The sequence below is a fragment of the Tenrec ecaudatus genome, chromosome Y (assembly GCF_050624435.1).
Source record: "Tenrec ecaudatus isolate mTenEca1 chromosome Y, mTenEca1.hap1, whole genome shotgun sequence".
In the NCBI taxonomy this organism is placed as follows: domain Eukaryota; kingdom Metazoa; phylum Chordata; class Mammalia; order Afrosoricida; family Tenrecidae; genus Tenrec; species Tenrec ecaudatus.
This window is the reverse complement of record NC_134549.1, coordinates 19,348,540-19,417,736: the sequence shown is the minus strand read 5'-3', so window position 1 is coordinate 19,417,736 and position 69,197 is coordinate 19,348,540. Positions and strand designations below refer to the sequence as shown.

General features: G+C 56.7%; 4 protein-coding genes and 2 long non-coding RNA genes across 12 annotated transcripts in view; 1 reads left to right on the top strand and 5 right to left on the bottom strand.

The window, feature by feature from the left end:
- LOC142435709 (uncharacterized) overlaps positions 1-9,640 on the bottom strand; it is a 13,386-nt gene extending 3,746 nt beyond the window's left edge. Inside the window, exons 1-4 of the mRNA XM_075539896.1 lie at positions 9,631-9,640; positions 8,103-9,152; positions 4,455-4,581; positions 646-781 (exon numbers count right to left, since the gene is read on the bottom strand). Of these exons, the coding sequence (XP_075396011.1) occupies positions 4,565-4,581; positions 8,103-9,152; positions 9,631-9,640 (1,077 nt within the window). The 3' untranslated portion in view covers positions 646-781; positions 4,455-4,564. The remainder of the gene's footprint in view (positions 1-645; positions 782-4,454; positions 4,582-8,102; positions 9,153-9,630) is intronic.
- Positions 9,641-26,991: 17,351 nt separating this feature from the next.
- Positions 26,992-38,358, bottom strand: LOC142435524 (uncharacterized). Of its 2 annotated transcripts, XR_012781564.1 has the most exons (6): positions 37,742-38,358; positions 33,655-33,899; positions 32,518-32,641; positions 31,491-31,641; positions 28,175-31,101; positions 26,992-27,808 (listed from the first exon to the last, which is right to left on the bottom strand). XR_012781564.1 is itself a non-coding variant. In XM_075539750.1 (5 exons), the coding sequence occupies exons 2-5, from the start codon at positions 33,655-33,657 to the stop codon at positions 29,265-29,267; spliced, it is 2,115 nt and encodes a 704-aa protein (XP_075395865.1). In that variant the 5' UTR covers positions 33,658-33,899; positions 37,742-38,358; the 3' UTR covers positions 26,992-29,264. The 2 variants fall into 2 exon arrangements, 1 of the variants encoding a protein (XP_075395865.1); XM_075539750.1 differs by having other exon boundaries at positions 26,992-31,101.
- Positions 37,756-46,549, top strand: LOC142435526 (uncharacterized). 5 transcript variants are annotated; one of them, XR_012781568.1, is made up of 4 exons: positions 37,756-39,430; positions 39,884-39,994; positions 40,299-41,840; positions 42,631-46,549. It is a non-coding gene; the product is annotated as an uncharacterized LOC142435526 (long non-coding RNA). The 5 variants fall into 5 exon arrangements; XR_012781569.1 differs by having other exon boundaries at positions 40,299-40,553; positions 40,771-46,547; XR_012781566.1 differs by having other exon boundaries at positions 37,756-38,390; positions 38,827-39,430; positions 40,299-46,546.
- On the bottom strand, positions 39,730-41,024 carry LOC142435527 (uncharacterized). Its single transcript, XR_012781570.1, has 3 exons — positions 40,825-41,024; positions 40,370-40,561; positions 39,730-39,972 (listed from the first exon to the last, which is right to left on the bottom strand). It is a non-coding gene; the product is annotated as an uncharacterized LOC142435527 (long non-coding RNA).
- On the bottom strand, positions 45,740-58,076 carry LOC142435525 (zinc finger protein 324B-like). Of its 2 annotated transcripts, none has more exons than XM_075539751.1 (5): positions 57,707-58,076; positions 57,248-57,474; positions 54,318-54,444; positions 51,570-51,768; positions 45,740-50,585 (listed from the first exon to the last, which is right to left on the bottom strand). In XM_075539751.1, exons 2-5 carry the CDS (start codon positions 57,251-57,253, stop codon positions 49,712-49,714), a joined length of 1,206 nt encoding a protein of 401 aa, XP_075395866.1. In that variant the 5' UTR covers positions 57,254-57,474; positions 57,707-58,076; the 3' UTR covers positions 45,740-49,711. The 2 variants fall into 2 exon arrangements, with proteins under 2 accessions (XP_075395866.1, XP_075395867.1); XM_075539752.1 differs by having other exon boundaries at positions 51,570-51,696.
- A 5,313-nt stretch (positions 58,077-63,389) lies between these two features.
- The window catches only part of LOC142435565 (arylsulfatase D-like), a 17,554-nt gene continuing 11,746 nt past the window's right edge, over positions 63,390-69,197 (bottom strand). The window contains exons 6-10 of the mRNA XM_075539798.1: positions 66,525-66,661; positions 65,355-65,489; positions 64,766-64,928; positions 64,265-64,386; positions 63,390-63,980 (exon numbers count right to left, since the gene is read on the bottom strand). Coding sequence (XP_075395913.1) covers positions 63,598-63,980; positions 64,265-64,386; positions 64,766-64,928; positions 65,355-65,489; positions 66,525-66,661 — 940 coding nt within the window. The 3' untranslated portion in view covers positions 63,390-63,597. The remainder of the gene's footprint in view (positions 63,981-64,264; positions 64,387-64,765; positions 64,929-65,354; positions 65,490-66,524; positions 66,662-69,197) is intronic.

Genomic DNA, 69,197 nt, shown 5'->3' with positions numbered 1-69,197 from the left:
CCTCTCTCAACAGTGACCTGCAGTCTCATCCCTCAAGTGTGAGGATCTAGACTCGGATGAAAACATAATAAACAAAATGGAAATTTGAACACTGTTTGCTTAGGAACACACAGCGTGAGCCTACCTGAGGCTGTGCCACAGAAACATAAGATTGTTTCTTATCTTAATATCGAAGTCAAGGGGAGGGCACAGGTGCAGTTCCGCCCTGGCCTATAGGGGCATCATGGGTTAGAATTGACCCCACGGGAGTCACAGACCCATGATACACACACACACACACACACACACACACTTTTATATCAGGATGTTGATTCAGTCTATAACAATGCAGCCACTCCCAATGTAAGTGAGGGGCAGAGGATGAATGTCGTTTCTCAAACGGTTAGATCATCTCAGGAGCTGGATGGCTGACGGCCCTGTGGAGCATGACCGGCACTGCACAGGTGCATGTGACTGAGCATCACATCTGACTGGGGCCACTGCCTCAGGCGGGGTCCAACCAACGGGTGAAAAACCCTGGTTCTTTGTCATGGAAAGATTCTAGGTCTGAAAACATGCACTTAAATATATACGCCCATGAGTGTTTAAATGTGATCATCTGATGCGGTTTTCTCCTGACGAAATGATGCTTTGAATGATACTCACGTCCCACATGTCTCCTGCTCTTTACGCCGATCTCCACCAACACGCCCTTCAGAGACGTCTGCGATGAACGAGGACCAGGTCTCACTCTTCACGAATCGCAGCAGGACACCTTCACGGGGCAACTTTTCTTCGCCATCTGAATGTTGAGAGACTGGCAGGTTAATTCACGTTAACGTTCACTGGGAGAAAAAGCAAAGAGTTACTTCTCAAGGCAGGTGGGCGTGGTCACAGAGAGACTTCCCACCCCTTTGCTGTTTCCGCAATTCAGAAATGGATAAACAGCAATTCCTGAGCAAGCACTGTGAGAAACCACTGTTCTTAAGAGACGTCAACAGGACTCATGGAGCATCGAAAGAGCACATGGGACTGACTACAGGTGGATCAGAGCACTTTGCTCAGGTGACCAAGATGACGCATTTCCACGTTGCTTGTGTAAACATACTGTATATACTCTTGGACACGCCGAGTTTTTACAGCACATTTTTAATGCTGAAAAAGCCCCCAATTTTTTATGGTAAAATCAGGTGCCTCGGCTTATACTTGAGTAGATGTAGTAATTGGCCCAAGTCTTAAATGCCCACTGTCTTAAGATCTTTTTTTTAATCCTTTTATTGGGGGCTCATACAACTCTGTTCACAATCCATACATACATCGAGTGTGTAAAGCACATCTCTACATTTATTGCCCTCATCTTTCTGAAAACATTTGCTCTCCAGCTAAGCCCCTGGCATCAGCTCCTCATTTCCCCCTCCCTCTCTTAAGATCTTTCCCTCCTTTGCTCAGAACATAAATGGGTAGAAACGGCGGGTTGCTTATAGGGCGATCCACAGGATGAAGAAAACATCACAGAGCAGGAGACAGTTCCCTGACACCAAGCCCAACTGTTCAGGGCTCTGAAGGTGAAGAGGTGTCATGCAGTTTGCTGTAGAACAACGTCACACTTGCAGTCAGCTCAGTGAAACTCCCTACAAACACTGGAGGCAGAGCTGTGAGTGTCCAACAGTCCCCTATAAAACTCAGACTTATCCCTCATTCAAACACAGAACGAACCTCAGGGGGGTTTGGCCACAATGAAATAGAAATATTACAAAGATTTATGTTGACAGAGAAACCAGGATATTTGTGCTCTATGGGCTAAAGGGATGGAGCCTGTTTCACTATAACTGTTTCTAGAGCTTTCCTTCCCATATATGGAAGTAAAGTTAATAGAAATATTTCTGTTCAGGTGGAAATTGAGCTACCAAATGACCCAGAAGCCCCCCTACTGCATACACTGAGAAGAGGCAAGAAACAAACCACGGCCAGACATCTGTGTTAAAAAGCAGTGACGGACCCATGAAGCACATCGCCGCATGGGAGGAACTGGAGGAAATTATATTAAAAGAAGCAAGCCAAGCACAAAAGGGCAAGTACAACACGAGTCTGCTGAGGTAAGATTAAAACAAACGCAGAAGGGGCACAGGGAAAAGCTACTGTGCACAAACATTCCTGGGGCGAAGACCAGGTAGTATGGTGGGAGGGGCCAGATCACATCCAGGCAAACACATGGTAGACAACTAACGAGGGGGGAAAGGAAAAGATATAAAAAGAAATAGGTAGCAGGGACACAGGGCACTAACCCACCCAAGGGCAGGGCATTGTTTGTGTCTCCACAGGAAAGCAGGGGCCAGACTTCAACCCAGTGCTCCAGGATGGGAATGCAACATGCCGGCGTGGAGTAGGAACCAGTAGAGAGGGCTGAGGGCCGGCCCCAATCCCAACTACTACATGGACACCTGCCCCTCCTCCCAGAAGAATTCATTTCAGAGGACAGACTGAATCTGCAGCTCAGGGAGAGGGACGTGTCTGATCAAAGCACACGGGAGCAGATGAAGGGGGAGGGAGAGAGAATGGAGCAAATCCTCGTCCAACCGGTCCTGAGGATGATGCTCCTGCTCAGAGCAGTCAATGCACAGAGAGGACCACATGGCCGTCCCACTATGAGACACGACTTCTCTCACTGACCCACAGCCCACAGGGGACAACACTGGACACACAGCGTGGGAATTATGCCCAATCTGATCCCACCACATGGAGGCAAAGCACTGAGGGCGTGGAACAGAACAGCAAGGGGAACAGAGCAACGAAGTCCCCAGGGAATGCCAAATACAGACTTTGGGGCCAGGGCTTTGCTCCCCATCAGACTCGACTGGAAAACATTCTTAAAGGCCAACAAACTGTGCTTGAAGTAACTACAAGCTTTTCCTTTTTGTTGTTTTGTCTTTGGCTTTTGTTGTTAATGTTGTTTTGGGGCTTTTTTTGTTGCTTGGTTTTGCTGTCTTATTAGAGTGCATGTTATTATCTCTGCAGGTCTGTCTAAATAAGACCGGCTGGATGTACAATCTGGAGAAGAAAACAATGGGACAGACAGTTCCGGGGGACATGGGAGAGAGGGAGGTGGGGAGAAAGGGAGTGGTGTTAACAAATCCAGGGACAAAGGAACAACAGGTGATCCAATTCAGTGGTAAGGAGGGTGTGGGACGCCTGTGTGTGAGGGTGTGTGAGGAGGGTGTGATCAAGGGTAATGTAACCAAAAGGAATTACTGAAACCCAAATGAAGGCTGAGCATGATAGTGGGAAAAGGGAAAAGTCAAGGGAAAGAGAGGAAAGAACTAGGAGGCAAAGGGCATTTATAGAGGTCTGAATACAAGCATGTACATATGTAAATATATTTATATATGATGAAGGGGAAATAGACCTATGTGCATATATTTATAGGTTTAGTATTAAGGTAGCAGATGGACATTGGGCTTCCACTCAAGTACTCCCTCAATGTAAGGACACGAACACTTTGTTCTATTAAACTGACATTCCATGATGCTCACCTTCCGGACACGATCACTGAAGAAAAATGTGTGCATAAGCAAATGTGGTGAAGAAAGCTGATGGTGCCCGGCTATCAAAAGATACAGTGTCTTAGGTCTTAAAGCCTTGAAGGTAAGCAAGCGGCTCAGAAGCAACAAACTCCACATGGAAGAAGCACATCCGCCTGTGTGATCATGGGGTGTTAAAAGGATCAGGTATCAGGCATCAAAGACCAAAAAAATCATATCATTTGAATAAGGGGGTTGTGCAGAGTGGAGACCCAAAGCCCATCTATAGGCCACTGGACATCCCTTTACAGGAGGGTCTCGGGGAGGAGACAAGCCAGTCAGGGTGCGATGAAGCAACAATGAAACATACAACTTTCTTCTAGTTCCTAAATGTTTCCTCCCCTCCCCCCCCACTATTATGATCCCAACTCTACCTGACAAATATGGCTAGACCAGAGGACGCACACTGGTACAGATGGGAACTGGAAGCACAGGGAATTCAGGGCAGATAATACCTTCAGGACCAGTGGTGAGAGTGGTGATACTGGGAGGGTAGAGAGAAGGTGGGGTAGAGATGGTGAACCGATTCTAAGGATCTACAGATAACCTCCTCCCTAGGGGATGAACATGAGAAAAGTGGGAGAAGGCAGACATAGGGCAGTGTAAGATATGAGAAAATAATAATTATAAATTATCAAGGGTTCATGAAGGAGGGGGAGTGGGGAGGGGAAAAATGAGGACCTGATGGCAGGGGCTTAAGTGGAGAGCAAATGTTTTGAGAGTGATGAGGGCAATGAATGTACAAATGTGCTTTACACAATGGATGTATGTATGGATTATGATAACAGTTGTATGAGCCCCTATAAAACGGTTATAAAAAAGGAAATATTTCTGTCCACTAAGGGAATTTAGGAAAAGACACGAACAAGAACCCCATGATCCCAGCATCGTCCTTACCCACGGAGGTCAGGTTTCGCAGCGTGTCCATCATCACGTCTCTGTAGAGCGTTTTCTGAGCCTCGTCCAGCAGAGCCCACTCCTCCTGCTTAAAGACGATGGCCACGTCCTCAACCGCCACGGAGCCCTGCAACAGCCCCACGTCGCGCGTCAGGAAGGGGGAACAAGCACGTGTGCCCCTCCTCAGCTGCCCGGGAGGAGCTGTGTCACTGTCCAGGCAGGACCCCGACCAGGTTCCCTTCTGCTAACCAGTGGCTTGGCCCTGCAGTCACCCCTCCCTGGTTGAAAACCTCTTCTGCTCAAGGGCATGGGCTTTTGTCCTGGACTTGCTGCAAAGCTTCTCAGACAAAGGGCCAGCACCCCACCCCAACGTGGGTTACAGAAGTCTCCCCTCCCCTGCCTCCTCCTTACAGCCCTCTGGGAGCCCCTCCCCTCCGTCCTAAGACCCCTCCCTTGGCAGGAATCCACCGTAGCCCCTGCCTGCTCCTCCCCAAGTCTGTTCTTCAACCTTTCTCTGCCTTCTGCACCCTCAGCCTCCCACTTCCAGTCCATCTACAGCCAGAGCTCCCCAATGGGGGACTCCCCCTCCAGTCCCTGCACGCAGTCTTTCCCTCACAGGAAGCAGGGCCCCCCAAAATTCATCAGGCTGCCCTTCCCCAGGGGGTGTTCCCTTCTCCACCTCAGACCTGCATAATGGAAAAGCCCCGGCCCACAGCCCTGGTGCTGGAGAGCCCAAGGTCTCTCTAAGGAAGGTCAACACAAGGGCAGGGACCCTCTGCCCCACAGCGCTGGACCCACATTCTCTGCTACGCTCCAGCCGCCCTGTCGTGTTTTCTTCACGGTCCCTGAGGGCACCGTGCACGAATGCAAAATTCTGCTGGAAGTAAATATGTTCTTTCCCCTGGTTAACAACATGAACCTATCTACAAGGCAAGAGGGCTTCATGCTTCATGGGAAAACACAGAAGGAATTCAAGGCGTCTTAGAGGCCGTTTGGCTGCCTGCAGAGAGAGCTGGGAGGCATTGCAGAAGCCGCCAAAGCACTGACACCGAGTGGAAAGGCCTGGTGACCGTCTAGGCGACTCTGAAACCTCAGAGGCAGCTCCACACCCTCTCACAGTTCTTCCTGTCTGCCTGCTGTCACCTGCTCTGCCAGACGCTCCACTGACTGGCAGCAGACCCGCTCTCCCAGCAGCTGCGGGCTCCCAGAGACACGAGGTTGGGCTCCGAGGGGGAGGAGCACTTGTGCAGCCTGGTATCGCCGACTGTTGGTAAAGCAAGTCCGCAGCACATCCCCTAGCGGGCACCAGGCTGCTCCAGCTCCTGTCTACAACCCGATGTGCACCTCACTCCGGCAGCTCAAGCTTCCCAGAAAGTGCTCACTGTGGGACCAGGCACACGCCTCCAGGGTCCAGGAACCCCCTGCTTGGAATTGCCTGTGGGGAAATGTTGGGAGCTGGCTCTTTGCTGAAATTAAGCCCCCTGCTCTTGGGCACAAGTTTGCGCGTGTGTCCTGACACGGCTTCTGGATGGGCTGAGGGCCTGTGCACAGGAAAGACACTGCCCTCAGTGGTTACCGATTCCTTTAACCTGAAACTCAAAATACTTGTAAAAATTCAAATCTTCCACCATGACTGGTTAGGTGTCACCAGAACCTTGAAGGATGAAAGACTTCAGTAAACGTTTAGAGTAAATTTTACATCACGTATGATGGAGGCGTTCCACTGCATTAAACTGTTCATGTTCCGCATAAGAAAATGTGGTGAAGAAAGCTGATGGTGCCCGGCTATTACAAGATACAGCGTCTGGGGTCTTAAAGGCTTGAAGGTAAACAAGCAGCCATCTAGCTCAGAAGAAGCAAAGCCCACATGGAAGAAGCACACCAGCCTGTGCGATCACGAGGTGTGGAAGGATCAGGTATCAGGCATCAAAGACCAAAATCACATCACTGTAAATGAGGGTGAGTGCAGAGTGGGGACCCAAAGCCCATCTGGAGGTTACAGGACATTCCTTTACGGAACGATCACAGGGAGGAGATGAGTCAGTCAGGGTGCAGTGTAGCAACGATGAAACACAACATTCCTCTAGTTTTGTTTTTTCCTAATTCTTAAATGCTCCCCCCCCCCACCATCATGATCCCAATTCTACCTTACAGATCTGGCTAGACCAGAGGACGTACACTGGTGCAGACAGGAACTGGAAACACAGGGAATCCAGGGCAGATGATCCTTCAGGACCAGTGGTGAGAGTGGAGATACCACGTGGGTGGAAGAAAAGTGGGGTGGAGAGGGGGAACCGATTCTAAGGAGCTACATATAACCTCCCTCCTGGGGGATGGACAAAACAAAAGTGGGTGAAGGGAGACATGGGACAGTTAAGACATGACAAAATAATCATAATTTATAAATTATCAAGGGTTCATGGGAGAGGGAGGAGCAAACACGAAGAGCTGATAACAAAGGTTTAAGTGGAGAGCGAGTATTTTGAGGACAAGGCAACGAATGTACAACTTTGCTTTACACGACTGATGAATGAACGGATTGAGATAAGAGTTGTATGAGCCCCTAACAAAATGATTTAAACAGCACAGCAAGGTCCAAGTTCGCGACACTGACATTCCAGGGGTAACATGCTAAGACCGTGCCCCAGAATCTCATCAACAAGCTCACAGAGCGAGTGTCTCTGAAACAGGGAATGTGTTCTTGCTACGTTCTAATAAGACTGTGGGGAGGAGTCAGGAAGTACGTGGTTGCACATAAACACACAGGACGGAGGCCAACGGGGAGGATGCGGACCCTCATTAGGGGTCTCTGGTTCCCTCACTCTCGGGGTCTCAGGGCAAGAGCGTCCCACACAGACAGAAACCAGCCTGGAGGCCACACACTGAGCCCCTTAGACTGCCGGTCTGCTCTCACACCTCAGATGCCACCAAGGGACCCCCTCGTCCAAGCACAATCCCACCCGCAGGATGCTCAACATCCGGCCCCACTTCTCCAACGCACGACACACCCTCCGTGGAGGAACAGCAGTTAGGAATCGCACACCCCGAGTTCCAGCGCCTGAAAAACCCCTAAAGAACCAGCAACATCTAAAGAACCCTGCTGAGCTGAGAGATTGTCTCTGGAGACCCAGGTCCCCTTCATTCCCAGACTCCGGTAAAGACTCTGCGACAGCAGACGCAGCAGAAGGGGAGAGTGTGGGAGTCGTAACCCCACAGGGACCCAGACGGGTGTCACAGAAGGGTGACAGGTGGTCCCAGGCATCCAAATCTTGAAGGCACCGATTTATAAACGAATGTCCAGGAACGAAACATGGGGGGAAGGGAAACCTTACTGCCGTTGAGTGGCTGCCGACTCAAAGTGACCCCCAGGTCAGGGCAGGGAGCAGGCAGACGCCGTCGGACAGGGCAGGGCGTCCCCTTTGAGGGTCAGAGACTGGAGCATCGTGGGAGCGGGAAGCCCGTCTTCCTGGCGAGCTCCGCACCAGGAAACCCGGACTCCAAGTGGAGAAACGGACCCGCGGCCCTTCTCCGACTCCCTCTTTGCCTTTTCTTTCACGGAGCATCCACGCGCCCACAGCGCTCGGCTGGGCGCCAAGACCCGGGCGCTCTGACTGAGGGGAAGCACGTGCCCTGGGCCGCGGGGCTCACCGTTCCACGGCCGGTCATTGTGGGCGCCGTCTCCGCCCGCGGAGCTACATCGGAGCAGGACGCGCGCGCGGGCGGCGCAGGGAGGGACCGTCCAGGCGGGCGAGCTGCGTCCCGGGCTGAGTCCAGGCGGCTCCTCACACCTGACACCTGCAGGGAGAGGTGGTGGGACTCGACCTCGCAGAGAGTGGGGCGCGACTGCCTTGTAGTTGGGGTTCGGGGCGACACCCCGAGAGCGGGGACTCAGGGATCGGGGTCCAGCGCCCACGGGCACGGGCCCCCCAGGAGCCGCCGCCAGGTCCTGAGGGAGCAGCGGCCGAGCAGGCGCGGCGGCAGGAGGCGCGGGCAGCGCCGTGGCTCCGGGTCCGTGTTCTGTCCGTCCTGGGCCCGAGCGGCCGACGGCAGCGCTGCGCTCTGGGCGAGTGAGTCCCGCCGCGGGCGCCGGGTGTCGGTGCTTCTGGGCCCGAGCGCTCAGGGCCGGCTCCCCGACGGCTCCGCGCCTCCTCTGAGGGGGGGGGTCAGGGCGGGAGGGGCGAGCTCCGCGCCTCCTCTGAGGGGGGTCAGGGCGGGAGGGGGAGGGGCGAGCTCCGCGCCTCCTCTGAGGGGGGTCAGGGCGGGAGGGGCGAGCTCCGCGCCTCCTCTGAGGGGGGTCAGGGCGGGAGGGGCGAGCTCCCCGCCCCCAAACCAGTTTCCGGACCGCGTCGCGGCCCCCGCGGTCTGAGGGCCCGTGAGGGACGGACGGACGGACGGACGGACTCGCCGCGCGCGCAGCACCTCGGGCCCCGCCCCCCGCCGTCCGCCCGCCCAGAGCCGCCCGGGGATCGCGCTCTTTCCCGCCCAGTGTCGCCCGAGACCGCGGCCCCGCGGACGCCCGTCCCCCCGGACCCCCCCCCCGCCCCGACCCGACCCCGCGCCCCTCACGGCCGGACCGGACCCGGGGCCTCCTCACCGCTGGCGGCTCCTCGGCGTCGCGTCGCTGCGCTCGGGCCCCGGGGCGGATCCGGGGGGGCGGGGGGGACCCCGCGGACGGCGGCGTGAGGGGGACCCCGGTCCCTCAGACCCGCGCGGACCGCGGACGCAGGACACGCACCGGAGCCGCAGGGAGAACCCGCGGGAAGAGTCCGGAGCCCTTCCGCTTCCGGTGTGGCGAACGCACGGTGCGTCAGCAGACGGCTTCCGGGCGGAAACACAGGGGCCCGAGGACCGGTTCCATGGTTCCGTGTCCCCGCCTGTGTCCAGGTCAGCTCCTGGCTGTCTGTACTTATTACGTCTTTGAAACCCTCATTGTGGTTTTTAAAAAAATCATTTTATTAGGGGCTCATACTACTCTTATCATGCTCAATGTATTTTAAAATTCAGTGTATTTTAAAATTTTATTTTCATCGATTGAACTCAGATGTAGATTTCAGAAATCACAGAGATCCTTGACAGCAACAAAAATTTTTGTTTGCCATCCATTGACTGTCCCCTGGATAAAGGGCTTTATCAGTTGCTTATGAAGAAGACTCAGTTATCATCGTACCCCCATTACCTGACGTCATTAACAATGGATTTTTCCTATTAATACAGTGGACACAGGACTTGCTTCTTCCTGTACCAGAGCAGCCCCCACCTCCTCTCTGGCTCCTCAGGAAGATGAAACCTCACAGCCCCCATTCCCAGCCTCTTGGAAAGATGGATGACCTATTGAACTCGGCAACTCCTGCCCCTGCACCCCAGGAAGCTACTTAGCTTCTCAGGCTGATCTGCACAGCCCCTTCCCCCAGTAATTCAAAGAGCAGGTCTGCAAACAAGATGACCGCCCACTGAGCGCATCCTGACTCAAGGGCCTGCAGCTGCTAAAGCCATAGAGATTCTCCCTTCTGTTAACATAGACTTCCTTAGCTGGGACCCTCTGAACTCCCATGGCCTCACCACTGACAAGCTGGGGCTAGGAAGGGCTGGGGGTTCATGCCCCAGTCAGTCCCTTTCTCTGCTTTCCCTTCCCTCCAGGAAGTGCTTTCCCTGCTTCAATAAAATCTTTCTCAAGTGCACGTTCCTAACTAAGCATCCTCTCCTTCTGCGCCTCAGTCTCCAGCCTCCCCCTTTCTGCTAAGGGAATAAGCACTAGGCTTGCTGAGACTGAATGTTCTGTGTGTAAAGGGCACTGGCATTCCTTCTGCCTGCTCCTAGAACAGACAATGGGTCTGGATATCAGAAGCCTGGCAAACGTCACAGCACGACGTCAGGCCTGGATGCCTGTCCTGAGACGTCTTTCCCGGATGTACAGCCTGAGGTAACAGCGAGGACACGCTGGGACGAAAGTGTCGCCTGAGATAAATTAGAAATATGTCTGAGACCCCAGGATGAGCTTCGTCAGTAATTAGGACGGGGCTTGCGTATCTGTGTAGCTGCCGCCTCCTCCCCTTTGCAAAGAAGGAATGATCCCCGGGACCAGGGGTCTGCACACTTTCTCTACCAATGTGCGCTATATCACTGTACTGTATTGAATGAAAACCATGTTGTGTGTTATGTTATGTAATTAAACCTATGAAAAGGGAGTGTGCTGTACAGCACAAAGGTGTTGAAGTTATGGTCATTCTGCAGATTACTCTAGGTGTGATGTTAATGCATCTGATACACGAAATATATAGTGTTAGAAAACAGCATAAATATTTGATTACATAAGAGATGTGTTCTTCGGAAATTTGACTCAAATGAAAATCTCAAGTGTGTGTGTGTGTGTGTGTGTGTGTGTGTGATGTTTGAGCCAAGCTTCTCTCTGCCCTTTACAAGTCACATGGGTGAGGCTCTCTCCCTCCTCTTCCTCCTCCTCCTCTCTGTGAGGATCTGGCTGCTGAGTTCATGGCCGTCCCGGAGGTGAGCTTGCCTCCAGAAAATGTACCTGACTCCCTTATTTTATCTTCTCTTCCATCGCTCCTATTCTCTAGGCTTTACTGTGATCTTTATACACGATCGCCGTGTAATTGCTCCTACAAACCCAGGTGCTGGAGGCTGGTTGCTCTGACACCCTGAGGACTGGGTGCATCTCCTCTTGAAACAGCCTCCTGCCTGGGGACTGGACTAAGCAGAAGTGAAGGACATTTGGTAGAGAATCTGTGCTTCCGTGAGCTCATTCAAGGTCCTGGTCAAAGTGCTGAAGGTGCTGGTGACCTTGAAGTCTCCATGGGAAGCTGTGTGACCTTGGAGTGGGGGTGACTTCATCTAGTGGAGCCTCGGGCTCCTCTTTACCACTGGCTTGTTTTGAGGAATAAATGGGACAAAGACTGGAGATGTGCTGAAAGATGGCATGTGTTGAAATAGATAAGCTCATGCCACCCCATCCAAGCAGCACTGCAGGAAAGCACTGCCTCCTCCAGGCGTCCCCCCACCCCCACCCCCGCCCTCTGACCCCCCTCTGCTGGGCTGGAGTCTTCCGTTTGAGCATCACAATGGAATGCAGGTCTGTAAGTGCCCTTAGGGGGCTGCTTGCTTAAACTGCTCTCTTCTTATCAGGAGAAGCAGCAAGTCTTTCTCTGGGGACAGGCCTGTTTCTTTCCCCTCAAGGGGGTGGGGTGGGGGGGTGCGGCATGGGGGGGATGGGGTCAGTGGGGGGGGGGTGGCAAGCTGAAGAAGAAATCCAGGAATCAGATAATAAAACAAGGCGCCTGCAACTTTACCGAAATGTACTTTTGTTTTACTTCTGTCAATACTGCTTCCTTAGTGATATGTGAATTTTAAGTTGCTATTTCTTCTGCTCTCTGTATTCCGCCCTCCCTGAATAATACAGAAAGGCTTGGCCGGAGAAGATGGAGACTGCAGTGCAGTAGACAGTTCCTTTGACCGTCTCTCTGCAGATGGGCTAGCCCGATAAAAATTAAAACTTCACATAATTAGAAATAAATAAACAAACAAGTCTCTTCACATAATTAAAAACAAACAAACAAACTAATCTCCTGGGCAGAGCTTGCTCTTCCCCCGTGGACGACACACAACCTGGCGTGGAAAGCAGGACTGTCATCCGTCTGCAGGACAGAACGCCGCAGACCTGTGCTAACTTTCCCTTTGCTGAAGGACACACGCTTCGCGTGAACAGAGCTCAGACGCCCCCGGGCACCGTGCCTGCAGCCACCACGCTTCAGAAGACCCAGGATACAGACCCCCAGAGCTCAGGATGATCCCCATCCCCTGAGGACGTGAAGCGTGTTGGCCGCTCCCTCCACCACCCGCAGCCTCAGGTGGCTCTGACAGGAAGCAGAAGCTCTCAGTACATCCTTCATAGTGTGAGAGATTGTATCCATGTTTTCTGGGTGCTGTCTTCCCCTCCTCTTCTTGTTGATCTTTGAGCTGTGATCCCCCTGATTCTGCTGCCCGAAGAGCAGGGACACTCCCCCGCGTGCCCTTATCTTGCGGAGACTGACCGGTCCAGGGACAGACTCCTGATACAGAAGAGCTGAGAAAGGTCACACTGAAACCAAACTACAGACTCACGCATTTCTAAAGATGGGGAGCTAGTTCTTAGGAGCAAAGAAATTTTATTTCTTGAAGGGAAAAATAAACGTTCTTTATGGAGTAGAAAGCCTCCCCTTTGTCTCCGGGAGCAGCTGGTGGTTTCTAACTGCTGATCCTGGAGTTAGCTGCCCACAGTGGGCTCTAAGTAGTAACTGTAAGACTTGCTTCCCTTGTGTTTCTTTGTCTGGCTGAAGCTGCTTTTATTCCCACTATGGAGAAAACTGTTAGCTTTCCAACAAGGGCTGGAGAGGGTGGAGAGATTGGACCCTCGGGTACTGCTGGTGGGGCTGTGAAGCAGGACTTGTAGAAAGTGGCATGGGGCATCGTCAGACCACTGGGTACTGAAATACCTCATGACCCAGCCACTGCTCTCTGGGGTCCAGACCCTAGAGAAATAAGGACCAGAGCCAAGCAGATATGAGCGCACCTGTTTTTGCATCACAATTCCCGATACTGAGCAGATGGAGGCAAACTAAGCAGGGCCCATCAGTGGAAGAAGGGGAGGCTTTGGAGCATGCACGCCACAGAAGGAGTACACACTGTTGGACGCAATTAGAAGCTAGCAAGGGACCTCATGATGCGGCTGGATTTGGAGGACCTTGGACCAAGTCACATTAGTCAACCACAAAAGGACAAGTAGCATATGAAGTCTCCGTGTCGGGTCGGGGAGGGTCAAGGGAAACCGTATTCCCAAACAGACTTGGTGGATACCAGGGCTCGGAGAACAGGGGAAGCTTCATTAGGAAGTGAGAACACAGGTTCCCTGACGTGTTTAGTCCACTACCTCCTTTACAGGGAACAAATAAACAAACTCAGCACCGCCAGTCAATGAAAGACTTGCAATCGGCTTTTTCGGCCTCCCTGGGTCGTGTCACCCCCACCGCCCCGCCAAGGAGCATCCCCCACCTTGGGACGTGGGCTAGAGGGCAGACAGATGTGGTTCACTCCAGTGAAGCAGGAGATAATATACTGTAAGGGGCAGATGGGGGGATGCGAGGGAAACAGGGCAAGCCATTTGGAGGTCTGATGCGCTGTTTTTGTTGAATGGAAAAATGACGATGTGGAATGTAAATAGACAATTCATTAAAATGTTCTTTAAATAATAATATAACCGAGCAAGTCTCGGCAATTATACTCCATGCAATTCACAAATTAGGGGCATCTTAATAACATCATTAGGGAAGTGGAGTAAACACTATTTATCTTGGTAACTTTGCTTTATGATAAAATCATAGTAACAAAATTTTTTTTTCTGCACCTAGTGTTCGCCAATGAGCGCAGGAATCAAAAGGTGCAAACAGCTCGGCAGAGAATGAAGCAGGTACAGGCTCTCTGGGTCTCTCGGGCAACTTCATGGACATTCCACGCAATGGGAATTCTTCTCCCTGGCTGCCTCTCCTCCCAGCTCTGGGGGCTGCAGCTGCTTTCGGGAAGGAAACAAGCGTGGTGGGAAAGCCTTAGTTTTTCAGCCGGCTTACCGGGACCCGTAGTTTTCCAGGAAACAAGGCAGAAAGGTGCCTGTCTTTGTGTGTGTGTGGGCAATAAGGGAAATATGCACACACACAAAGTACAGAACTAGCCTTTCTCGGATCAGATACGATGCAATCACAGCTCAAATCCCAAACAAATTCTTTGTTTACCAACGACACGTTGGAGAAAGGGCTCATTACCAAATATATACACCTCTGCAGCAGCTCGGTAAGAAGGTAGCAGGACCTCGCTGAACATGGCCCCATGAGGGACAACGCTGGCCTGGTCTGACTCCGCGACACCGAGGCAAAACACGAAAGGCGTGCGGCAGAGCAACGGGGGGAGCAGAGCAGGGAGCTCCCCGGGGAGGACAAAGGATGGACTCTGGGGCCAGAGCGCGGCACCCATGAGACTTGACTGGAGGACACGTCTACAGGTCAAAAATCAGACCTTGAGTTATTAACAGGCTTTTCTTTCTTTCTTAAATGTTTTTTATTTATTGATTATTTTCTGGGTCATTGGTTTTCTTTGTTGTCATCCTTGTGTTCTCTTTTGTTGCTTTGTTTGGCTACGCCTTGATTTTGGTGCATATTATTATCTCTGCATGTCTGTCTAGATAAGATAGGCTGGATGAACAGTCTGGATGAGAAAACAACAGGACAGATGGCTCCAGGGAGACACAGAAGGGGAGGGCGGGTAAGGAGGTGTTGCTGACCAACTCAGGGACAGGGGAGCAACAAGTGATCCAAAATCAGTGGCAAGGAGTGTGTGAGAGGCCTGGCAGGGCGTGATCAAGGACAATGTAACCGAGAGAAATTACTGAAACCCAAATGAAGGTTGAGCATGATAGTGGGACAAGAAGAAAGTCAAAGGAAATAGAGGAAAGAACTAGATGACAAAGGGTATTTATAGAGGTCAAAATAAAGGCATGTACATATGTAAATATGTTTATATTGAGTGTGGGAAAACAGATCTATGTGCATATATTTAGAGGTTTAGTATTAAGGCAGCAGATGGATATTGGGCCTCCAGTCAAGCACTTACTCAATGCAAGAACATGTTGTTCTATTAAATTGGCATTCCAGGATTCACACCTTCCCGACACGATTGCTGAAGACACACAGGTGCATAAGCAAATGGGGTGAAGAAAGCTGATGGTGCCCGGCTATCAAAAGAGATAGTGTCTGGGGTCTTAAAGGCTTGAAGGTGAACTAGCGGCCATCTAGCTCAGAGGCAACAAAGCCCACCTGGAAGAACACAGCAGCCTGTGTGATCACGTGGTGTTGAAGGGATCAGGTATCAGGCATCAAGGAACAAAAAATCACATCATTGTAAATGAGGGGGAGTGCAGAGTGGGGACCCACAGCCCATCTTTAGGCAACTGGACATCCCCTGTGGCAGTCACCTAATTTGGTGTCAATTTAAGGATTAAGAGTGTAGGGGTGGAGTCTAGGCTGTCCATCTGCAGATAGCCAATGAGACTTCTGTGTGGACATGGCCTTCTCCTGACAATTCTGGGAAATCTGGGACTTCCTCCTTGGAGGCAGAAGACACTTCTCTCTCTGCTACGTCCTAGGAGACATTACAGAAGACAAGCCACATGGACGCAGCCAGACCTCTGAAGCCGGAGAAGCCACAGAGAGACCCCTGCCAGCGCTGAGATGCTTACAACGCCAGTGGACCCAAAGACTTTCTACCCACGGGCTTGTGATTGTCCTGCATTTGGCGTCATTGCATGTGTTTTGTGAGTCTGAAGAGGACTTTATAGATTGATAATGAGCATACGGGCTAATATTGGACTTATGGACTTGATCTGGACTGGGCTGGGATGTTTTCTCAATGTTCATTTGTTCTTGTATATAAACCTCTCCCTTATACATATATGTGTGTTTATGAATTTGTTTCTCTAGTCCACCCAGACTAGCACACCCCCTTACAAGAGGGTCACAGGGAGGAGACAAGCCAGTCAGGGTGCAATGTAGCAACGATGAAACATACAACTTTCCTCTAGTTCTTAATTGCTTCCTTCCCCCCTCCCCCACTATCTTAATACCAATTCTACCTTATAAATCTGGCTAGACCAGAGGATGTACACTGGTACAGATAGGAACTGGAAACACAGGGAATCCAGGGCTGATGATCCCTTCAGGACCAGTGGTGAGAGCGGTGATACCGGGAGGGTGGAGGGAAGGTGGGGTAGAAAAGGGGGAACCGATTACAAGGATCTGCATATAACCTTCTCTCTGGGAGCTGGACAATAGAAAGTGGGTGAAGGGAGACGTTGGACAGTGTAAGATGTGACAAAATAATAATAATCTATAAGTTATCAAGTGTTCATGAGAGAGGGGGAATAAATGGGACAAAGACTGGAGATGTGCTGAAAGATGGCATGTGTTGAAATAGATAAGCTCATGCCACCCCATCCAAGCAGCACTGCAGGAAAGCACTGCCTCCTCCAGGCGTCCCCCCACCCCCACCCCCGCCCTCTGACCCCCCTCTGCTGGGCTGGAGTCTTCCGTTTGAGCATCACAATGGAATGCAGGTCTGTAAGTGCCCTTAGGGGGCTGCTTGCTTAAACTGCTCTCTTCTTATCAGGAGAAGCAGCAAGTCTTTCTCTGGGGACAGGCCTGTTTCTTTCCCCTCAAGGGGGTGGGGTGGGGGGTGCAGCATGGGGGGCACGGGTTGGGGGGGGAGGGGGGGGAAGCTGAAGAAGAAATCCAGGAATCGGATCATAAAACAAGGCGCCTGCAACTTCACCGAAATGTACTTTTGTTTTACTTCTGTCAATACTGCTTCCTTAGTGATATGTGAATTTTACGTTGCTTTTTCTCCTGCTCTCTGTATTCCGCCCTCCCTGAATAACACAGTAAGGCTTGGCCGGAGAAGGCGGAGACTGCAGTGCAGTAGACAGTTCCTTTGACAGTCCCTCTGCAGATGGGCTAGCCGATAAAAATTAAAACTTCACATAATCAGAAACAAACAAACAAACTAATCTCCTGGGCGGAGCTTGCTCTTCCCCCGTGGACGACACACAACCTGGCGTGGAAAGCAGGACTGTCATCCGTCTGCAGGACAGAACGCCGCAGACCTGTGCTAACTTTCCCTTTGCTGAAGGACACATGCTTCTTGTGAACAGAGCTCAGACGCCCCCGGGCACCGTGTCTGCAGCCACCGCGCTTCAGAAGACCCAGGATACAGACCCCCAGAGCTCAGGCTGATCCCCATCCCCTGAGGAGGATGCGAAGCGTGTTGGCCTCTCCCTCCACCCCCTCAGCCTCAGGTGGCTCTGACAGGAAGCAGAAGCTCTCAGTACATCCTTCATAGTGTGAGAGATTGTATCCATGTTTTCTGGGTGCTGTCGTCCCCTCCGCTTCCTGTTGATCATGGAGCTGTGATCCCCCTGATCTTGCTGCCCGAGGAGCAGGGACACCCCCGCGTGCCCTTATCTTCCAGGGGTGATGGCTACAAGGGCCTTGCTTGCAGACCACGTCCCACGTGGCACTCCTGAAATATAAAGAAAATAAAACATTCCTCCCCTGTGGGAAGACGCCGGCCACACTCACCCCGCGGTGTGGTCCTGGGGGCTCCCTGGAGAATTTATTTGTGTCCTTAGTCTGCAGCCAGGACCAGGGGTGGCATCGCAGCAATCCGTGGGGCTGGATCAGCAGGGTCCAAAGTTGGGAAGCACCGGCTCTTCCACGGGAGAGAGATGGACCTTCTGCTTCCGAAAAGAGCTACCTTCGTGGAAACTCAGGGTTTTTAGCCTTCCCTTCAAGGGTCATTACGAGTCAGTATTAAGTCAAAGACAATAAAGTTGGTTCAGACTGAACTCACAGACATCCTAGGCCAATCAGGGAGCCCCAAGAACAGCCTGACCTCGCATGGAGCCCCTCAATGCTGAGAGGCGCACAGTGAGAAAGGATTGGACAAGCTCCCCTCTGAGTCTGGACCCCGTGTGGTTATCTGCCGCCTCCTGGCAATGGATTTTGTCTCCCCCCAAACCCCCACCCCCCAAACCAGGTGCTCTCGGTGGCTTGGCTTATTTGGGGATTCAGCTGGTGAAGCCCAAAGACTTGTTCAGGGCAGGTGGTTGGCGATGCGAGCAAAATCCGGCCGTCACCCACGTGCCGTTCAGAATGGATCTCTTTGAAGCGGCCGCTGCCAACGGATGGGAGAGCCGGCCTCTCCAATGGACCCCTTGGGGCCACTGGGCATGAAACCTTCACCTGGCCTCGTCCCCTGCTGGTTTTGCTCCAAGACCCCCTCATGGGGTGCTGGCTGGCACTCGGCTTGCCTATGACCACAGCTCCACCTTTGCCCCTGGTGTGCTTGGCCATCTGCTCCCAGTGGCCTCTACGTCCCTCTCCTGAAGCCGAATCCCTACTGGCCTTGACCGGAACACCTGCAGACACTGCTGCAGACGAGGCAGCGCCCTTTGCGGGCGACCAGTCATCCCCTGAACCTCCCCAAATGCTCCTACGTCCCCAGGAAAGACTGGTTACAGCCCGTGAGGTGCACTCACGCCTGGGGTTTGCTTGATGGGTGCGGGTCTGAAAAAGCAACAACAGCAAAACAAACAAATAAGTCTCGCTTGAAAAAACAAACAAACCAAGATCCGATTCGCTATTTGCAAAATGTGGTGAAAGAATGTGGATGGCGCCCAGCTAGGAGAAAGCATCGTGTCCGGGGTCTGAGATGAGTCGCAAAACAGGCTGCCATGCAGGGGATGTCAGCCAAGGTCAAAGGGAGGATGCACACAGCAGGTGTGCCCCCCCGAGGGTAAGTCTCTCCATTCCAACCTGGACAAGGCAATGGGACCAGAGCATGGATCCGGCACCCTCAGGTTGGCAGAAGCCCCAAAGCTCATCGGCAAGGAGCGCCGAGCAGAGGGAGCCTCCGGCAAATCCCGTCTGAGGATGGACCACAGGTTGGAGACAGAGGCCTTGCCGCCGGACAGCACCGTAGATCAGCGTCGGACATACAGGCGTGACTGCACTGGGTTGGGATGCTTTCTTAACGGGCACTTGCCTTTCGTATAAACCTCTCTCTCGCACACACACGCGTTTCTGTGCATTGGTTTCTCTAGTCTACCCAGACGGGCGCAACCCAGAAAGCCCCGCTCGAGTTTTCTGATAGAGACAAGCAGAGGCCTTGGGAATATTCCCGGGAACGGTTGCTAGGCGTGTGGGACTCCGGTGTAAGGACTGAATGGGGCCCGAGTTCCTTGATATGGGGCCCTAAGCACAGTGTCTCAGCAAGACCAGTTCAGAGGGGACCTGATGATGGGGTTGGTTCACGGAAGCATGGACAGCCAGACGGCCTGGATTAGACCAGCTTGAAGGACCTGACCTGCCTTGGTGCACTGGACAGGAAGGCATCCAGAAGCTTAGAGAAATTGGTATGTTAGAATGGATCAAGATATTCCCATAGATCCGAAAAGGGGGAGTCCTGAGGACATACCCTTTACCACAACCATAAGGAACAAGTTTGTGAAGTGGCCCCAGCATCTCTTAAGACTCCTGTAATTGCTATTCTCTGTGCACCAGGATTAACAGTGGGCACTGCCCTAAGCGAACTCCGACGTTTGCCTACAATGGGGCTGATTGGTTCCCGTGATGGTAGAGGGCAGGTGACAGCACTGAATCAACAGAGACAGGGTGGGCGTGGTTATAATAGACAACAAGTTTTCAATAATAATCAAAGCAACCTGTCTCGTGTGGAATTATGGCATTGGCTACTTAGCCACGGTGTCCCTAGGAATGAAATAGATGGGAAGCCTACTAAATATTTACGTGATCTGTACAGGCGAAAGAATGGTAGATCAGGTGAACAACAAAATAGACGGTCACGATCGCTCAATCAATTCCCAGACCTGAGCCAGTTTACAGACCCACAACCCCTTGAATGAAGGGGAGGCCGGGTCCCTTGTAAGGAGGACCCTGCGACATCACTGAAGGTCTACACTGTTAGTCTGTCTTCTCGCCTTCCCCAGAGGGACCTGCTGCCTTTCACAAGAGCGACTGTTCACTGGGCGAAATGAAATGATCCAACTTTTGGCTGTGAACTAACACTAATTGCAGGAGACCCAGCCCTGTGGGCAGGGAGCTGGGTCTGGGCAGCTGATCGGAGACGGATTAGGATGGGGTAGCGGCACGGACCAGGGAAAGCTGGACAGGAGGCAGAGCCCACTGCAGACACGGCTCAGCGATCAACCTGCGATACGGAGATGGCGCAGCCCCACCTGCTGCGCAGCGCTTGCCGATGGAGGTGGAGGATGGCAGTCTTTCGGGCGGATTACAGCCCCATCTCAGGAAAGTAAATCCTCGCAGCCGGGCCAGTCGGCAACCTCACGATACCAGGAGGAGAGGGGGAACTTGCCAGATTTTTGTCCCGCTTGGATCCACAATGCGTTTCCATGGAGGCAGGTGTGCAGAGGTCCCAGGGGAGCATCTGCTGCGCAAGGCCTCCCTCTGCATCGTGCTGAGCCGCAAGGGTGTAACGTCCTATCCAGGACCGAGGCGTTTTCAATGGTCTCGAATGCACCAGGCAGCAGGCACTGAGCAAGTGAGGCTGTTAGTTTATTGTGCAGCCTGGCCGAGAAGCAAGTGGGATTAACTGAAGGGCGGAGAGATAAATGGCTGGGCGAGCCTCGCCTTGCACGTCTCTCGCTCTTTGATTATCGGATCAGTGGGCGGCTGCCTGGCTTGTTCTGTGCCTCAGTTTGCAAGCTGCACTGCCCGAGGGACACCCAACCCGTGGACTGTGCCGCTGTAATTTGAGGCTCCTTCAAGACCTGTAAAGTCCACACCATTGGGACTTACATCTCTTGAGCTGGGGACTGTCGGACCCCCCTGTCATCTGGCTGATTGTTGGTGACCTGCCTTGCTGTTTGCCGCCTGTGCCCGGAGAGTCTGAATCTCTCTACAGAGGACTGACCTGTGCCCTCAAGACTTGAAGGACGGCCAGTGTCTCACGGGAGTGAGTTGCACTGAGCCCTTGGTACTGCTTTATAATTTAATTAACTGCCTATTTCTCATGTTATCTATCTATCTATCTATCTACATATCTATCTATCTATCTATCATCTATCTATCTATCTATCTATCCATCATCTATCTACATATCTATCTATCTATCATCTATCTATCTATCTATCTATCCATCATCTATCTACATATCTATCTATCATCTATCTATACATATCAATCAATCTATCTATCTACCTATGTATCTATCTATCTATTTATCCATCATCTATCTATCTATCTGTCTATCTACATATCTATCTATCTATCTATCTATCCATCCATCTATCTATCTATCTATCTATCTATCTATCTATCCATCTATCTACATATCTATATACCTATCCATCTATCTATCTATCTATCTATCCGTCTGTCTATCTATCTATCTATCTATCTATCTATCTATCTATCTATCTATCTATCTATCTATCTACATATCTATCTATCTACATATCTGTCTACATATCTGTCTATCTATCTGTCTATCCATCTATCTATCTATCTACATATCTATCTACATATCTATCCATCCATCCATCCGTCCGTCCGTCCGTCCGTCCGTCCGTCCGTCCGTCCGTCCGTCCATCCATCCATCCATCCATCCATCCATCTATCTATCTATCTATCTATCTATCTATCTATCTATCTATCTATCCATCCACATATCTATCTATCTTAGCATTCTGGTCCTGTTTCTCTAGAGAACCGCGTCTAACACAACAAGGAAGAATGAAGAAGAATCGATGCATTTGAAGAACGGTTCTGGCCAAGAATCTTGAGAGAGCCACGGACTTCTAAGAGAACCCACAGATCATGTGGAAGACGTCCACCCGGAATGGTCCTTAGCCAGACGTGGCGACAGCACACGCCATGTCCCTTGCCCATGTGATCAGGAGAGACCCATTCTCGGGGACGACCATCGTGCTTGGTAGAGTCGAGGGCCGGCAAGACACGAGGACAGCTCTCGGCAAGGTGGCTGGACACCGGGGCGGCAACCTTGGCGTGGATCTAAGGGCCATGGTGGGAAGGAAACGGGGTGAGCAGAAGTGTTGTGAGGCTGCCACGGTCTCCGTCTTGCTCGAGGCCACAACGAGCCCTCAGTCAGGAAGCCGAATGGCGTCGTACACGGTGCTGTGTTTGCGCTTTAAAGTAATGAAGCGCAAGGGGGTCACTTGGAAGAACGAGGCGCGCCTGCCCCCGACGGCGGGGTCTCACTCACCTCGCGTGAACGTGAGCGTTGGACGCGGAACCAGGAGGCTGAAGGAGAATCGACGTGATGGCGAGGATCCTCGTCGCAAACACAAGGAATCCCCATTAGACGCGAGGACGGCGACACTTCATTCCGCATCCTTTGCACACGTTGTCAGGAGAGACCCCGTTCTGGAACATGCATCGTCCGTGGTCAAGGGCCTGCAAACATATCCAGAGTCGAGCACGGTTCCTCCTGACCGCCGGCACCATGTGCTTCCCTCGCTGCACTTTGCTACCCACGCAGCGCGTTAGTTCGTGGCTGTTTTTTTTTAAGGAAAGATGCACACTTTTTATTTTCTTATTTTAAAGAATCGCATCCATCAAGGTGGCCAGGAACACATGCGATCTCTGTGTTTTCTGTAACCCTAAAACTGCCCTAAAATCTAAAGTCTGCTTTATGAGTCGAGTGGACAGTGGGCCAGGACTAACTCACACGCAAACACACAGAACGATCCAAACAACAGCTGTTTGCTCGTTCCGTTGCAAGAACCATACAGGTGAGAGCGCCTGGCCACTTCCTGCTCCTGGGGAACTACGGGGGCCGTGGGGACGGGCTCTGCATGCTGGGGTCAGAATCCACCCCCATGGCATCAAGCAGACTGCAACTCAGAGGGGCTCCCCAGCACAAGGAAGAATGGTCCGGCGGCATTCCCAAGGCTGCTGTCTCCATGGAAGAGGAGCCCTGGTGGTGGTGCTGGAGTTATTCCTGTGGGCTGTGACCCACGTGGTTGGCAGTTCAAAACCACTGGCAGCTCCAAGGGAGAAAGAGTGGGCTTTCTACTCCTTTAAACAGTGACGGTCTCAGAACCCCACAGACGGTCCTGGACGTCAGCACTGAGTCAGAGCCCGGTGTTGAGAGTGTCAGAAGCGGAGTGATCAATAATTACTTAACGCTCTTAGACATTTTCACAAGCTCGGTTTATTCACTGCAAACACACATCAAACCATCTAAAAATCACTCAAACTACTGAGGATAAAAGTATGGGAGGAAGTGTGGGCATAATAACAGCACTCTGCACACGCATCATGCTAGCATCACGGTCCCAGCAAGCGTTGCCTTCATCCGTGTGCTGCCCCCGGGGGGAGTTGGAGAGAGAAGAGCAGGGGTCGATGTCTCCTTGGTTCCTAGCTCTCTGAAAAGTCAGTGTCTGTCTCTACCCGGAGTTAAATGGACAACTTGGCCAATGTCCAAGTTCAGCCAGGTCTTATCAGGGTTCCCCACTGTGTTAGTCTGGGTGCTTTAGAGAAACAAATCCACAGAAGCTCATGTGTAAGAGAGAGTGTTATATAAAGGGTAAGTGCACATCAAGAAAACATCCCAACCCAGTGCTGCCCAAGCCCACAAGTCCAACATTAACCCATATGTCCAACACCAATCCACAAATTCCTCGTCCATCTCACAAAACACACACAATGATGCCGACTGCACGAGGAAAGCCGAGTCAGTGAGCGTGTAAGCATCTCAGCACTGACAGGGGTCTCCACGTGGCTGCTCCAGCACCCAGGGCTGCATCAGGGTAGGTCCATGTGGCTTATCCTCAGGGATGTCTTGCAGGAAGTGAGCCTTGCCAGCTACAGCAGGGAACTGGCTAAGGCAGCTGCACCCTGGTCCGACCATCACAAAGCAAGAGACCTGAGAACTAGAAAGTCCAGACTCACTGAGCCATTTATCTCTCTGCCCTTCAATGAACCCCACACGTGTTTATCAGCCAGGTTGGCACCATACACTTTAACTACCTCACCCTCACTCTTGGGGGTGGCCGTCTGTTGGATCTTGGTGACGGTCCATACTTGGGTTAGGCCTGAGTGTCACTTTCTTCTTGCAAATGGAGTTTCTCATGTTGCTTTTTGTAATGTGGCTCGACGTCTGGCAAGGAAGTCCCATCATGCGCTCCTCAGAAAGGGAGTGTCAGAAATGACAAGGGACAGCTCCGCCCTTGTCCCCGAGAGGCCCTGTGAGCAGACCTGGACTCAGTGGCAGTAATCTCTTAAGGACACATAAGGCCCACGATTCTCCCAAGCAGACAATGGTGGGGTAACCTCTAGCAATCGGTCAGCGGCCAAGTACGTACTTAGCCTCATCCTGAAGTTACCCCAGCCCCAGAGGACATGCTGATGGTCAACGAGTGACTCTTTGTTCCCCTCAATAGAATTGTGGAGCCGATCCGAACAAACCGCCCGTGGAGTGAGCGGGGCCGCAATCATGGATCATATTTCCCGGTGGGCTCCAGGCACGGGGTTCCTTAAGCAGGTAGCTCCAGGCACTTGGGCAGCAGAGGCTGTGCACCACGGATTATTACGTGTAGTTAGAGAGCCCTCTGTCCACTTAAGGATGAAGAGTGAAGGGGTGGTGTCCAGTCTGTCAATCAGATCATAGCCCATGGCCTTCTCCTGAGGATTCTGGGGAATCCGGCATTTCCTCCTTGGAGGCGGGAGACTCCTTCACTCTGCTGAGTCCCTTGGAGCGTTTGACTCCCTGGGAGGCATCCCTAAGGAGTAACCGCATGGGCCAACCCTGATGCAGCCGTGGGAGCCGGAGAAGCCGCCTGGAGACCCCCCGCCAGCGCTGAGATGCTGACAACGCCACTGGATCCACAGACTCCCCACCCACTGGTCCGTGATCGTCCTGCATTCGGTGTCACTGCATGTGTTTTGCGAGTCTGAAGATTTTACAGACTGGTATCGGACTTTTGGGCTAATATTGGATTAGGGGCTTGATCTGGGCTGGGCTGCCTTCTCAATATTCAACTGCTCCTGTCTACACACCTGTTTCTTGCACACACAGTGTCTCATTAGACTTGCTCCTCTAACCCACCCAGACATGCCCATCTCCTGCTGTGAGAATTGAGGAGCAGCCGGACAGACTACACTGTCTAGTGGAGGGGGGGGGGGCTGTGGGCAGCGCAGTTGAACAAAGTAGGGATTCTGTCCGTGAGTCTGGAGAATGTCGTGGGTGACAGCAAGGCAAACACGGAAACGCAGAATGCTCGCGTGCTCAGCTTTACACATCTAGGGTTACCATCCACCTGTCAAAGATGGGGGTCAAGCCCCTGGGAAATTGGCGGCACGGATCAGTCAGCCGACCCATGAAGGATGTGTGTTGTTGCTGATAAGCTAGTGTTGATGGGAAGGACTGCGTGGGCCACACCGATTGTTTCAGTCTGTTGTGCACAGGGGCGCTTTGGGCCACTAGACTCAGGGGCACCTCACACAGCCCGGCTTTACCAAGTTCAGAATTCCATCTGAAGCATCCTCTTGGTCAAGCACTCAACGCCAGAGCCTCCATGGTGGGGGATTTGAGAACAGTAGGCTTGGGGTAACACCAGTGCGCACAGCAAGGACCAGGCACTAACAGGGTGCACCTCTCCTCCGCGTCTTCTCCTCCCAACTGCACATCCAAAGCTCTGAGGGACGTCACGCAGCGAGGGGCATGTAAGGGTCAGCAGTGAGGGTGGAGAGAGGCCAGGACCGGGTATCTGGGGATGTGTGGGGCTCCCTGCATGCCCAGGACCTGCAAAGTTTATCAAGAGCGAATGCAGCCAGAACCAAAATAGATGTGGACCTCTTAGATTCTCACCCCTTCGGGACAAGATCTCATGACATGTTTGATTGGCAGGAAGTCCCAACCTTGCCAACAGGTGTGTCCCCAATGGCATCTCCTAAGCGGACAGGGCACACACCCCGCCCCTGGGATTTCCCAGCTGGGCTGTGATCACAATGGGCGACGGACAGACCTCCGTCTCCATGGCGTTGCAGGAGGGGGGGAGCTAAGGTCTGAAATGCACCCCGAACTTCCCGTTGCCATCCGGGCGCTGAACTGTCGCTTCATGAAGGCATCCGGAGAACCCAACGCAACGGATGATAAAAACAGAGAGGTTTGGGACTCTGCTCTGGGGAAGGGACACGCTTTACGAAAGATTGAAAAAGCAAGAGGGTAGGGAGTCTCGTTTACATGAGCCTGGGCCGTGGGGCCACATCCATATTTGTGGGAAACTGAGGGCCGGAAGAGAGTTTAATTCTTTCTTCTCTTAAATAAGACGGCTGGGAGGCCAGGGTTCTGGGTGGAGGGAGGGCTTTATCTTCTTATTAGTGAGTTGGATATGCGTCCCAGTCACGCTCTGATTAAAAATCTCCACAATATGCATATAAACGCTGAAGACAAATGGGTGCATAAGCAAGTGTGGTGAAGAAGGGTGTCGAAGGGATCAGGTATTAGGCACCAAAGGGAAAGAAATTATATCATCGTGAATGAGTGGGGTGCATGATGGGGATCAATGCCCATCTGTAGACAACTGGACATCCCTTGCAGACGGGTAGAAGGGAGGAGATGGGTCGCTCAGGATGCAGCGTAGCATCGATGAATCTCACAACTTTCCTCTAGTTCCTAAATGCTCCCCCCCCAGCCCCCACGATCATGATCCCAATTCTGCCTTACAAACCCGGCTGGACCAGAGGATGCACAGCGCTGCAGATGGGAACTGGAAACACAGGGCATCCAAGACAGATGATTCCTTCAGGACCAGGGGTGATACTGGGAGGGAGGAGGGAAGGGGGGGGGTTAGAAAGGGGGAACTGATTACAAGGATCCACACAAGCTTCCTCCCTGGGGGACGGACAACAGACAAGTGGGTGAAGGAAGACGTCGGGCAGTGTAAGATATGACAAAATAGTAATTTATAAATTAGCCAAGGTTCATGAGGGAGGGGGGATAAAAATGAGGAGCTGATTCCAGGAGCCCAAGTGGAAAGCGAGTGGTTTGAGAAGGACGAAGGCAACGAATGTGTAAGTGTGCTTTACACACGGATGCATGTGTGGATTGTGATGCGTTGTGTGAGCCACGAATAAAATGATTTTAACAACATCTCCACAGCAACCTCCCGTAAGTGCTACCTGCTTATCTACAGTGTCCACTGCTCCTGGTCGCGGCTGCACCCGCACAAGGCGGCATGTTGCTACTGCTCTGTGTGCTCGAGGGGCAGTGACTCCCTCTTACCTGCCACAAACACGGGTGCTAGTGACCCCCCCCCCCCAGTGGATGCAGAGACACAACAGAGTCCAGACACTGCCCACCCTGTGAAGCACGTGGTGGCCTGGGATTAGGGGCGTGGATCCTTGCGGCTATGTAAGTTGGCGCGAGACTACAATCTCTCTCTCCGCTGCCTGGTGCCTGACACTGAGGAGGGAGCCCCGCAAAGCTTCTGCCGCCTCTTCATTTCTCCCCTTGAGATACAGAGCCGCTCGTTAGGACCCTCCCGGGTCTGGGCTAGAGCAAACAGCAGGGCCGTTTCACTGTGTGCATCTTCTCTACGGCGAGCGACTTAACTTGGAACCGTCAGAGGGTCCCTATGGCTGGAAATCTTGACCCAAGCAGTGTTTCCGTCGAGGATGGCGAAGGTGAAACTGGAACTCCGGGTGAGTAGGTCGCTGCCGAATCCACTGTGCAAACCAGGGGTGCCTTTCGGGGATCACCTGTCAGGGGAAACGAGCCTCTAACCACCGAGGGGTCGGCAGGCGCGACTGGAGGGCGAGACTACACAGAGGTCACAGTGAAGCCATCGGAGAGGGGAGAGAGGATAAAATAAGCACACTCACGGCTGCATCGCTCTCAGCAGCCAGGTCCGCGCAGAGCGAATATATTTCTAACCAACGCAGATAGACATTTAAGGGGTGTGCAAGCCCCCCCCCCTGATTCCGGGTATCCACATATGTAACAGGAAGGGGCTGCAGGACAGGCATACGCGGGACAGCCAGGGACGAGCAACAGGAAGAGGAGGGGCTAGGGGTACACACGGGACAGGATGGGCGCGGATCTGAGACGCAAGTTGGCAGCCAAACCTTGGTCCTCCTTGCGTTGGCTGGACTCTGTGTCTGGGCTTTCCTTCGGGGAAACAAGCCGCTCCCCTTATCCGCAGGGAGTGGGCCTCCCCTAAGGTGGGACGGACGGTAGAGTCTGTGGCTCCAGACGGCTGGTACCCCAGATGGCTCAGCGAGCGGAGCTCCATGAAGCTGAACTCCGTAGTTGCCCAGCAAGCAGCCTCCTGGCCGGGCATGCAGTACGAGGGGCAACCTGCAGAAAAACCTGTTTCGCGCCCCGTAAATACCATCCTACTGCCATGTTAACGACGCGTCAGCGTGTCCTGACACGTTCCTGCGTTTGTTCTGCGTTAGACATTACGAGGAACATTTCATTGACCTCCGCGCTCTGACTTGTGAGGCAGCTTAACTTTAGCGAAGAAACATTCGCCAATCGACTACCCCCCACGCGGGGCCAGAGTGAAGAGCTGTTCTTTATGGTCATCGGATGCTTACGTCAAAACAGAACCCGATTCAAACACACGTACAGCCTGGTAAATACAAGATCGCACAGCATAGTCAACGGACATTAAAACGCACAGGGAAACGGATGAAAGAACAATATTGGAACAGTGTTAAAAACATGGCCCTTTGAGAAACATAGGTGGTAAAATACTTCGCAATGTGAAGAATGGACACTCGTCACGTAAGAAAATACAAACTCGAGTCGACGATTCCGGACGGTGAAAGCGACAGCGGTTGAAATGTGAGGAACACACACCCCGTGTGCGTCCTTGTTTGCCAGCGCGCAGGGCTTTGACGGGAGCTGTAGGGAACCGAGTCCCACGAAAGCCGCACGACCCAGGAACTCCTCGGTCCCAACCACGAAAGAGGGGCAGTGAAGTGGCCTATCGTGTACGAAGGCACTCCTTCCGCAAACACTTCTGTGGAGAACTGTCCTCTGATCCCAGAATTAGAACGTGCCACTTGGAACTTTGGGAATAAGAGTGAAGCATCCCTGTTCTGACCGTGTCTCCAGGAGGAGCCAGCATGTGCCAGTGAGGCTTCAGAAACAGGTGAAGGAATTCCAGTCGTCTCCCACCTGCAAGCAGTCTCTTGGGCTGAGTTTTCCTCACGTGCCCGGAGCCTCTTCCGCAGAGTGGATTTTTCGATGCTGAGAGAGGTTCGAAGTGTGCTTAAAGGTTTTCCCACATTCCGTACATGCAAACGGCCTTTCCTGGCTGTGAACCCTCTTGTGCGTGCTGAGGTGAGAGGACTGGGCAAAGGCCTTCCCGCAGTCCTGGCATCCGTACGGGCGCTCCCCGGTGTGAGTTCTTCTGTGTATGTTAAGGGCCGAGAGGGACACGAAGGCTTTCCCACAGTCCGCACACACATAGGGCCTTTCCGCGCTGTGGGTTTTCCTGTGGTCCGTGAGGTTTCCGCTCCGCCTGAACCGTTTCCCACACTCGGGGCACTCGTAGGGCATCTCCCCGGTGTGAACCCTCCTGTGCACGTGGAGCGCCGAGGAAAACTTGAAGGCTTTCTCGCACTGCGGACAGCGGTAGGGCCTGTCCCCGCTGTGAGTCTGCAGATGCACGCCGAGGTGCGGGGCATCGGCAAACGCTTTCCCGCATTCCTGGCACTTGTACGGCTTCTCCGAGCTGTGGGTCCCCTCGTGCCTCACGAGGGCGGAGAAGTGAGTGAAGCGTTTCCCGCACCGCTCACATTCGAAGGGGTTCCCTCCGTGGTGAGCTCTCCGGTGGGACATGAACTGCTTCCCGGAAGGGAAGGCTTTCCCACACTCCTTACACGGGTACGGCCTCGCGCCAGCGTGGGTCTGCCCGTGCTTAGCCAGGTAAAAGGGGGTCTTGAAGGCCTTCCCGCATTCGGTGCACGCGTACGGCCGCTCCTCGCTGTGGGTTCTGCGGTGGCCGGTGAGGGTTGAGGCGTCGCTGAAGGCTTTCCCACACTCCTCGCACGCGTACGGCCTCTCTGCGCTGTGGGTCTTCTTGTGCCGGTGCAAGTGGCAGGCCCGGATGAAGGCTTTCCCACACTCCTCGCAGGCGAACGGCCGCTCCCCGCGGTGCGCGCGCGTGTGGTTGGTTAGCGAGAACCGCGAGGTGAAGGCCCTCCCGCACTGGGCGCACTGGAACGGGAGCTCTCCGTGATGGGTCCTCGTGTGGAGCGTGAGGTTGGAGGACTCCTTGAAGGCCTTCGCGCATTCTCGGCACGCGTACGGCCGGTCCCCCGTGTGAGTGCGTACGTGCTTGGTGAGGTTCGAGGAAGACGCGAAGCCTTTGCCGCAGCGCCGGCACGCGTAGGGCTTCTCCCCGGTGTGCACGCGCCCGTGCACGCGGAGCGAGGAGGCCTTCTTAAAGGCTTTCCCACATTCCTTACACGGGTGGGGCCGGTCGGCACGGTGGGATCGCGAATGCGCGGCGAGGTAGGAGCGACGGCAGAAGGCTTTCCCACACTGCGGACATCCGTACGGCTGAGCGCTGGCTTCCCCGCACGGCGGGCTTCCCTGAGCGCTCTCCCCGCCGCGACTTAGTCCGCGGGGCTTCTCGGGGAGGGCTGGGCAACGCCGAAGGCCTTCTTCTCTGCATCCATTGCCCTCACGGCACTCGATACCCGTGAGTGCGATCGCAGGCCTCTGAAGCGCGGGCCCAGGAAGGGGGTCCTCTCCAGGCTCCGTGGCACGAAGGGGTCTCCGAGGAGGGGCCAGGGGACAGGAGCGGCTGTGGGCGCCCGCGCAGTTCTGGCACGGACAGGCTGAGCACCCTCGCCGAGGGGAGGCAGGGCTCTTCCGCGATAAGGGACCCGTGAGAGGTTCTCCCGACGGACGGCGCTCAGAGACACTTCCTTCTGGAGGACTTCTTCGGGATGAAGTGGGATCTGGGATCCGGCTGGAGGTCTTTGCACATGGATCTCCTTCGTGACGGTCACAGGTGACCTCCGCTGTTTGGCTTCTGCAACGAGCGAGCAACGGGTTGTGAGACATGAACCTGGACACGCATGACCTTCTACTGTCACGCTGCATGGACGAAGTCACACGGCAGGCAGACTCTCTATCGTGGCTGTGTCATGTTTAATCTCACAATACAGCCTCCTGGTTTCAGGGGCATCTGTGCAAGGGGCGGGTGTCTTTGTGGGGCTGTGGACAGCGACGCCGAAGGAAAGAGGCCACCCGTGAGCGAGACACCCCGTCGGGTCACGTCCAATGGACCAAACACACCGGGCCGGTTTCTGTTGGCAACGGCTGGACCATTACAAGCCGGAATCAGTGTGCGTTTTCATGCCAGGTAACTTCACGGCTATCTCCTGAGCCCCTGCTGCCGTCCGTGTAAAGCACACTCACCTCCCACAGCTCCCCCGGCTTCTAGGTCGACCTTCAGGCACATGGGATTCAGGGTTTTCTCCGAGCAGGAAGGACCAGGTGTGGTTGTTCCCCGACGGCAGCGCTGAGTGCTTGCAGGGCAACGTTTTCCCGCCCGTGAGACTTGCAGACACTGACCGAGTAACGGACGTTCGCGAGCGGAAATGCAAAGCAAGAAGGGAAAACGTGTTAGGCAGGAAAAAGGAGACGGTCTTAAACAGAAAAAGACAAGGTCGTCTATTTGCCGGCAAATGGCTTGTACGGGAACGGTCAGTGAGGGTGCTGGAAAGAGGTGAAGAAAGGTGCTGGGCGCCACTCACACGGGACCCGAGGAGAGAATCGGACGCCTGCCTGACAATCGGTGGATAACCGAGCTTCTGGCAAGCGTGCAGGCGTGACGATGTCGTCTGCAACCCGAGAGAAGCAAGTCACACTCGATGCAGATTGAGTTGCTTCCCGAGTTGATTCTCAGAAACAAACAAAAACTCACTGCCATTGAGTCGGTGCAGACTCGCTGCCCGCACGTATCTCCGTGTGGAAGTACAAAGCCCCCTGGAGCGGCGGCTGGTGCCTCGGAACTGCCGACCTTGCAGTGAGCAGCCCAATGCTTTACCCACGATGCTATTGGGGCTCCCCTCCCCCCAGGGCTGGGTCACTGGAGAAGAGCAACCCCAAACTCCTTTCCGTTGTTCCTGGATGAACCCCATCCGTGCTGCGAGCACATCGTCCCTCTGCGCTTCCGGGGGAACAAACGAGAGCCCCTGACCCTGCCCGTCGGGAGAAAGTGGGGTGTCGATCTCCTGGGTGCGGATCTGTTGCTCCAAGCACTTTATCCATCAAGGAACTGCCCACTGAAAGGTCCGGGACGGCGGCAGGAGATGGCAGGGGGACCACGCGCTTCACGTCGCGAGATGGCCGCCTGCTCAGCCCACGTCACGGAGCAACGTCCACACGAAAGGGACCAGGGAGAAGAGACAGACAGACAGACAGACAGACCGACGAGTCTTACCGGAGGTGAGGTTCCTGAGGGTCTCCATCATCACCTCCTGGTAGAGCTTCATCTGGGCACAATCCAGCAGAGCCCACTCCTCCCGGCTGAAGTGGATGACCACGTCCTCCGCGGCCACGGAGCCCTAGAGACACCCACACGGGCGCGGTCAGCACGCGGCCACGTGCTCGTCTGCACGCAAACAGCCCTGAGGCCCCGAGACTCCGGGGGGTTCCCCACAGGTTCTGCGTTTAACCAAGGTCGGCTCTAGGGTACAGCACCCCCCTTTGCACCTTCGAACTACATTCACGGCCTCACTCGTTATTCACGTCTCACTGAGAACCCCAATTTACTGAGACGATCTCTGCACAGGGTGACGGCAAGCTTTTGTATCCCGAGTCCTGTCTGTGTGGGTCCCTAAGACAAAGGAATTCCCTACGGGAGAGAACAATGGACCTGGAGATCCCACACGGGATCCACCAGGCCCTGCTTCAATCCTTTGGGGCCCTCAGGAGCTCAGGACCCTATAACCTGCCAGGACCTTCTCGCCTGAGCCCTGTAGCTAGAGAAAGAGGGGCACAGACACGGCCCCGTCTTCCAGCCTCTGTCTGTCCCTCCCTGCCAGCCGGCTCATGCCCACGACCCGGGACGGAGCGGACCTGCGTCTCGGGGTTTGCAAGGCCGTCAACCTCACAGAAGGTAGAAAGAAGCCTTGTCGTTCTGGGAGCAGCTGGTGGCTTCCAACTGCCGCTGCCGGGAGGTGCCATCGAACGCACCCCGATTCACGGAGCCCCTAAGACGCTGCCTGGTCCTGCGCCAGCCTCACGACGGTGAGCCCAGGGCAGCACCCGCGTCCATCCATCTCGCTGAGGCCCTTGCTCTCTCGTGCTGCCCGTCTGCTTTACCAAGCATGACGTCCTGCAGGGACGTCAACATGTTCCAACGGCTGACGTCTTTCCAGCACACGCATGAGGGCAGCTCAGAGAACCACAGAGGAAGCCCCACGTGCAAACCTGACAAGGACGTCTCCTGGGGTTCTGTCGCTTGGATTTCTCCGGACCTTTTCTTCTCCCACCGAGGAACCACACCTGGTCCCCAAACCCTGGGAATGGGCCCCACCCCTCGCCCAAAGGACCACCCATTGTCTGCGGCGCTCACCATCGTCCTGCTCCGCGTCCCGGGGTCTGGGGAATGCGGTCCCTAAACAGAAGCAGCCCCTTGGGGACGCGGGGTGGGAGGGGGCGTGGAGCACAAGGCAGTCTGCAGACGGATGGACAGCGTCCAGTGCACGCACGAGTCAGCCAATGGAAATGCTCCCCCGGGATTTACGGATGTGCGAGAGGGGCGCCCCGGGTCTCCAGCAGCCTGGCCTGGGCTGCCTCTCGCTGCAGCACCCCTGGGACCTGCAACAGAGAGGGGCGGGGAGGAGACGGTGTGGGCGATGCAGAGTGAGTGACAGGTGTGTTGCTTCCTCCCAGGCTCAGGGCACCGCTCCACTCAGAGGACACTGACAGCGACGTCAGAACAGCCTCCCGCATCCTGACCCCACCACAGTCACCCAGAAATGGAGGAAACCCCGTATTCCAGAGCAGGAGAAGCAACCAGGCCTGGCCGCGCTGAGACATTTCCGATCAGGGACCCGGGGTTTGCAGCCATCGGCTCACCAACGTGACGCGGTCCCGCACGGGCCACAGGCTCGCGGTGCATGACGTGACCACGCTGTGTTTTCAGTGCAACATACCCAGCGGGGCCGTTACATCATCGGTTGTCAATGTGAGACTTTAAGAGGGAAGGGGCGGAGTCTCGCCTGTCAATCAGGTTGCAGCTCGATGACCTCGTTGGGAGGCACCGAGGACAGACATTGCTCACTGGGGACGGGACACAGCTCCCTCCCTGCGAGACTTTCCCGCGGACAAGACACACGGAGCTGCGCTGATGGAGCCCTGGAGCTGAGGAGCCACGTGGAGGCCACGCCGGCGCTGAGATGCTTCCACGGCCACTGGATACAGACTCTGCACCTGCCGAGTCTGCTTTGTGTCTTAAGAACACTCTTCTTGGGCGACAGCATCTTAACAGGCGACTGGTTTCTCCCTGTCGCATTCCCAACCCACATTTCCTGCTCCGTCTTTCTTCCCCCCTTACTTCATTCTCAACCAGGTCCCGTGAGTTCCTAAACATTTGAGAAATGTGGGAGAATTTCCAAGCATTGTGTCCTTCACCCCGATCCCACGTCGTTCAACAAGTCAGAGACTCGTCCGAGTTTTCGCAGCCACGTCTCTCCCTCCTGCTCCTCCTCCGCGTGGACAACGTCCTCCCTCTCTCTCTCTCTCTGTCTCTCTCTCTCTCTGTCTCTCTCTCTCTGTCTCTCTCTCTCTCGTGACCTGGACACGCTGCCTCCGAGGAAGCAAGACCTCTCTGACTCTGTCAGTTTCACCTCCCTGCCCCCCCACGTGCTGCCTCCGGGTACAAAAGGGGCCCCGGTTTTAAATATAACCCCCCTCCCCCAAATATAACGTCAGGAGGACATTTATTAAGTCTTCACACGGACAGAGGAGGGAGGGGGGCCATCAGCACAAGGTCTGAAAGCAAGATGCAGTCGGGGGACAAAGACGCAGTCACCAATCCGTGACTGATGGCAGAACACGTCGCGCTCACAGGCCCACAGGAGGGGCGCACGCAGGAAGTCAGACAGTAAGATAACGCGGCTTCCAAGGCTGGTCCAGGGCCTTCCCAGCAAGCCCATGGGACCACCTGTAGTATGTCCATGCAGGACACGTCCAGGCAGCCCCCCCCACTAAGAAAACCTCCCCTCCTGGGCACGCTGGAGCCGGGTGGAGGGAATCCCCTCTCCAAATGCACCCTCCCTGGTGGGGGGACCATCCACCTCCCCGATGAATGAGCAGAAGGGATTCCAGGTAGGAATTCCGCCGACGTGGAGACTCTGCAAACTCTTCGGGATTTCACGGCCATCCGTAGCCGCCCAGCCAACGGGAGGGCCAGAGTGAGAGCGCTCACACCCAGGTCAGAGCAACACAGCCGGGCACCCTGGGGAACTCGAGCGCTGCCCAGTGCACCGCAGACTTCCGCTTAGCGGCCGAGTGCACAGCGTCACTCTGCACTTGGGCCAAAAGGAAACGAGGACTGGGGCGCACAGGCCACCTGTGCATCCCGCACGCCCTGCACAGGTCTGCACGTCCCCCTGTGCGGTTTCTGCACCAAGCAGCGGGAGAGCAGGGATTCCCGGGACTGCGGCAAGGCCCAATCACACTCCCCTGCAGGACACGCTCCTTAGAGACATTTGGCCCCGCGACAGCGTGTAGCTCCAGGGGCATCAGGCTGTTCCGGGCAACGGCTGCTGCTAGTGAGGCTCCCGGGGCTCTTCCCAGGGCCGTGGGTGGGCAGCCTGCAGGTGCCCCGTCCACCTCTTCTCCGCCTCCTGGCTCCACAGCCTCCCCGAGGGGTCTGAAGCCCCCGTAACTCCTGCGCTGTCCATCAGGAAGGTGTGCACAGGCCTCCCTGTTTTCTAGGAGGCTCATCTCTCCTGAAGTACTGAGAGGACCGAGGTGAGAACCCACGGTCTTGGAAGCACCTGGGACGGTAACGGAGGCGCTGCCGGGACACAGGATTGCTTGTTAGCAGAACTGCACACAGAGGGGAGCCTGTGAACAGCCGCCCGGATCGGACACAGCCCGGGAAAAGCGGTCTCTTGTAAAATCACCGCTTCTTCCCCAAGGCGGAAGAAGGCCACAGTCACGAGCCCATAAACTTTCTTCTTTTTTTGCACGCTTTCTTTCTATAAAGTTTTATTGGCACTTCCAGCCCGAGCCACCCAACCAAGTATTCAATCCGATCCAGAAGCGTTGGTGCAATCCATTTAGAACGTGTCCTTCTTCCTGGGCCCCTTAGTCGCCCGATTATCCTGTTACTTGTGGGAACAACGGACGCCACGCCGTGAATTGTGCAGAAGCTGAAGCTCCCGGGCAACCCGCATCGTTGCACCCGTGCAATCCAGCGCCGCTGCTTCACACCCATTTATTCAAAAGATGCACTTGACATCCTGCTGTTCAGCAGGGATAACCCAGCGCCACTGAGTCCCGCCCGTGTTTTATGATCCTTATGCAGCATTGCCCACAAGCGGTAACATGCGCCCGGCGCTCCCTAAACCGCGCGTCTTCCCCCTGCACGCGCGGCCTCCGCGCCGGGTTTAACGATCCCGACCGATTATGCACTCGCAGGCTTCCACGCTTGCAATGCTTATTTAAGTTTGCAAGATGCGCGCGTCGCAATCAGCTCCCCCTGAAGCGGTCCATCTCCACGGGGGTCCCGGGCGAGCCTCCTCTTCCTCCTCCTGGGGAGCTGACTTCCATCCTGTTTCCCGGAAAAACCCTGCATCCTCCCGCCGCCTGCAGCCCCGGGGACTGACGCTCAGCGCTCCCACGGCAGGCGCGCCCCACCCCCACGCACGTACGTACGCACGTACGTACGCACTCACGCACCCACGTACGTACGTAGACACGCACTCAGCGCTCCCACGGCAGGCGCGCCCCACCCCCACGCAGTACGCACGCACGCACGTACGCACTCACGCACCCACGTACGTACGTACACACGCACTCAGCGCTCCCACGTACGTACGTACACACGCACTCAGCGCTCCCACGGCAGGCGCGCCCCACCCCCACGCAGTGCGCACGCACGTACGCACTCACGCACCCACGTACGTACGTACACACGCACTCAGCGCTCCCACGTACGTACGTACACACGCACTCAGCGCTCCCACGGCAGGCGCGCCCCACCCCCACGCAGTACGCACGCACGTACGTACGCACTCACGCACCCACGTACGTACGTACACACGCACTCAGCGCTCCCACGTACGTACGTACACACGCACTCAGCGCTCCCACGGCAGGCGCGCCCCACCCCCACGCAGTGCGCACGCACGTACGCACTCACGCACCCACGTACGTACGTACACACGCACTCAGCGCTCCCACGTACGTACGTACACACGCACTCAGCGCTCCCACGGCAGGCGCGCCCCACCCCCACGCAGTACGCACGCACGTACGTACGCACTCACGCACCCACGTACGTACGTACACACGCACTCAGCGCTCCCACGGCAGGCGCGCCCCACCCCCATGCACGTACGTACGCACGCACCCACGTACGTATGCACGCACCCACCCACGTACGTTTGCTCGCACCCACCCACGCACGTACGCACGCACGTACTCACCCACGCAACGTGGTTCCGGCCTGCGCAGCCACGCGAGCAGATGACCGAACTCGCGATCGGACGTCCACGCAGATCCCCGCGCTGGTCGAGCAGGCTCCCCGCGCCGCGTGAGGCCTACTTCCGGGGCAGCGCTGTCTGCACGGGACGCGCGACCGCCGGGGCAGCTCCGCTCGCGACCATCCCGCCCGGACACACAGCCGCCGCGCCCCGACTCCGCACGCGGGCCCCGATCCGGAGTTCCCCGGCGGGGTCGCCGCGGCCCGAGACCGACCGCCCGGAGACGCGCAGGCGCAGTTCGGCTCCTCAGCGTCCGCGGCCCCGGGGCCCGGGTGGCGGTGGGGCGGCGCCCGCAGATCCAACCGGCACCGCGGACACGAGAAAAAAAACAGAAAAAAAGTAACAAACGCGAAAAGCAACAGACACGGCGGCTACTCAACGGGGACACACGCCACACTTCCGCTCTGGGCGCTTCCGGAAACGGCGTGGTGCCTCCGGAAAATGTGTCCGGGTGGGAAACGCAGAGCACTGTAACTCGCGACCGTGCAGCACAATGGTTCCGCCTGTTGCCGGCCGCCCTTCGGTGCTGGAAGGGAGGGAGAAATGCCTGCAAGAGCCGCAAAGCGAAATTCCGTGATCAGGGATCCTCTGGGTCAGCGGAGAAAGCCCGTCTTTTCACATGTGTGCATTTAAAAATATTGCAACGCGGGGTGGCGGTGGGGGGGTGCGGAGAGGAAGGCGGGAGAGGGGATCAATGTCATTGATGTTTGCATAGCCCCATCCCGATGGGATAGGTGACCGGAGATCCCGATTTTTAACCATTTTTCCCGCCTTTTAAACAAGTCCCGATTTTTGGAAAGGATGCACGACAAGCCAGGGTAGACGGCTGTCGGCTGCCATGCGGCTATTTCGCCAGGATATGAGTGTTGTCAATGGCGTCCCGCTTTCCAGTGTTAAGAATCCGGCGAGCTTTCGGGAAAGGGAGATACTGGAATAAGCACAACATGGGAATAAGATATTGTCCAAAAAGAAATGGCAGCGCGTACTTTGGATACTTGTCTCACGTATCCATATTTCTCCATCCTTAGAGTCGTGTGCGTCTACACTTTGCTGCCTGGTCTTGGCAACAGGGACTCCCCATTTTGAATCCGGTGCCTTCAGCTTGGCGCTCAGAATTCACCTCCCATCGACCTCCCCGTCCCCGGCTCAACCTGCAAATTCCCGGAGCCGGAATGTTTTCTGAAGATATGCACGCTCCACTCTAGCCGTCCTTGGCATATAGACAAGGTCAAAGACCTTCTCCCTTCTGAAGCACCTGTGTGCACAGATCCTCCCAGCCTGCACCCTTCCCAGCTGTGCCTGCAGCAGGGGCATAAAAACGCAGCCTAAATTCCCCAAGGCGCGGTTTCAATAGCTCAGTTCCCTGAGTTGCTGAATCCGCCCGCAAGCCTCTCACTAAAGCCTGCTTCTAAACTTTGCAGATTGGATCTCTGGTTCTGTTTCGCGCCCCAACTTCCTTACGTTTGGCTTCTGTTTCGTGGCTTGTTCCTTGTCCCATTTCTTTCCCTAAGAGCAACGTGCAGACTGCGGTCCCGTTCTGACCTCTCCACGAGATGGAGACGCGGAGGAGAATATTTTGTTCCCAGCGTGAGAGTCTGGATGATGAGTTATTCTGAGCGCCAGGAGGCCGAGGTGAAGTTAACTTTGAAACGACAGTTTTAAAGAGGTTTAAACGTTCACCTCTACTATGAGGCTTCAAACCGTTTATGGGAAAATACTTTTCATCTCTTAGTTCCATTTCCTCCAAAAAAACGTTTTAAAATCATTTTATTGGGGCTCGTACAGCTCTTATCACGATCCATCCATCCATCCATCGTGTGTCGAGCACGTTTGCACATTTGTTGCCAGCATCCTTCTCCAAACATGTGCTTTCTACCTGAGCCCTTGGTATCAGCTCATCACTTCCCCCTCCCTGCACGCTCCCCTCCCTCATGAACCCTTGATAATTTATAAATCATTATTATTTTGTCCTGTCTCACACTGTCCAACGTCTCCCTTCACCCACTTTTCTGTTGTCCGTCCCCCAGGGAGGAGGATATATGTAGATTCTTGTAATCAGTTTCCCCTTTCCACCCCACCCTCCAGGTATCATCACTCTCACCACTGGTCCTGAAGGGATCACCTGTCCTGGATTCCCTGTGTTTCCAGTTCCTGTCTGCACCAGTGTCCATCCTCTGGTCCAGCCGGATTTGCAAGGTAGAATTGGGATCAGGATATTAGGGAGGAAGCATTTAAGAAACAGAGGACAGTTGTATGTTTCACCGTTGCTGCCCTGCACCTGACTGGCTCCTCTCCCCCCCGCGACCCTCCAGTTGCCCACAGATGGGCTTTGGGTCCCCACTCCGCACTCCCCCTCCTTGACAATGATAATGATATTTTGTTCTTTGATGCCTGATCCCTTCGACACTCCTACAAAAATGTAAAGCCCCACCCCACCCCATACACCTTATTAACGCTGATAAACTGTCACGATGGATGGATTCCTTCTGTCTTCATACAGATTCCTACCACCTCCTCGGCGATCACATTATGGACAGTTTCCCACACGGAGGACCCCCTTCTGCATTTTACCAGTTGCTTCAACGGGAAGGGCTTCCTCTGGGGACACTTCCTGGCGTCAAGGCAACCGAGCAGCCAGCGGGCACCGCCGGCGGCGATTCCAAGGCTGTCGGTCTTGATGGGAAGAGCAAGCCTCGCCTTGCTTTCTGGGACCCGCTGGCGGTTTCCACCTGTGGTGCCCGGAGTTGGCTCTGCGGTGTGTCCCTCGGGAGGCAGAGGGCTCTTAGGAATCAGTGGAAGGATTTGGGTTTCCCCCTTTGTGTCTCTGGCTAAAGCCTTTCTTATTTCCGCTAGGGAGACCATGTTAGCTGACTGCGTGGGGTGGGGGCGGCTGTGCAACAGAGCCACTGTGGAAGGTGCCACGGGGCACCTTCAATTGGGAACAGCACCTGACCCAGCCATTGCTCCACTAGCTACAGACCCCGAAGAAGTAAAGCCCGGAGCCGGAGCAGAGATAACAAGCTCACCTGTTCTCCAGCACGACGTGCAACAGTGAGAAGATGGAGGAAACCGAGTGCCCGTCGCTGGAAAGGGGGAGATGTTGGTGCGAACACACCGTGGATGATTCCCAGCTCTTGAAAGAGACAATGAAACACCGAGACCTCACGACGCGGCTGGATTTGCAGCCCATTGGGCCACCTGACATGCGTCAATCACAAAAGGACAAATGTCGTATGGGGATCCCTGCTGGGGGGGCGGGAGGGGGGCTGTCAAGAAACGCTTTTCATGCCAGAAGCAGAGAAAAATCTATCAAGGTTGAGATCCACTGGCTTGAAAGGGAAACCTAGGACCATCCGAGCAGGAGCCGGAAGCTACGTGACTTCGCTTACCTGTGGGCGGATCCAGAGCCAGGTACTGGGCACGGTAGGATTGACGGCCCTCTGGACGCCTGCAGGAGCCTCGCCTCTCTCCCTTGGAGCGGCTACTGGCTTCGAACTGCCGGTGCTGAATTGGCAGCCCAACTGCAACCAAGCCTGGTAGAAATTAAGACGGGTCCCTCCACCCGTGTGGCATGCCTGGTACCCAGCCCTCGCCTGCGCTGCTTGGCGCCCGGCAGAGACAGGTGAGGTGAGCTGCAGGTGCCCTCATTCACATGGTGAAGGCGGTGACCGGGGTTTCCCTGCGCCCTCACCTCCCACCCAGGCCTCATACAGGTGCCCTCCTGACCTCGCCAACTCAGGGGTGACGGGGAGTTGGGTCTGAGTCCCAGCAGCCCGATGGACAAGAGGACAATGCACAACGCACAGCAGGGCAGAGGGCTCAACCGAAAGCCGTGTGCTATGTGCAACAGAACAATGCACGGCAGGAAACAACGTGCAAGCAACGCACGACAGAACGATGTGCGATAAGGAGGCGGAACGGAGCCTGGGTCTGAATTAATGTCGACCTTCCTGCGAAACAGTCCGCTTTTGTGCGTCGGAGCTTTTAGGAAAATCACAGGCTGGTACAAGCGGCTGTTTGGGGAGAAATCGGCGAGCTAAAGGTAAGGCAGGTTCCCCTTTGTGAAACACGGCCCCCGTGTGTGTGATGCAACGAAAGCTTGTCCCAGGGGAAGCTCGGGGTCCACACTCCGTACCCGACAGTCTGGCGCGGTCGCTCAGCGCTGAGTCAGGATTTTGATCCCAATAAACCTCTTTGAGCTGCACCGTGTCGGTGCTCCTTGTGTGTGTGTTTCACAACACAATGCACGAGAGAAAACCATGCACAACATGCAACAGAGAAACGCACAACACAACGCACAACGTGCAGCAGAACAAAGCGATACAGAGACAGGTAGACCGCATGCAAGCATGCACAAAGCAGGGAAACCAAAAAGAAGGCACTGACACAGAATCGCACGTCTCCTCATTAGACAAACAAGTCCGATGTAAAAGCACGGGCAGGGGGTGGCCTCTATCGAGGCCTCCGTCCTTCCCGAAGGCAGCACCCCTACACCCTCTGACCGTCACTCAAAGAACCCTGCACTCTTGGCTGCTGCAGGCTCTACGTGAAAATGCTCGCTCGATGTCCCGAGAGACTCAGTCATGCTCCGTGGAAATGTTCCCTGATTTGGGGGCAGGGGCGCTAAGGGGGCAGAAGGAAGTGTGAGGGGGCGATGCTTGCTCTGCGGGTGTACGTTCCCAGACGCCATGCTCCGATGGCGGCCCCTGCGGTCCTCCAGCAGCCGGTGCACCGTCACGAGGACAAGTTCTTCAGCCTCAACCGCCCCGAGCTTTCCCTCCCCAAGGCAGCTTTGAGCTCTCGCTGCATTTCTTTACCATCAGCTCCTGCAGTTAGCTCGGATCCTCTGAGACTAATCCATCAGGATGGCCGATGCCTGTGGAATCTCCAGAAACAGACAAGAGGACCTTCTGAGCTGATTTCTCTGCCCGGCACATGCCCTCAGCAGCCGTGGCTTGGAATGGATTTGTTTTTTAAGCACCCGGATGAGCCTGAGAAGACTGGATTTATCTGCAGACATTGGTCCCAGAGACGTGTTTCAACACGGATGGAGCAACCCTGGGTAGAAAGGAACTGTGTGAGACAGTTAAGGTTTATTGTGCGAACGTGGCCAGTGAACCATGTGGGGGTCATTGAAGGGCGGAGAGATCACTGGCTCGGCGAGCCTCGCCTTGCTTGTCTCTCGCTCTTTGATGGGCGGCTGCCTGGCTCGTTCTGTGCCTCAGTTTACAAGCTGCACTGCCCGAGGGACACCCAACCCGTGGACTGTGTCGCTGTAATTTGAGGCTCCTTCAAGACCTGTAAAGTCCACACCATTGGGACTTACAGCTCTTGAGCTGGGGACTGTGGGACCCCCCTGTCATCTGTCTGATTGTTGGTGACCTGCCTTGCTGTTTGCCGCCTGTGCCCGGAGAGCCTGAATCTCTCTGCAGAGGACTGACCTGTGCCCTCAAGACTCGAAGGACTGCCAGTGTCTCACGGGAGTGAGTTGCACTGAGCCATTTGTACTGCTTTATAATTTAATTAAGTTTATTGCATATGTTATCCATCTGTATAAATATCTACATATAAGTATTATCGATCTGATTTTGTTTCTATCGAGAACCCTAAGAGAGTATTTTTAGCTGTGCTCTTAGATGCACTGGGGCTTCACAAAGATTATAGGAAAAACTCAGGGATAATTTCACCCCATTTTCCCTCTAACATTTTGAGGTCCCTGCGACAGGTACGTTTATGGGGTCGACCTGGCCGGTAGGACCACGCGGGATCAATCAGGTCGCGGTTCGATTGGAGGGAAAGAGATCGATGGCTCTGCACGGCCCGCCCCCGTCTCCCTCGCTCTCCGGTGGTTGGACCGGGTGCTGCAGCTTTAGCCAGTTCTCTGCCTCCGCCTGTGAGCTGCACCACCTGAGGGCCAAGCAAACACAACGTGCACCGTGTGTCTAAGAGACGGAGGCTTCTTCACCTCGATGCCTGGCCGCGAGGCTGGTGGGTCCCTTGCCGTCCAGGGTCTGCCTCGCTGAGGTCCGGACTGCGGGTGACCCGCCCTGGCTGCTGCCTGTGGGCGACTCTGCCCGCCTGGCGATTTCTCACCAACCTTTTGCAGTCCCTCTGCAAATAAAAGGGGAGACCGCTTTCTGCATGATTCCCAGTGAAGAGACACGGAAAACATTCTTGGAGCAGCAAACGCCACTGGGCAAACACGGGGCGACAACAGACACGGGTCAAAAATACACGGGTCCCAACAGGACAAACATAGTCCGAGACCAGGATTAAAAACGGAATCACGTCCCGGCTTTCATGCCCACATACATGTGACTGGTCATGGGGATGGGAGGGGAAGGAAGAGGGGGCTCCTGGTTGGACGTACGTCAACATGGGCGAAGGGGGAGAGCCTGCCTGCAAGAGGGACGTGGGAGGACAGCAGGTGGGAGGCAGCAGTGGTTTCTATGGAGCTCCAGCCCCATCCTGACTCGAGGATCCGCCCTCTTGTCACCCGGATACCCCCAATCCCCCCTCTTCCTATTAGTTTGTCCCTAGACTGTGCCCCTCTCGTTCCTGCACAACCTATACTGCAACCCCTTCCTGCGACGTGGCTTCACCTGTGATTAGGGGGCTTGCACGTCCCCCAAAGATATACAAGCCTGGGTTAGCAATGAAGCAGCTCTGCCCAAAGGCAGGACGTCAGGGAAGGTGGCGTGAAACCAGCAAAGCCCAACAAGCTGGGGTTGAGCAACGGTGGATCGAAGGGACAGGCGACTGGAAGCAAGATGAGGGCGGACTGCTGAACGGAAAGCCGCTGCTCTGCTCTGGAAATCTTCATGTGTGGGAAACTTGTTTTTAATTTTAAATGATCGTAGGCGACCGTGGCGAGTGGACAGCAATCTCACGAGGCGCAAGCGTAACGGAAAGCGGCGTCTGGAGCCTGCCCAGCGCTGAAGGTAAGGTCACGGCCCCGAGAAATGAGCGACCTGTGCTCGGCAGGTTTAGCTTCACGGCAGCGAGGACACGCACCAACCCCGGACAGACGGGAGACTCTCACACCAAAGCCGAGTGTTTAATTGCACATAAAACAGCATCGAGGGAAGCACTAGAAACTTTAAAAGCACATTTAGCTGGAATAAAGCACAACCCACACCCAGGAGAGAAGCCTTTCCGAGGCAACGACTCTCTTCCAGAGACACAACCTTGTTCCACCTGCTTCCGACTCACCGAGAGCCGCTGTGCGTTTGCTGCCTGACACGGCAGCAGAAAGGACACTTCCCACTTCAGAGCCAGCGCTGTGTCCTCACGGGTTTGCTTTCTTCTTCTCCAGCCGAGCGTCCAGGGCTGCAGCTGTTCTGGGAAACTGGTCGAAAGCCCGGCCGTAAACCAGCATTCCCCCCATTTTGAACCAGTCTCCTCCCATCTCTGCCGGGTTTGGGCGCTTGTTGCCCCGACTGGCTGAAAGCTGACCTCTGGGGGGAGCTTCAATTTAACGGTACAAGGCTGCCTCAGTTTCCCCGATTCTCTCCCAGAGTGTCACGCGTGGTGATTGGATTCTGGATTTTGTTCTGCGCTTTTTTATCCATTCGGATCGGGACTTTCTACTGCGGTGCAGCTGCCACCGGGCACCGTCCAGCTCCTCGGATCTCAGGGGCGAGCGGAGCGTGGTTCTTGGCTCCATCCGTCTTCCGGGGACACGGCGTCCTTGAATGTCCAGCTCGATTCCTTCGCATTGGCTCCCGGTGGGAAGAGGCCAACGGTTGCTCCGTAAGGGACAAAGGCAAGCTTCGAAGACGTGCACTTGCAAACAGGCAGACGTCTTCGTCGTAAAACTGTGCATGAGCCCGTGGGCGCAGCCTTGTAGGAGGACCTGGCTCCTTTATTCAGGGCCAGTGTCTTCCCACGTGTCCTGGAAATTAGTGAGTCTGCCCTCCGGCGTGTGACGTCTTCACCCCGGCACGTCCTCCGTGCTGATCCAGGTTGTGAGGTGGTTTGCAGCGTCGTCATCCTGCACCCGTGGGCGTTTCCGCCGCAGGTGAACGCCGTGAATCCTGTCTATTCATCCACGGACGGGACAGTGGGGTGTGTCGCTTTTCCTGCTCCCAGGAGTCGGGATGCAACCAGCTGGGTGTGCAGACGCCGCACTGAGTCCCGGCTCTCGTCTCTGTAGGGAGATCTCCCCCGAGTGCAGAGAGCAGGATTGTTTGCTCTGGTTCTGCCTGTGAGGCACTTCATGTTGTCTGCAGCCGGCCTTTCCCTTTACGCGCCTCTCTAGCAGCCGTGCCTGGGAGCCTAAGGCACCCACAGCCCTGCAGGCACCCGGCGCGCCCTCTAATAAAGCAATGTCACGGCCGCTGCGGTGGGACCGCATCTCGCGCTGGATCTTGCCTCTCCCGTGACGGAGGCTCCCAGGCATGTTTCATGGGCTTATGGACACCCTGGTCCTGTGTCCATCTCTAAGTTAGGAAGTGATTTGACGATGGAGAAGGTGGGCACTTTAAATTTTAGAGCGAGGACCCTCGTCAGAAATGTCACAGCGACACGACTATTTTCCCTCAAGTTTCTTTTCTTTAACCTTTCCGTGGAATCGTTCAACGATCATAAATGTGCAGATTTTGGGATATCTCAGTTATTTACCTTCCGGTTTGCACGCCGCTATGCTCAGTATCTAGTTTATGCTATTTGGTAATATTCAATTCATGCTACGTGGCAATCAATTTATGCTACGTGGTAATCAATTATGCTACATGGTAATATTCAATTCATGCTACGTGGTGATCAATTTATGCTACGTGGTAATCAATTTATGCTTCGTGGTAATCAATTATGCAACATGGTAATCAATTTATGCTACGTGGTGATCAATTTATGCTACGTGGTAATCAATTTATGCTACGTGGTAATCAATTTATGCTTCGTGGTAATCCATTATGCTACATGGTAATCAATTTATGCTACGTGGTAATCAATTATGCTACATGGTAATATTCAATTCATGCTACGTGGCAATCAATTTATGCTACGTGGTAATCAATTATGCTACATGGTAATATTCAATTCATGCTACGTGGTGATCAATTTATGCTACGTGGTAATCAATTTATGCTTCGTGGTAATCAATTATGCAACATGGTAATCAATTTATGCTACGTGGTGATCAATTTATGCTACGTGGTAATCAATTTATGCTACGTGGTAATCAATTTATGCTTCGTGGTAATCCATTATGCTACATGGTAATCAATTTATGCTACGTGGTAATCAATTATGCTACATGGTAATATTCAATTCATGCTACGTGGCAATCAATTTATGCTACGTGGTAATCAATTATGCTACATGGTAATATTCAATTCATGCTACGTGGTGATCAATTTATGCTACGTGGTAATCAATTCATGCTACGTGGCAATCAATTTACGCCTCTGTCCGTGCTGGGGGCCTGCACATTTCCCCCCTTCATAGTCTTAGGTTGTACACTGAGGTCGTTGCATCTCTTTATTCGCTTTTTGCCGTACGGTGTGAGGTGAGGACCCTGTGTTTCACGTGCCCGGTCGTGTTCCGCGTCTGTGTCTGCCAGCTGCCGTGAGCGAGTCGGCCTGACCGCTGCGTCACCGAGGGGGGTTGTGAAATCAGGGACGGCGAGGCCTCCCCCGTATCCTCCTCTAGCAACAGAGCTTTGCCCACTTTCTCCCTAAAATGCAGCAGCGACGGAGGGGGCCACTTACTGCGCTGCCAACTGCAAGGTCGGTAGTTCAAACCCACCGGCTGCTCCGCAGGAGAAAAACAGCGCTTCCGACTCCGAGCAAGACCCACAGCCTTGGAAACCCAGAGTCACGCGGTCCATGCGCCACTGGGGTGCTGTGCTGGGTGCCGAGCCCGATCCGACCTCCAGGGCGCCTCTGTACAGAAGGACAGACGCTCCCGATCCTGCACGGGCCCCACCAGCGCCCCCTCTGAAACCATCGTTGCAGCTGTGCCGATTCGTCTTGCCCAAGGCTTGCTCCTGCAGGACACTCGCCTTTCTCCAGCATGTTGCCCGAGAGCAGGTGCCGATGTCTCCCAAACGCCCGTCCAAAGCACACGCGGTCTCCCCACGCCTGTGTCTGCAGAGCATGCCGGCAGTCGGTGGCGCGTCCGAGCGTCTTTCCTTCCACCGGAATTCCAATGCACGGATTCTTCACCGGGACCCATGACACGGCAGTCAGTCTTTCTTCCCGTAGGAGGTTAGGGATGCACTTCCCAACAAGAAACGCCGTTAAAATCTGGGCTGGGAGGCATCGCACTTGCAGGCTGGCGGATCCCCCAGGTTAGCTCTCCCTCTCCGACCAGCATGCTTCCGACTTCTCTTGGGATAAAATCCTTTCGGTTGCTCGTTGCGGTGGCTCCTTTTCCATCTTCTCGCGGCGACTGCAAGCAGCGCTGTTTCCGCGACGGAGGGCGGCCTTTCAGGGGTGCGCTTTTAATTGCGGGGATGCAGCAAACGACTTCACGCCGTTGATTGCACGCTGGCACTCTGCAGAGCGTCACTGCCGGCTGCCTTCTTGCAGAGGCTCCGAGGCTTTATGCGATCGGGGAAATGTGAATGCACGTTGCTTGCTTTGAGGTTTGCACCGTCTTGCCAATCTGGATGCTCTCGACTGTCTTCTGCGTTACGTCCTTGGCAGGGCTTCCAGTGTAATATTGCGCGGGCGAGGCGACGGGGACACCCCAGTCGTGTTTCTTTTTAATCTCGCTCCAGGGAGGATCTGCAGGCGGCTGGCGTTGCACGATGTGCCCGCGAGGAGGAGGGCTTTCACGTCTGCTCCCATTGCGCTGCGTCCCTGTCACGCATGGAGGTCGGGCTTCGTTAGATGACGTTTCTGCAGACGAGGAGGCGATAGCCCTGCTGTGTGTGTGCGGCGTGAGGCGCATTGGCTCCGTAACGCGGAACCGACCGTTTGGTAGCGACGGATTCTCTGTTTGCCGCTGATGTTGAGCTCTGAGGTCCGGGATCTGAGCGGGGATCTTGGCAAACGCTTTAGTGATGTCTCTCCCTGGCGGTGGGATCCGGGTTAAGCTTGCTCCCGGAATGGAATTCCAGAGAATTCTTCCTTGTTCCATCTGCTGGAGCTGGTTGAATAGCTGTCGTTTCAGCTCCTCTGTGGATGGTTGGCAGAAGCCTCCATGGAAACTCTCTACAGAAATATGTTGTTCTCCCTAGAATTCCCCCCAGAGGAGCCCTGGTGCTGCTGTGCACACGCCTTGGGCTGTGATCTGCATGGTCGGCGGTTTGCATCCACCTGCAGCTCCCAGGGAGAAAGGCGGAAAAAAGGATCAAAAATATATATATATAATCTCCCCCCATGAGCCCATCAGTCTATTTTGCTTGGCTGTGTTTCTGCCCCCGTTTGTGTTAATTGCGTAGATTGTGTGACTCCAGGAACGCGTCCCTTTCTTCAAGGCTTTCGAATTCGTCAGTGCTCGTTACGCCGTCATTTTAAATGAACATTTTAGATCATTTGTCCTGAGCATCTTCACTAAGTCGCTGCTGGTGGAACGACTCTCCCCGCGTTCCTGACCTGTGACGCTTGGCGGCTTCGGAGCCTGGGTCAGCTCGGCGATGGCGGGCGACCTCGCTGCTCCCTCGCAAACCTACGCTCCGACCTGGCGACCGCTTCCAGCGCTCCTGTTTTGTGCCTCGTTGCCTTTGCGCCCAAACGCGCCCTGTCCCGAAGGCTCTGCTCCTCCTCGCAGGGGCTTCTCCAGTTCCTAGCGGCAGCGCCGCGCTCTCGGTTCAGAGCCTCTGCCCGTCGTCCGCCGTGTTTCCTGCCACCGACGGACTGACGGCCACGTGGTTGACGTTGTCGATACCAAGACACATGCCTTTGCTTCGGACGCCGTTAACTCTCTCTGTTTCCCACCGTTTCCCGGAAAGCGAGGCGTCGCTCAGGGCCCCGCTTTCGCCGCCGTCTCTGCGCCGTGAGTCCGTGCGTGGGAAGCGAGGTGCGAGGACTGGCAGAAGGCCTTGCCGCACTCTCTGCACTCGTACGGCCGCTCCCCGTTGTGGGTGCGCACGTGCTTGGTCAGGGCCGAGGAGTCGCCGAAGGCTTTCCCACACTGCGTGCAGCCGTACGGCCGCTCCCCGCTGTGGGTCCGCCGGTGCGACGTGAGGTGCGAGGACCGGCTGAAGGCTTTCCCACACTCCCGGCAGGCGTAGGGCCGCTCCCCCGTGTGGGTGCGCCGGTGCGTGGCGAGGGCCGAGGAGCAGCTGAAGACCTTGCCGCACTCGGCGCACCCGTACGGCCGCTCTCCGTTGTGGGTTTTCAGGTGCGTGCTCAGGTGGGACGACTGCCGGAAGGCTTTCCCACACTCCCGGCACGCGTAGGGCCGCTCCCCGCGGTGAGACTTTAGATGCCGGCTGAGGGAGGAGGCCATGCCGAAGGCCTTCCCGCACTCCTTGCACGCGTAAGGCTTCGCTCGGCGGTGCAGCGCCTTGAGCAGGAGAGGCGCGGGGACGCCGCACACGGCACACGGACGGGGCTGCTGTGCATGGAGCGTTCTCATGGGGGCGGCGAGCTGGCACGCAGCACGGCGGGCGCCGCCACCTTCCGTCGTCGGGCAGGGCCGGGGCGCAGCTCGGAACCCGCTGCAGCGGGGGAGCGACGGAGTCACGGAGGCTCTTCCGGGCCCGAGCTGCCCAAACGGACGCTCCGTCGGAGGAGGGCTCCTTCGTGGATCAGGAAGGACTGGGCTCCGGCCGGACGTGTCCACCAACGGGCTGCGGTCGTCCCCGTCCGAGCAGCCGTCTATTGTCCGAACCCTGAGAAACACAGGCAACGTGAGATCGCAACTCGGTCGGCGCCCATTTCGCTAAACTCTGCAAAATACGCGGATTTCTGATCATTTTACCCAAGTGTCCGACTCGTGCGTATCTGATACGCTGACGGATGTTCCTTAAAAGACAAGGACTCGATCCTATTTCTTTTCACTTTCAAAATATAAACCACTGAACAAAGACGCAGCGAGTTAAAGTAAGAATAAAGAGAGAAGGTGACACTGTGAGGATTCTGCGCATCGTTCACGGGGACGGGGTTCCATGTAAAGGGACTTAAAACGATTCACGGAAAGATTAAACTGGACGCCAAGTGGAATTTTCCCACGAAACTTTTGCAGATGGGTCCACGGGCACCGGCTGAGCACAAGGTCACCGGGTCTAAGCTCCGCGGGATCCTCTCTGCGCCTGTGAAGCCTCAGTCCTGGGCGCCCAGGGGCGGCTCTGCACCGTCCGGCCGGGTCGCACTGAACGGACTCAGTTGCCGAGTTTGGTCCTGGTTTTTCGCAGACGGGTTTCTCTCTCTCTGTGCACAGACGCTTGCAGATTAGTCGGAAAGGGGGGCGTGAAGAGTCGACGGCAAGAAGGGTTCACGGAATCCGTTCTCAAATGCAAAGCCCGCTCACACCAGGGACTCAGCGGGCAGCGCTGGGTTGAGAACCAGGACGGCACGCGGGTTACACGGCTACACAACCCGTCGCCCGTTGGGTTCTGGCCCCGGGAGCACCGAGCCGGGCGCTTAGTGCACAAAGCGGGTGGATCCGCACCCTCCGCGAAGGCGCGCAGCCTCCCACCACCCTGCCCGCCCACGGTCCAGCCTCGTCCACGCGTCCCTGTCGTTTTCGGGGCCAAAGGCGGGTCCGGCAATGGGGGGGCATTCCGGGCACCGCCACGGATGGATGCGCGTGTCACCGTGCCAAGCCCTCAGCCATCCTCCCGGGCACCGTGTTCGGTTGCTGGAGGGATACCCACCTCACGTCGCTGCAGCGGACGGCAAGCGGATCGACGTGCCATGCGGAGAACGAGGCGTCCCTCTTCATGAACTGCAGCACGAGGTGTTGGAGGAACAGCTGCTCTCCGCGGTTAAAGTCTTGCGACACTGAGTGGAAGTCCAGCACAGGGAACAAAGATGGGTTGCGGTGGATTAATAACGGGGTGCTGGCGGAGAAGGCTGCTGAGAAACAGGTGAGACAGACAGAGCTGCTGTCTCGGCGCCTTGGCAACGGTTAAAACCCTATTTCTAAGGGTAAATCCTTGAGGCGCCAATCGGACGCATTTCCCCGAAGGCGCTCGGCACAGCACACGCCTGAATAAGGACAGAGAACACGGGTCTCCAGGACCACACGTGTGCAGTACGGCTAAGGTCAAAAAACTTTAAAAGCTGCAGACACAGTGTGGAAATTGCACCCAATCTGATCCCACCACCGAGGAAAATCACTGAGGGCGTGGAGCAGAGGAGCGAGGGGAGCAGAGCATGGACGTGGGACAAGAGGAAAGTCAAGGAAATAGAGAAAGGAGCTGGGAGGCAAAGGGCATTTATAGAGGTCTTGATACAGGCATGTGCATGTGCAAATAAATTTATATATGACGATGTAGAAATAGATCTATGTGCATATATTTGTATATTTAGAATTGGGGCAGTACATGGACATTGGGCCTCCACTCAAGGACTCCCTCAATGCAAGGACACTTTGTTCTATTAAACTGACATCCCACGGTGCTCACCTTCCCGACACAAACACAGCAGGTGCACAAGCAAATGTGGTGCAGAAAGCTGGGGGGTCCCGGCTATCAAAAGACACAGCGTCTGGGGTTTTAAAGACTTAGAGACAAGCGGCCATTCAGCTCAGAAGCAATAAAACCCACATGGAAGAAGCACAGCAGCCTGTGCGACCACGAGGTGCCTAAAGGATCGAGTATCAGACAGCCAAGAACAAAAAATCATCATCGTGAATGAGGGGGGGTGCAGAGTGGGGACCAAAGCCCATCTGTCGGCCACTGGACATCCCTTTACAGGAGGGTCTCAGAGAGGAGACGAGACAGTCGGGGTGCAGGGTAGCAACGATGAAGAACACAGCTTTCCCCCGGATCCTGGATGCTTCCTCCCCCCAACTACCATGATCCAAATTCTACCTTGCAGGGCTGGATAGGGCAGAGGTTGTACACTGGTACATATGAGGGTTGGAGGTACAGGGAATCCAGGGTGGATGATACCTTCAGGACCAAGGGTGTGAGGGGCGATGCTGGGAGAGTGGAGGGTGAGTGGGTTGGAAAGGGGGAACTGATTACAAGGATCCACATGTGACCTCCTCCCTGGGAGAGGGACAGCAGAGAAGGGGGGAAGGGAGACTCCGGATAGGGCAAGATATGACAAAATAACGATGTATAAATTACCAAGGGCACATGAGGGAGGGGGAAGCAGGGAGGGGAAATGCGCTGACGGCAGGGGCTTAGGTGCAGAGCAGATGTTTGGAGAACGATGAGGTACAGACGTGCTGGACACAATGAAAAGAAACGAGTTTTTAAAATGATCAAGAATCTGAGAAGTTGGCTGAAGACCCCGAAAAATACTTTCCCACTGCGTCTGTCCGACATGTCGGTCTGTCCACGCAGGGCGCGTCCTTGGACAGACTCGTTCTTGTCTCTGCTCCTGCATAGTTGTGCCCGGTGAGACCCCCCGACCCCGCGCCCGGCTCAGACCTTCCCGTTTCTCTGGGAAAACACCCGGGAAGGGCCGACCGGGCGCTGACGGAGGGTGTGAAGCGGAGGGAGCATTTTGACGACGCGCCAGTACTTTGCCCGCGGGGGGAAGACAGGTGCGTGCAGCTGCGGCCGTTACAGATCCTGTCAACTCGCGAAGGGGCGGGGCCTGGCCTGCCAATCAGGTCGCAGCCTGATGACGCCTCTGTGTGGGCGGGGCCTCCCCTGAGCATTCTGGGAACTCCCGTCTTCCTCCCTGGAGGCGGGACACACTCTCTCTCCCTGCAAGACCTTCCTGCTGATGAGACACGTGGAGACACGACGATGCAGCCCTGGAGCTGGAGGAGCCACGTGGAGGCCACGCCGGCGCTGAGCTGCGTCCACGGCCACTGGATCCACAAGACTCTGCACCCGCCGGCCTGTGACCCTCCTGCATTCCGTGTTATTGCATGAAGTGCATGTGTCTGAAGAGGGATTCATGGTCATTGCATGACTGCATGCGTCTGCAGAGGGATTCATGGGCTGGTATCGGACAGACGGGCTCGTGTGGGACTGAGGACTGGATCTGCACTGGGCTGGGACGCCTCTGTCTACACAACAGCTCTTTGATCCAAAGGTCTCCCTTCTCTGGACTTGCATCTCTCGTCCACGCGGACACACACACAAGCACGTCAAACTCGTCCAGGGCAGAAGGATGCTTGCTCTCTACAGAGTCCCAGGTTGGAAGCCTCCGGCAGGGCTCCCCGTGTGCCCACGGCCGCGCCGACAACACGGAGAGGGCGTCTTCATCACGAGACGCAGGGAAGGGAAGGGGCTCACTTTAATCCACGCCAGCGAGCACGGCGGTCGCCGGGGAAGCCAAAACCCCTGCGCTGGACACGCCACGCTCCCACACCCGTTCCGTTCCGCTCCACGTCCCCGCGTCTCAGGCTGGACCGCAGGAGCGAAGTGATCAATTATTGCATAAAGATGCAAAGGGGAAATTTGGGGAGTGGGGGGAGAAAGGGACGTCATTCTCACCGACGGAGGCCAGGTGGGTCAGCGTCTCCACCATCACGTCCCTGTAGAGTGTCCTCTGCGCGAGGTCCAGCAGAGCCCACTCCTCCCGGCTGAAGACCACGGCCACGTCCTCCACGGCCACGGAGCCCTGAAACACGCACACGCTCTGGGTCAGAGGAGGGATGGGCGAGGCCGGCGGCCCCGGGGAAGGCAGAATCCAAAGTCCTCTGACAGTGGGTGTCCTTGTTCTCCAAGGTCGGCCTTCCGCGGCCGGTGGCCGTTACGTAATCTGTCAACTTGCAACAGGGGCGGGGGGCGGGGATTGACCTGTCCGTCAGGCAGAAGCTGGAGGACGGACACACGTTCGCTCCCTGCGAGACCTTCCCGCTGGCGGGACACATGGAGCTGCGCCCGACCTGGGCGCTGGAGGGGCCGCGTGTCCAGGGCTGAGGCAACTGGACGCAGCTGATCGGCGCTCGCCCCCCTCAGAGAGAAAGGGCAAGTCTGGGGCCCTAAGCAGGCCGCCCCCTGGGCCCTGTTTTTTAAATAATCATTTTATTGGGGGGCTTGTACAACGCACCACAGTCCAGCCCTCCACACACGCACACACACATGCACACACACATGCACAAATACACACACATGCACGCACACACACATGCACACACATGCACGCACACACATACACACACATGCACACACATACACACACATGCACACACATACACACATGCACACACGCGCGCACGCACACACGCACACACATATGCACGCACACACACATACACATATACACACACCACACACACGCACACACACATGCACACACACAAACATACACACACGCACACACATGCGCACACACACATACATGCACACACATGCTCACATACACGCACATACATGCACACACATGCACACACGCACACATGCACACGCACACGCAGAGTCCTAGGTGTCCTGCTCTCTAGAGAAACCCGCCCAACGCCGGCCGACGGGTGTGCAGGCTGCAAGGCCTCCCGGCTCCGTCCTGACAGACGCCCTCGGCGTCCGTGTGTCGCTGGGACACGGGGGAGACGGACACACGATCACGTGAGGCTTGGCCTCTCCCAGGAGGGAGACGGACGGCCCGACAGGATGTGCCGCGAGTCACCGTGCCGAGGGGGCCCGGCAGCGCGGCCCCCGAGGCGCGTGGGTGGCGGGAGATTTAAAAATATTCCCTTTCCAAGCCCCGTGACTTACGCGTTCCTCATATGTTCTCACGGAATTCTAACACCAATCTCCCGAGACAGCTACTCTTGCCCAGCCTGAGAAAGAAGCTACACTTTCCTTATCGGCTTGTGTAACGATTCATAATTAATAATCAATAATAACGACATTTACCACCAAAAAAAACCAGCCCTGGGAACAACGCATCCTGCAGCCTGGCATCTGGCCGACCTCTGCGTGACCTTGGTGCTGAATGCGTGGGACAGCGCCTCAACCTTCCGTGGTTCTGGGGGGCTCAGTGGTATTTGGGGGGTGCTCTCGAGGGGGGAGATGGAGCAGACGACCCTTTCCCAAGAACCAGGCTTCCGTCTGTTTTTATGAAACAGGACAGGGAACCCCAAGGAGACAACTAGGGGCCGACGGTTCTGGGGGTCACGGGGCAGGAGGCGTCGGGGGGCAGGGGAAGAAAAGGGGCATCTAAGGCAACGGCAAGGAGGGCGCAGTGTCCCCGACGGTGTCTGGTCACGTGCAGGGTGTCCCGGAGGAAGGACGGAGCGGAGGACAGGCGGTGGGGCTGGCGCCGCGGCTGAACTCTGACCTCAGTGCCGACAGGACGGCCGCGCAAGCAAATGGGGTGGAGGAAGCTGATGGTGCCCGGCTATCAGAAGATGCAGGGATATTGGGGTCCTAACGGCTTGACGTTAAACAGGCAGCCGGCCCGGAGGGAGGCAGCAAAGCCCACGGGGAGCAGCCCGTGTGATGGCACCAGTCGCTCAAGAGGAAGCCATCGGGCCGAGGCGGAGAGCCGGCAACGGGGTGCAAGGCAAGGAAGAGGGCAGAGCGCCAGGGACCCGCCGGACATCATCCCGCCCAGAGAAGGGGCGAAGGGAGACGTCGGCCCGAGCAAAAGAGTTGTGTGAGCCCCTGATGAAATGATTTACTAAAGAAAAGATAAAGTATCGTTTCATTCACGGCATCAGTAACGGTGAGTCGGCAACGCCTGAAACGTCCGTCCTTCCTGAAAACCCACTTGGATCGCACGCCGGGCTCCGGCGTGAATTCTTTCTCGTGCGAAGCCGAGGCCCCAGGTTAGTTCCCACCCGGGAAATCGGGGCGGCGAACGTTCAGGCCTCCAGGGTGCTGTGCGGTGTCAATGTGAGAGGATTCAGCGCGAAGGGGCGGAGCCTCGCCTGCCAATCGGGTCGTAGCCAATGAGCCTCTGTGTGGGCGTGGCCTTCAACTGAGGATTCTGGGACATCGCGAGTCTCCTCCTTGGAAGCATAACTCTGCTGACTCCCTGGGAGTTATTGCAGCGGACAAGACGCATGGACCTGCCCTGATGCAAGACCTCTGAAGCCGGGGGAGCCGCGTGGAGACCCTGCCAGCGCTGAGATGCTTCCGGCGCCACTGGATCCACGGACTTGCGACCCCCCGGCCTGTGCTCCTCCTGCATTCGGCGTCATTGCACGTGTCTCGTGCGTCTGAAGAGCGATTTATAGCCTGGTCTTGGACATACGGGCTAATATCAGACTTAGGGGCTCGGACTGGATTGCACTGACATGCTTTCTTAAGGCACAATTACCCGTTAGATACAACTCTCTCTTACACACTCGGGGGTCCCGATGAGCTTGCTTCTCTAGTCCACCCCGACGCACACCAAGGGGTGCAGTCGCAGGAGGAAGCTGAACGCAGCCCCCCGGCCCTTCAGAAGCCGAGCAGGAATGCGTTGCACAAACACTCACCATCATCTCCGCGCTGCGGGCTCCGGAAGCCTCCGGGGTGCGTGCTCCACGCCCAAGGAGCCACACCAGGAGGGATGGGGGGCGCAGGCGGGAGGCAGACGGACAGGGTTGGGTCCACACCCGAGAGCGTGGAAATCCTTCCTCTGTGGCTTGTGATGCGCAAAACGGGCTCTGCAGCCCCCTCGCCGCCTGGGCCGGACCAGCTCTGTGTGCATCACACGTGCGACCTGCAATGCAGCCGGGACGGGCAGCAGGGGCTGAAACAGGCCCCGGGGCAGGCGTCCTGCTTCCTCCCGGGGTTCAGAGGCCGCTGCACCCTGAGAGCGTGCACAGATTGGCTGCAGCCTCGTGCACAGACCCCCCTTCTTCGTGCAGCTGCAGGGGCTCCTTGCTGTCAAAAGACCCCGGATGGAGGAAGGGGCCTCCTTCTCCCAGAAGCAACCCGTGCAGGGAGCTCACCTGTGCTCACTTCGTCCCCGGCCCATGGCCGCCCAGCCGTCAGTGGAAATGCAAATTTGGGGGTGCTTGCAGCACGAACGGACCGGCCCCCCTACACGCCCCCCCCCCCCCGGTTGTGCCGGTGGAAACGCTTGCATGCATTTTGCTCAACATTGAAAAGACGGCCTCGGTGCCGAATGCACAACGCACCCCGGGGGGGTGGGGGGGCGGGGGGGCTGCAGCCCGCGGAGGGGGTGTCACCCGGCTGCACTGTCTGTCCGTCTGTCCGCGCGCGGGTCAGGCTGGATCTTAAAGTGCAAAGAAAGGGGTTGCCCGGCGCGGGGCGTGCAGAGCAGCCCCCCGATTCCGGGCGCCCCGACTTTGCAGGGCCCCCCCCGCGCAGCGCCCCCGCCCAGCGCCCCCCGCTCCCAGGGGCCCGGACCCGCGGGAGGACGGACGGCGGAGCGCGAGCCCGCGAACCCGGACGCCCAAGGGGACGCACACTTCCGCTTCCGGCCGCCAGCGCGCCCGGTGCTTCGGGAGGAGCTTCCGTGCGGGAAACACGGCGACTCGGGTCCGGAGGTTCCGGCTTCCGCGGCGCAGGCTTTGAAACCGGCGCTGCGACGCGCGAGGTCGTGAGTTGGAAACCGGCGGCCGCTGCGCGGGACGAAGACGAGGCTTTGGATTCCCCTGAACAGCGGCCGCCGCGGGAACTCGCGGGGAAGTTCTGCCCTGGTTTAGAGGGTCGCTGGGCGTCTGCACCACCTCGGTGGTTGGGGGAGAAAAAACTACATTTAATTCAATATTTTTACAAAAGCTGAGCTCTTGGGTTTCAGTAGCCGAATAACCCTCGGGGAGCAAAGAAAGCTGGTGCGTTGACATGTAGTCTCAACACATACATATAAATTCTCAACATATAATCTCAACATATAAATGTAATCTCAACATATATATAATCTCACACACATGTAATCTCAACATATATATAATATCACATATATAATCTCAACGTATATATAACCGCAACATATATATAATCTCAACATATATTCTCAACATATACATATTCTCAACACACATATAATCTCAACATATCTATAATCTCAACATATCTATAATCTCAACATATACATATATCTCAACATATAATCTCAACATACATATATTCTCAACATATAGATGTAATCTCAACATATATAAGCTCACACGTATATAACCTCAACATATATAATCTCAACATATATACTATATCACATATATAATCTCAACGTATATATAACCGCAACATATATAATCTCAACGTATATACATATTCTGAACATGTATGTATATTCTCAACACACATATATAATCGCAAAACAGATTGAAATATGTATATTTGAAAACCATTTTATCATCATTGTACATATAGATATAATGACACTCAGGCTTCTTGTATTGACAGTGTGGTCCTGTGACGTGCTTACTAATTACAGGGGTCATTTCACAACATGAAGGATTGGACAGAAATTTCCAAACATGAAATAGAATCATAAGCTACCTAACGGCTGCGTGTATTTAATTATGTGCAAAATAACATTGCTGAGAAATACAGTGATTCAAAGGCCGTGCCTCCCGCGACCCTTCGTAATCGTCTAAGACATTGAGAACACACGGTTTCAGCTTCGACTAAGAAGTTAACGCACAAGAACGGAACAGAAAGGAACACACTGGTGGCTGTAAAGTCCTTTCTCCCAAAGGCTCTAGGACGCGCACTCGCTCATCCTCCGACGTAGGTTTGCTGTCTTACTCTCCGTGTGTCGGCCTGGGTGGGCGAGCGAAACACATCCATAAACACTCATGACTGTGTAACAGAGAGTTTATCTCAAACTGTGATTTCTTATTAAGAAAACATCGCTGCCCAGTCCAGGTCAAGTCCATCAGTCCGACACTAGCCCCCATGGCCAATACCAGTCTATACAGTCCTCTCCACACGCACGCAGCTCATGCAATGACACGGATGCAGGAGGGTCACAGGCCGGCGGGTGCAGAGTCTTGTGGATCCAGTGGCCGTGGAAGCAGCTCAGCGCCAGCGTGGCCTCCACGTGGCTCCTCCTGCTCCAGAGCTCGGGCTGCATCAGCCTGTCTCCACGTGTCCTGACAGCAGGAATGTCTTGCAGGGAGAATGTGTGTCCCGCCTCCAGGGAGGAAGACAGGAGTTCCCAGAATGCTTAGGAAAGGCCCCGCCCACACAGAGGCGTTATTGGCTGAGACCTGATTGACAGGCAAGACTCTACCCCTTTGCTCAAGTTGGCAGATGATGATGTCACTGCCACGGCCACTTAGAAACCGGGTTCTTTAATGAATCAACTGGTCACCGATGAAACAGTGGTGAGTCAGCACTGACTGATGGAGGGAGGAGACCCACAGGGGGCGCCGTGAGTCAGCACTGACTGATGGAGGGAGCAGACCCACAGGGGGCGCCGTGAGTCAGCACTGACTCCATGGAGGGAGGAGACCCACAGGGGGCGCCATGAGTCAGCACTGACTCCATGGAGGGAGGAGACCCACAGGGGGCGCCGTGAGTCAGCACCGACTGATGAAGGGGGGAGACCCCCAGGGGGCGCCGTGAGCCAGCACTGACTGATGGAGGGAGGAGACCCACAGGGGGCGCCGTGAGTCAGCACTGACTGATGGAGGGAGGAGACCCCCAGGGGGCGCCGTGAGTCAGCACTGACTGATGGAGGGAGGAGACCCCCAGGGGGCGCCGTGAGTCAGCACTGACTGATGGAAGGAGGAGACCCACAGGGGGCGCCGTGAGTCAGCACTGACTCCATGGAGGGAGGAGACCCACAGGGGGCGCCGTGAGTCAGCACTGACTGATGGAGGGAGGAGACCCCCAGGGGGCGCCGTGAGTCAGCACTGACTGATGGAAGGAGGAGACCCACAGGGGGCGCCGTGAGTCAGCACTGACTCCATGGAGGGAGGAGACCCCCAGGGGGCGCCGTGAGTCAGCACTGACTGATGGAGGGAGGAGACCCCCAGGGGGCGCCGTGAGTCAGCACTGACTCCATGGAGGGAGGAGACCCACAGGGGGCGCCATGAGTCAGCACTGACTCCATGGAGGGAGGGGACCCACAGGGGGCGCCGAGAGTCAGCACTGACTGATGGAGGGAGGAGACCCTCAGGGGGCGCCGTGAGTCAGCACTGACTCCATGGAGGGAGGAGACCCACAGGGGGCGCCGTGAGTCAGCACTGACTGATGGAGGGAGGAGACCCACAGGGGGCGCCGTGAGTCAGCACTGACTCCATGGAGGGAGGAGACCCACAGGGGGCGCCGTGAGTCAGCACTGACTCCATGGAGGGAGGAGACCCACAGGGGGCGCCGTGAGTCAGCACTGACTGATGGAGGGAGGAGACCCACAGGGGGCGCCGTGAGTCAGCACTGACTCCATGGAGGGAGGAGACCCACAGGGGGCGCCGTGAGTCAGCACTGACTGATGGAGGGAGGAGACCCACAGGGGGCGCCGTGAGTCAGCACTGACTCCATGGAGGGAGGAGACCCACAGGGGGCGCCGTGAGTCAGCACTGACTCCATGGAGGGAGGAGACCCACAGGGGGCGCCGTGAGTCAGCACTGACTGATGGAGGGAGGAGACCCACAGGGGGCGCCGTGAGTCAGCACTGACTCCATGGAGGGAGAAGACCCACAGGGGGCGCCGTGAGTCAGCACTGACTGATGGAGGGAGGAGACCCACAGGGGGCGCCGTGAGTCAGCACTGACTCCATGGAGGGAGGAGACCCACAGGGGGCGCCGTGAGTCAGCACTGACTGCATGGAGGGAGGAGATCCACAGGGGGCGCCGTGAGTCAGCACTGACTGATGGAGGGAGGAGACCCACAGGGGGCGCCGTGAGTCAGCACTGACTGATGGAGGGAGGAGACCCACAGGGGGCGCCGTGAGTCAGCACTGACTGATGGAGGGTGGAGACCCACAGGGGGCGCCGTGAGTCAGCACTGACTCCATGGAGGGAGGAGACCCACAGGGGGCGCCGTGAGTCAGCACTGACTGATGGAGGGAGGAGACCCACAGGGGGCGCCGTGAGTCAGCACTGACTGATGGAGGGAGGAGACCCACAGGGGGCGCCGTGAGTCAGCACTGACTCCATGGAGGGAGGAGACCCACAGGGGGCGCCGTGAGTCAGCACTGACTGCATGGAGGGAGGAGATCCACAGGGGGCGCCGTGAGTCAGCACTGACTGATGGAGGGAGGAGACCCACAGGGGGCGCTGTGAGTCAGCAGTGACTCCATGGAGGGAGGAGACCCACAGGGGGCGCCGTGAGTCAGCACTGACTGATGGAGGGAGGAGACCCACAGGGGGCGCCGTGAGTCAGCACTGACTCCATGGAGGGAGGAGACCCACAGGGGGCGCCGTGAGTCAGCACTGACTGATGGAGGGAGGAGACCCACAGGGGGCGCCGTGAGTCAGCACTGACTGATGGAGGGAGGAGACCCACAGGGGGCGCCGTGAGTCAGCACTGACTGATGGAGGGAGGAGACCCACAGGGGGCGCCGTGAGTCAGCACTGACTCCATGGAGGGAGGAGACCCACAGGGGGCGCCGTGAGTCAGCACTGACTCCATGGAGGGAGGAGACCCACAGGGGGCGCCGTGAGTCAGCACTGACTCCATGGGGGGAGGAGACCCTCAGGGGGCGCCGTGAGTCAGCACTGACTGATGGAGGGAGGAGACCCACAGGGGGCGCCGTGAGTCAGCACTGACTCCATGGGGGGAGGAGACCCACAGGGGGCGCCGTGAGTCAGCACTGACTGATGGAGGGAGGAGACCCACAAGGGGGCGCCCTGAGTCAGCACTGACTCCATGGAGGGAGGAGACCCACAGGGGGCGCCGTGAGTCAGCACTGACTCCATGGAGGGAGGAGACCCACAGGGGGCGCTGTGAGTCAGCACTGACTGATGGAGGGAGGAGACCCACAGGGGGCGCTGTGAGTCAGCACTGACTGATGGAGGGAGGAGACCCACAGGGGGCGCCGTGAGTCAGCACTGACTCCATGGAGGGAGGAGACCCACAGGGGCGCCGTGAGTCAGCTCTGACTCCATGGAGGGAGGAGACCCACAGGGGGCGCCGTGAGTCAGCACTGACTGATGGAGGGAGGAGACCCACAGGGGGCGCCGTGAGTCAGCACTGACTGATGGAGGATGGAGACCCACAGGGGGCGCCGTGAGTCAGCACTGACTGAGTTAATTACCATGCACACGTGTGCAGCCCTTGGACAGTTAGGTACATGGTGGACTTCTCAGTGCAAGGTCAGTGGTTCAAATCCAGCATCTGCTCCCCAGGAGAAATATGAGACTGATACAGCTCTGAAGCCCTATGCAGGGATGGTGAGTTCCAATGGGCTGCATGGTGGTGGGGATGCGCGTACACACACATGCACACACGCACACACACGCGCGCACACACGCACACATATGCACACACGCACGCACACACGCGCGCACACACACATGCACATACACATGCACGCACGCACATGCACGCGCCCACACACATGCACGAACGCACGCACAGCCCGGGTCACACTGCACGACCGGCTGGGCTGCTCCCAGGTCAGCAGTTCGCGCTGGACCTGCTCCTGTAACAGGTGCCGCCTGCTCTGGGCGGGTCAGTCCTGCTCGCGGGCGGGGGCGGGAGTGGCTCGGACCGGACGGCAGTGCGCTTTTATTTCACGTTGGCGACGCGGCCCCGGGGCTTGGCTGCAAACAGGAGGTCAGTCTTTGGATGGGGACCTGTCCGCTCCCGCGCAGACTGACCGCCTGGGGGACCCGGGCTCTGCTCAGAGCGGTCAGGCGGCCTGCTTGATTCGGGTGGTGGGGGGCTCAGGGATGCTTTTGGGGGGGGCCCGCGCTCCCACTCATGGCCCCGGCTCCTGGGGGGCCCCGCCGCCTTCGTCGTCCTCCTGGCAGGCGCAGAAGGGGAAGGTCCCGCAGCAGGGCTGCAGCCAGGGCTTCCAGGCGATGTTGCCCACGGAGAGCTGCGCGGGCGCGGGCTGCAGGGACGCCCGCTGCTTGTCCACCGCCGCGCCCACGCGCGCCAGCACCTCGCCGTGCAGCGGCTCGGACTCGGGGGTCAGCGGGTGCGCCTCGGAGGGGTCCCTGGACAGCTCGAAGAGCAGGGGCGGGCTGTGGTGCGTGACGCCGGGCCCGGCGCATGGACAGACCCCTCGGCCGTAGCAGGCCCCGGCCCCCTCGGGGTGGAACTGCGGGGTCACGTAGTGCACCTTCCAGGTCCTGCCGCCTGCGTGGACACAGGAATGCCCAGTCCCACCTCCTCGCGTCTGCAGAGACCACCCCGCGCACGCCCCATCCTGCCTGCTAGGAGGCCGGACAGTGGGCCCTCGCATAAGGAGCCCCTGCAGGGTGGACATCCTGACCCGGGAATGCAGCGCTGACCCAGAGCGAGCCCCCGGGAAATGCCCAATCCCTGCACACCCCGTGGATGACACTGGTGCTTCCGGAGGACCGCGCTCATCACCCCCCAGGGGCGTCCCCGCAGCGAGGGGCAGAGTCGGAGCCACTTACTGTCCCTGTGATGCCAGCGGGCAGCGTGCAGGTGGACCCCGCAGTAGTGGAACAGGAACTCGTGGGGCGCGTGCGGGGCCGTCCCCCGCAGCAGGGGCAGCAGGTTGTGTCCGTCCAGCACCCTGACATGTGGGGGGGTCGGGGAGGGTCAGCGGGGGCATTCCCAACCCTCATTCCTAAGTCCCTCCATCCATCCGGTCAGCGCCGACCGCTGGACCATGTCGGACCGGGTACAGCACCCTGTTAGGGAGCCTCACGCTCTGACCCCACGCGGACAGAGCCCTGCCTTCCCCCAGGCGCGGCCGGCGGCTTCAGACCTGCCCTCTACGCTGTAAAGACCGCTCCCGTGCAGACTGACCGCCTGGGAGACCCCCGGGGGCAGCTCCGCCCTGTCCTGCAGGGTCCCCGAGAGCCGTGTCCACTCGAAAGCTGTCATTTTGTTTGATTTTCAGGAAGCTGTGGGTTGCGGGCCCACCCCCACCCCGACTGCCCCGCACGCACCTGTCCTGGGGCACCTGGCCGCCCCCCAGCTGGACCACCGTGGGGAAGATGTCCATCAGGCTGGTGGGCTCGTGGACCTCGCGGCCGGCGGGCAGCTCCCCGGGCCAGCGGAAGATGCCGGGGACGCGGATGCCCCCTTCCCAGCCGGCCATGCCTTTGCCTCCTGTGAGCAAACAGCACGCTGCGGTCAGGGGTCCCCGCAAGCCGGCAGAGTGAGCCACACGCGGGGTGCAAGAAAAATCTAAGCAGTTTGGGGGCTGAGCCTTCCAAGACTGGGGGGGCGAGGGACGGGGAGTGTGGGGGGCGGGCGGGCGGCAGGGAGAGGGAAGGCGAGAAAGGCCTGCGTTGGGGGGGCGATGTCCACTCAGGACGGCCCTGCAGGACGCCCTGCTTTTTGCACGCACGCAGCCTCGTTTTCATTCCAAGGGGCGGCCGGTGGGTTTGAACCGCTGACCTTGCGCTGCGCGGCCCGGAGCTTAATGCACCGCTTCCCGAATCTCGCTGGCCCATCGCGTGCGCCCCCGCCTCGCACGACCCCAGTTCCACCTGCTCAGGTGGGAGCTCACCTGTGCGGTCAGGTGGGACTCACCGCGGTACACTCCGTTCCAGCCGCCCAGCTGGCGCGGCCCGTCTCTGGCCTCCAGGTGGCCTCCGTGGTCGGAGGTGAAGTAGGTGAAGGTGTTGTTCTTCAGCCCGTGCTCCTCAAGGGCGCGCAGGATTTCACCTGGACGCGCGCGGGGTTGGCGGGAAGAGGGGAGAGGGAAGGCAGGAGGCCGGAGGGCTTTAGGACCCAGCGAGCAACACGGAACGCCGCTGACCCCGCCCACCTGCGACTGTGTGCGTCAGTGAGACGTATGTCCGTGATTACGTCAGTGCGTCAGCGCAAACGTATAAATAGCGGAGCGCAGAAGGAGGGCAGCACTGTCAGTCAGAGGCACCGCGGTGCTCAGGCTGCCGGGCGTAACCGCGGGCCCCACGGGCACGGCGGGTGCCAGGACTCGCGCCTTCGGCGGTTCACGCGGTGAGACCGGCCGACAGGGCTCCCTCCGAGGCGCCCAGTGAGGCGGGTCCCAGGAGGAACGCACCCCACGCCGGATGCGCGTGTGCACGTGCACGTGCGCGCGCACGGCTCCGTACCGGGTGCCTCTGGGGCAGCGGTTCTCAACCTGTGGGTCGCGACCCCCTTGGAGCCCCCCCCCCCCCAGCGACCCTCTCACAGGGGGCGCCCGACTCATCACAGTAGTGACGTGACAGTGATGACGTAGCAGCGACAATGACTTCACGGGGGGGGGGGCACCGCCCCAGGAGGAGCTGTAGGACAGGGTCAGGTTTCCGCAGTGCGCAGTCCCCTCCCCCCGCTGTCCTCACGGGCCGGTCCCGGGAGTCCACGGACGTGGACGGACAAGCGGCGACCCCACGGCCTCAGCCGCGAGTCGCCGTCTGCGCGCGCCCCTTCTTCCAGGGTCCACTGCCCGCATGGGGGCCTGTGTGCTGCCCGGAGGCTGGACTCCGTTGCACGTGTTTTTCCAACACGGGGGCATCGCCCGGGGTGCACAGGCCTCAGCAGAGCTTCCGGACTGAGAGAGACTAGGAAGCAAGGTCTGGAGACCTGCACCTGAAGCCCCGCGGGTCCCCACAGAACCCCGCCTGATGTGCAGCTGGAAGCTGAGCCCCTGGGTGGGGCGGCACTGGGGACCCACAGTGGCCACGCGAGGGGGGCGGGGGGAGGACGGGGGGGGCAGCTCTGCCCGGGACTCACCCACCATCCAGTCCATCTCCTCCACGTTGTCCCCGTACGCGCCGTGCCGGCTCTTCCCGAGGAACCTGGGCGTGCTGACCAGGGGCAGATGGACGTGCAGCAAGGAGACGAACAGCAGGAAGGGCCGGTGCTTGTTGCTGGAAGGGGAAGACGGGGGTCTCGCTCGGAGCTCACAGCTCCCTCGGCGGCGGACGGGGTGGGGACAGGGGGGTCGCTATGGGTCAGAGCCCCCTCACAGCGCCCAACGGCAACGTGGGGCGTCGGCAAGACGCTCAGGCAGGGCGGTGGGCTGTGCGTTCGCATGCTCATCGGCACGTCAGGGGTTCAAATCTCCCAGCCGCCCGGAAGCAGAGAGGTGAGGCTGCCTGCTCCCATAGGGCTTCACTTTATCCATTACACTGAACTCCACCATAGTGGGGTGTCGGGTGGGAGCCCCGGGAACCTTTCCCAGCCAGGGAATGTCGTGCAACATCCTCTCCCCCCCCCCCCCACCCCCGGGAGGCAGGACACACACTCTCTCTCTGCTTCACCTTCCCCTGCACAAGCCGCACGGAGCCCCAGAGATGCATCCTCCACCCCTGCATGCACTGGACTTTGCAGCCACCGGCCTGTGATCTCCCTGCATTTTTGCATCACTGTGTGGCTGCGTGAGTCCCAGGGAGGAGGAAGCCATGCACTAGTATCAGACTTGCGGGCTCATGTCGGACTTGTCGTGTGTGGGTTACTTGCCGGGCTGCTCACGGCAAGGTCGGTAGTTCAAAACCACCGGGCGGTCCAGGGGAGACAGATGAGGCTGTGGCCTCCCGGAAGGACAGTCCCGTTCTGTGAGGTCGCTAGGAGCCAGCATCGAATGGACGGCAGCGGGTTGGGGTTACTTTGGGGAATGTGATGGGGAACTCAAGGTCAACAACAGCCACAGATCCAGGGCTGGACATTCATGCCCCTCCCTGGTCTCGGGGACGATCAACTTCTGGAATCTTAACAGTCCAGTTTGGAGACAGGAAAAGAAGATGGTTGTAGGATATAGTGAAGGTCAGGAAGGGGACTGCACGGTGCACATGCAAAACGGGTCCTGACCTGCTATGTTAGTCAGTCCAGATTATCCACATACACTAACCAAACACGCTCACCTCACGGCGCCCCCTGTGGGTCTCCTCCCTCCATGGAGTCAGTGCTGACTCACGGCGCCCCCTGTGGGTCTCCTCCCTCCATGGAGTCAGCGCTGACTCACGGCGCCCTCTGTGGGTCTCCTCCCTCCATCGAGTCAGTGCTGACTCACGGCGCCCCCTGTGGGTCTCCTCCCTCCATCAGTCAGTGCTGACTCACGGCGCCCTGTGGGTCTCCTCCCTCCATCAGTCAGTGCTGACTCACGGCGCCCCCTGTGGGTCTCCTCCCTCCATGGAGTCAGTGCTGACTCACGGCGCCCCCTGTGGGTCTCCTCCCTCCATGGAGTCAGTGCTGACTCACGGCGCCCCCTGTGGGTCTCCTCCCTCCATCAGTCAGTGCTGACTCACGGCGCCCCCTGTGGGTCTCCTCCCTCCATGGAGTCAGTGCTGACTCACGGCGCCCCCTGTGGGTCTCCTCCCTCCATGGAGTCAGTGCTGACTCACGGCGCCCCCTGTGGGTCTCCTCCCTCCATCAGTCAGTGCTGACTCACGGCGCCCTGTGGGTCTCCTCCCTCCATCAGTCAGTGCTGACTCACGGCGCCCCCTGTGGGTCTCCTCCCTCCATGGAGTCAGTGCTGACTCACGGCGCCCCCTGTGGGTCTCCTCCCTCCATGGACTCAGTGCTGACTCACAGCACCCCCTGTGGGTCTCCTCCCTCCATGGAGTCAGTGCTGACTCACGGCGCCCCCTGTGGATCTCCTCCCTCCATCAGTCAGTGCTGACTCACGGCGCCCCCTGTGGGTCTCCTCCCTCCATGGAGTCAGTGCTGACTCACGGCGCCCCCTGTGGGTCTCCTCCCTCCATGGAGTCAGTGCTGACTCACGGCGCCCCCTGTGGGTCTCCTCCCTCCATGGAGTCAGTGCTGACTCACGGCGCCCCCTGTGGGTCTCCTCCCTCCATGGAGTCAGTGCTGACTCACGGCGCCCCCTGTGGGTCTCCTCCCTCCATCAGTCAGTGCTGACTCAGGGCGCCCCCTGTGGGTCTCCTCCCTCCATGGAGTCAGTGCTGACTCACGGCGCCCCCTGTGGGTCTCCTCCCTCCATCAGTCAGTGCTGACTCACGGCGCCCCCTGTGGGTCTCCTCCCTCCATCAGTCAGTGCTGACTCACGGCGCCCCCTGTGGGTCTCCTCCCTCCATCAGTCAGTGCTGACTCACGGCGCCCCCTGTGGGTCTCCTCCCTCCATCAGTCAGTGCTGACTCACGGCGCCCCCTGTGGGTCTCCTCCCTCCATCAGTCAGTGCTGACTCACAGCGCCCCCTGTGGGTCTCCTCCCTCCATGGAGTCAGTGCTGACTCACGGCGCCCCCTGTGGGTCTCCTCCCTCCATCAGTCAGTGCTGACTCACGGCGCCCCCTGTGGGTCTCCTCCCTCCATGGAGTGAGTGCTGACTCATGGCGCCCCCTGTGGGTCTCCTCCCTCCATCAGTCAGTGCTGACTCACGGCGCCCCCTGTGGGTCTCCTCCCTCCATCAGTCAGTGCTGACTCAGGGCGCCCCCTGTGGGTCTCCT

Excerpts from the sequence above, each read along its gene's own strand:
- LOC142435524 (XM_075539750.1), bottom strand. Across the intron at positions 31,642-32,517 it reads CCTCAGGAACCTCACCTCCG|TGTCTGCAAGTCTCACGGGC; the intron begins GTAAGACTCGTC and ends TTACTCGGTCAG. Across the intron at positions 31,102-31,490 it reads AGCCGGGGGAGCTGTGGGAG|AAGCCAAACAGCGGAGGTCA; the intron begins GTGAGTGTGCTT and ends CGCTCGTTGCAG.
- LOC142435525 (XM_075539751.1), bottom strand. Across the intron at positions 51,769-54,317 it reads GACCCACCTGGCCTCCGTCG|CCTTCTCCGCCAGCACCCCG; the intron begins GTGAGAATGACG and ends GTTTCTCAGCAG. Across the intron at positions 50,586-51,569 it reads GTCCGCTGCAGCGACGTGAG|GGTTCGGACAATAGACGGCT; the intron begins GTGGGTATCCCT and ends TGTGTTTCTCAG.